At 36.5% G+C, this 72,089-nt stretch overlaps 1 long non-coding RNA gene across 1 annotated transcript; it reads right to left on the bottom strand.

Moving 5' to 3' along the window:
• Nucleotides 1-35,528: 35,528 nt before the first annotated feature.
• On the bottom strand, nt 35,529-54,082 carry LOC110700100. The gene is made up of 6 exons (XR_002507128.1): nt 53,892-54,082; nt 53,665-53,773; nt 47,834-48,139; nt 47,525-47,761; nt 36,001-36,141; nt 35,529-35,783 (listed from the first exon to the last, which is right to left on the bottom strand). It is a non-coding gene; the product is annotated as an uncharacterized LOC110700100 (long non-coding RNA).
• Nucleotides 54,083-72,089: the final 18,007 nt, after the last annotated feature.

Genomic DNA, 72,089 nt, shown 5'->3' with positions numbered 1-72,089 from the left:
CGCCTGATAATAAAGAATATCAATGGTCAGTACTTCATTTTGGGCAATTTGAAACATTGCCCTATCACATTCAGAGGCGGCCATAGCTTTTGCAGCCTTTACCTCTTTGTTTTTCCGATCAAGCGGCTTGCGAAGGCCGTTAACTCGGAGAAGGGCCTAAGTACAAAAAAAACTGGCGTCAGTTTCCAAACAAAAAAGAAAACAGGCGTCCAGAAATTCAAATACTCAAAAATATGCTATGTATACCTCAGCAAGGACCCCTGCAATCCCGTCAAGGTCAAGGGTTCCGACACCCCTGACCGCCTCCCTTTCAGCTGGAGGAACTGCCCTGATCATAGACTTGGCCATCTCTACCAAGTCAGGCTCCTGGGGGCCGGCTGCATCAAGCATAAACAAACGGATTAGACTTAGTAACAAAGGGAGCAAGTCTAAAATTTACAAGGACAACTTCATACCTCTAGGCGGCCCAGTTGGAGCTTTAGAAGAAGTGGCCGGCTATTTCTCAGCCGCCACCTGTTTCCTGGCAGAACCAGGAGAGCTCCCAACAGTCGTCTTCCGGGCCTTGGGGTCCGGCTGTTGGGAAGATGAAGCTCTTGGAGCACCTGTCTAAAAAAAGAAGAAGAAAAAAGTCAGTATATGCATAAACACTCCAAAAAGAGGGTGAAAGGTTTGGAGCTCACCAAGGGTGCCCCCTTCTTGGGGGAGTCGGTTGAAGCTTGTTGCATAATAGAGGCCCGCAACATGGCCGCCGCAGTCTTGGAGGCGGTTATTTTCCTCATGGCGTCAGCTGCAAAAACAAACATCAAAGTTAATAAAAGATAAACAACAAATGTATGAAACAACAGAGTATTCGACAGGCCGACTACCTCTTGAGCACCGACTGCTGAGGCCGCAGGCGGCCAAAAAGTACTCGTCATAGAGCCACTTGAAGCTCGGGACGCAGTGCAGGGGTACTTGCTCTCGTACCCCTGAAGTAGAGTCGACCCTCGACTCTACTTTAAAGAGTCCTTTATCAAGGATCTCTTTCATAGCCTTGGGGGGAACAGGCGGCATGCTACGGCCGCCTGCAAGAAGGGGCGGATTCCTGTTCCACCTATTGAAGCGCTTGTTCTGCTCAATGTCAGAACTCTCAATGATGAGGAAGGTGCTCCGCCAGTCCTTCCACTTGTTTGCTTTACCTCTTGTCATAAGGTAGCCCCTGTGGCTTGTCAATTGATACCAGCCGGTACCGCCTGTCTTAGGGGTCCGGCTGAGATAGTTCATATGGGCGAAAGCCTCGAAGCTCGGCTCCACCCCGTGCAGTTCGCACCCGGCCACATAGCCGAGTACGTTGACCCAAGAGTTTGGGGCTAACTGCCATAACCCCAACTCATACCCATCCAAAATTCGCTGAACAGTCGGATGTAATGGGAAACGAAGCCCTGCCTTAATGGCCGCCTCGTAGCAGCCAAAGCAGGAGCTTTCATAACTGGAACCAGCCGGCCAGACGACTGTGTCTTCTGGATCCGGCACAAACACTAGAAAGTCGGGGCCCATGGTGTGGTTTGCAATAAAGCTCTCCACTTTCTCTTGCATGGCTGTGATTCGGCCCCGAGGTACCGTGCAGTAATAGGGGGTGTTTAGCTCTCGGTAAGAGGCGGATGGTTCCGCCCAATTGTCCCCCTTCTCAACTGCGTGAGAAAGTCTCGCCTCTTGCAGGCGGCTGTTTTTCTCTTCTGTACCCAAAGAAGCCTGGCCAGAAGAGCTTGACTCGGAATCGTCCTCCGACGAGTCTGAAGAGGACGACTCCTCCCCTCTCCCGGAGGGGCCCGCCTCCTCTCTTTGAAAAGGAGCAGATTTGTTAACTGTTAAATTGGAAGGGGTCACCATGACTCCCCCCACGAAATTGCCGGCATCCAGGCCGCCTTGTCTCACTTCCACATCTGGCGCCTGGTCAGATGTTTCACTAATCGGCACCCTTTGGGAGGAGCCGTCTGAATTTGAGATCCTAGCTGTCTTTTTCGTTCTGGCCATCCTGCTCTGCATAGACACAGATACTGTCGGACTTTGTATAAAGGGCAAAGATGGGTCCGGAAAAGGGCAGGCGGCACTCCTAGTCCTAGATTCAGCCGTCCCCGGTGACCGGCTGATCACTAACCTAGGTCGTGTCGTGTGCTTCCGTGGTGCCATTTCAGAAAATAAAAAGAAAATTAAGAGTAAGAGAACTGAGTTACCTGAACGAGTGACGGTTGATGAAGTTCTGAAAATCCTGTGCAGTCGGCTTGTCAGAACAGGCGTTAGGCAGAAAAATTCCAAAATGTCAGAGCAAGTTCAGGGGTCCGAATGTTCTCAAATAGTTCTCAAAGTGTGAAAATGACTCAAGGCAACTCTCCCTTATATAGGCGAAGTGAGAAGGCGAAGGGTCACTTTCAGAATTCAAAATTTGGGCGGGAAAATCTCTCGTCCTTTCGCCGACTGACACCTGTAGCAGGCCGTCGCCCGTTACAGTGCGACACCTGTCACAGGTAACACGTGACCAGTCACGTGCCACCTGTGAGGAGCAAATGATTAGGGGATTTTTCTCCTACCAATCGGAATGCGCCACGTGGACCAATCAGGTCCTGCCAAGTGTCCCCTAGTTGGAACTGTCAGGGCTTGCCACGTGGCACGCGCTTATTCGTCTACCTTGGACCTGTTATTTCACGACATGTGGCATACTCCATGCCTAATGGAGAAACCGGCCACCCAGGCCCAACTTCCGAGGGAAGCCCAATCGGCCCTAGGTTTACCTAAACCTAGGATGGGCACGTTTCCCAAGGTTATAAATACCTCCCTTAATCCTCATTAAGGGAGATTACGAAAAACATTACGGAACAAACACATTAATTACACACAGTAATAACTGGCTGATCTCGCTAACAAAGCAGATTACCTACATTAAACACTCTCACCTAGAGAGACCTTATTACTTTAATTTCCGCATTAATTACTCCTTAATCAGGTACTAACTTGACCGTTGGAGGCGGAGCTCACAGGAGTCTCCGTTATTTTGCAGGTACAGGCGTCCGGTTCCAGTCTCGGAATTGTAACTCTCCCGCAGGACATCAGAAAACCCCGAAACACTTTCCGTAAGTCATCTTGACTTTATTTAATTTCTAATCACTTGACTTGGTGTACAGACAAAGCAATAGAGAAACTAATTTCCTCAAAGAAGCCGGCTACCCACTCGGCCGCTTATTATCGTTTGTCCGTTGGAAAGCGGAAGAACGATGATCAGGCTGTGGAACACACGTCCAAGGTAAGTGTACACACTAGTAAAAAATATCAAATTGGCACCGAGTGAAGGCCACGGTTTTTCATAACCGTTGGGGAAAAAATGGGAAGAATTTGCACTAATAAAAATGGCACCGGTTCTAACCAAACTAGTGGCAAATTAGGAGTTGCCACCAATTTTGAACTAGAGGGAATTCTTTTAAAAAAAAATCGGTTCATCTTTTATCTCCCCTCTTATATATAATCCACCTTTTATCTCCCAAACCCTAACACCTTCATCTTCTCTTTCCTCTCTCATTCTCAACTCTCAGATCTCGTCAACCTCCCTCCTCTTCCTCTCCCCCTCCTTCCTCTTCCTCTCGCCCCCTTCACGTTCTTTGCCTTATCTTTCATCTTCTCCTTCTCTCCACTTCTTTCCCCTCTTTCGACCATCACCGCCAACGCCACTTAACTTTGCCGCAACAGCAGCAAATTTGAGGGTTTCATGTCCAATTCGACCATGAAAATCTAGATCTAGAGTTTTCATGGTCGAATTTGACCTTTATAACCCAAATTCAAGATAATTTCGGGGGTTTTTGGTGGAATTCGAGGTAATTTCTCTTTTTTCTTACTTTTATTTTTTTTTGTTATTTTTGGTGGAATTCGTGGGTTGTGGTGGGTTCGATAATTAATTTCTCTCTTTTTTTTTTTTTTTTTTTTTTTTTTTTACAAATATCAATATTAATTTAATTACTTGATTTTTCGATATAGATTTTACTAATATTAAGATTTATTCTAGTTGTGGTGGGTTCAATTTATTATATTTTTTAAGGTATTCAAACTGTTTATTACTCGCTTCTTTTTTTTTCTATATTTCTATTTTTTTTGTTCTATAATGTTTTTGTGTTTGGAATATTAATTTATTGTGGGTTTTTATTAACTTTGGTGTCCAAATATTATGCAGGTTTTACACTCCACACAGAAAAAGGATTCAAAATTATATTGATTTTGGAATATAGATTTTGGTGTTTTAATTCGATGTTGCAATTTTATTTATTTATTTATTTTTTTTGAAATTGTAAAGACATAATATATTTGATATATATATATATATATATATATATATATATATATATATATATATATATATATATATATATATATATATATATATATACACACACACACACACACATATATATATATATATACACACACACACACACACACATATATATATATATAGATAGATAGTAGTGAATTTTTATTTTTTTGGCACTGGTTAACCGGTGCCAATAATAAGTATTCCCATCGGTTTTGAACCGATAGCTTTTCATACGACTATTTGCATCCCTCAAATACTCAACGGTTCAAAACCGGTGGCATTGAGGGGTTTTGAACTGGTGCCAATCTCCTTTTTTCTACTAGTGACACTTGGATATTTATATATCACAAGTATATTCAAGTTTTCCGATTGCTTTTCTAGCTCTTTCAGTTCGTGTAGGGCGGGTCTTCCAAACCGTCTCCTTCTTCTCAGAAAGACCCAAAGCTTCAGAAGAACACGGATGGTGACGTGGGTATTCTTGGGAAGTCAAGAAAGCACGTTTCCCATAAGCCTAAAAAAGCAGCTGACAGTTTCTATCCCCCAACCAATAGAACACCAACCAAGCCGGATGCCCATGAGGCGTCGAAGAAGGGCTTCAAGCCACTCAATACTACTGGCGGCTCAGTAGTGGGTGGGAACAAACCTCTTGCAGAGGAGGCGGAAGGCATTGCTTCTTTTAACCCTTTACCTATTCCTTGTATGGTAAAATTCAATCAGCAGTCGTCCAGCAACTTAAAAGACAATCGGCCCTTCAGTCGGATTTACAACTATTATTTACAAAACTTTGAATGTGCAGATGTCCCCTAGAGGCCGGATGTCCAGCAACTAGCCAAGACGATACTGAGGGTGATTGACCCCGAGGACAAAGCATCCGTCAGAGGAGTTGGTTCACTTAACCTTGACGCCATCTTGGCACTTCATTGTGAGGTACAACACTTAAGAAATTTTTCTATGTTTCATAATGTATATGGCCATTTGATTCTAAAACTTTCTTCATTTGGCCGGATGCAAGCTATGCTGAGAGTGAACGACCTTAAGAGGTCGATTCTTGAGAAGAACAAAGAGGTAAAGGCTGCAAAAGCTCGGGCCGCCTCCTCTCTAGATACATCATATTTTGAGATTTCTCCAAACGAGCTTCTAACACTTGATATGATGTATTCCCAAGCGTCAGCCAACCTACAAGTCAAGACTGATTTGGACGCATCGAGGAGGTAGGTAACATAGCTCCAAAATATGGTGAAGGATATTAAGGCCAAGCTCGAGCCCCTCCAAGAGGCAAACAGGAAGGTTGATGGGCTTAAGGAAACTATCTATAAGCTGAAGAGCCGACTTGAGAACTAGGAGGTCCAACTTAGGTAAAAATCAAGCCCTGGGCCGAGCATGAGAAAGAAGACCTGGTCAAACAAATGATGGAGGATTAAGACACCCTCATGCGGATCACTTGTGAATTTATCCATCCTAGCTCCGACAACAAAGGTTGGAAGGACAAGTTTAATGCGGCCAACAATGAATTTAATGCCCAACTTTTGAATCAAATTAAGGAGCCGGCAGTAGAGAAGGCCAGGGTTGAGTCGTCTGACTCTACTGGAGGTTTGTTTGACTTTATAGGGGATTTGTCCTCTAGGGAAGATCAGTAGGAGAGGGAGGATAGGGAAAATGATGAGCAGCCGTCGGTGGGCAACAAGGATGATGCAGCTTCTAATGTTGAAAACCTTTCTCCTGATACTGATAGGTGTCACAAATGACACCCATTTGATGAGCATTTAAGTCGTTTTTACCTTCTTTCCATGGCTTTCATGCATAATAAATGCTTAGTTTTATGAATTTGGTCTTGGTTTTACCTTTCCTCTCTTATTTTGTAGCTTTTATGCATTTTGTTGGTTTTTCTACTCTTTTCTCCTTTATTTGCTCTATTTTCGTGGTTGTAGGTATTGTACGAGGTTAGGGTCTTGATATTGGTGATTTACTAAGGTGGAGGAAGCTTTTGGAGCAAGCTCATAGCAATTGGAAAGCTCAAGATGCAAGGAAGTGAATTCTCCAAGTTGTAGCTCTTGCGCTCTCAAGCCGTGCTCTCACAAAGATGGGGTGTTGAACCCACAATCAAGTGCTTTTGGGACTTCCTCTCTTAGTGTTCATCATCATCATCGTGCGGCCTTAGCGAACGCACAAAGCCGCGAGAAAGTTAGAGAATCCCAGAGATGCGCAGGCGCGCAAGGCACGGGCGCGGGCGCGCCACCCCTGCAGCACGGGCTCTTATCCCCTAAAGCGTGGGCGCGCCTTCTTGGGTATTTTTTTGCTCGGTTTTTGTTTTTGCACCTCTATAAATACCTTTGTAAACCCGATTTTCAAGGGGGTGTTTAGAAGAAGTTTCATTTTAGATTTTGATCGTAATTTTAGCTTAGTTTAGAGCTTCTCTCTCTAGTTCTAGGGTTAGGTTTAGGAGTAGATTTTAGAAAGAGAAAGTGTGGAATTTCAATGGTGATTGAGAGATTGAAGATTCAATGGTGACAATTGTGTTGAAGATCTTCTCTATTATTAATGAGCATTCTTAACTCTATCTCATTTTATTGCTTTGTTTGATTTCATATTTGTTGGTTTGATTTTGATGTTTTCATTGTTGATTAGTGTAATTGTTCTTCATATTTTGATGATTCTTGATTTCTTTAGTTGTTAGTTGATTAGATGATGATGTTAGAGTAGTTTTTTGCTAGGAATTGGGTGAAACTTGTATGATTGATTGATTGTGCTTAATTTGGGGATTGTGTTGATTAATTGTTGAGATTAAAGTGATTAATGGAAGTTTGCATGTGTGTAATTCGATTAGTCCTTGTGAATTATGATATATTGCATTATAGTTTCTAACGATATGGACCATTGATTTAGGAATTGCAATTATTGATTGAGCTTGATTAGTGATGCTCTTAGTTACAGTCTCTCGTAGTTGGCGCTAGTTTGACCTCTAAGCTAGGAGATAGCTTGTTGAATCTTTTGATTGAGCTTGCCATTAGTCTTCACAACCATTGACTTGCATGTATTTCCCATTTGTTACAATTGTCATGATTACTTGTTGATCCCCGTTCCTAGTGTTTTATTTGTTTGGTTCTTCATTTTGTTAGTTGGTTATAGAGTTTACCTTTTATCCTTAGATTTCGACCTAGCTTAGGCGCATAATTAAGAGCGCTTGAACATTACTATTCCTTTGGGTTCGACCCTTGACTTGCCTCTATACTAGTATATAGGTTTGTTAAGTGTTTATAAATTTATTTTGACCGAGGGAGGATTAGTTTCAACGACCTAGTTTTCCCCTCGTCTTAAGCTATTCTGTTATTTCTACGGTCAAATGGCCATATGTTACCACTTTTGGCCTGTTTGCTGAGTAACTTTGTCTTTTTTACTGACCAAGGGATTGGGTAATCTAACGATTTCTACTGGTTGTACCGGTTAACTTTTATAGCCGTCCACAAGGGCGGCTGGTTATTTAATGAAACATCCGGCTATGTGGGCGGCTTTTTTTTTATTATCATATTAGTCTTTTTTGCTATTTTTAAAGCATTCGAATGTTTTTGATGGTATGACATAGATTTTAAGCTAAGTATTTAACTCGTATATTATGCGATAATGATTGTGTCAGATGTCTTTGCCCCTGGCCGGATGTGCGTTTGGTTTCAAAGGTGAATTGCCCAAAATAAAAGTGGACAACTGGCCATCGAGCAGAAGGGTAAGTTCTGTTATTATCCGGTCATTAGCCTCACTAAGTTGTTTAAAAACAAACTCTTAGCCTCTTAAAATTATTAAGTAGAGTCAGCCCGTCTGTATTTTCCCAAAGCTACAACTAATAGTTTATCTATACTTGTATCAAAGCCTCTAATTAAAAAAAGTAGTCGTTTACTAGGATGTTCACTTTAGGTTAACCGTACTGTTAAGCCTTAACGATACGGTTAACCGTTAGAGCAATTACTTAAAAACACGAACCGTAACCATACTGTTAAGGAACGGTTAACCACAACGATTAATCTTTTCTTAACGGTATGGTAACCACCGGTTAATTGCTAATCAGTAAATAAATTATAAATCAATACTTTTTTCCCTTCCAAGAGTTTCAACTCTAATACAAATTTCGATATAAATAAGAATAAACTCCAATTAGTTGATTACAAATCAGTAAATATTAATTTAGAGTTAACTTAATTACTCATGCTTCTCTTTTCCCAAAAAAAAATATAAAAAATGTATACTTTTATTTTTGCGGTTAACCATTTACTGAAAAGTGTAACCGTAACCATTAACTACTATATTTAACGGTTTTGTTAATCGTAAGAGTTTATTTTTAACGGTACGGTTAATTAACTTATAAAATGAGTCGGGTATACAGGTTAACAATTACAGCCATGAGAGTGGGCCAAAAGTAGCAATGACGCCTGGCCCTAACTTCTAGGGACCTGAAGGCTAATGGGAGGCAACATAGCCCGAATGTAGCTCCTTTAGAATCCCATGCCTCTTTTCAGGGGTGATGCACTTCAAAAAACCCTTTTTGAAGAGCTCTCCATTTTTTATCTCAAAATTGGTCGCACACTTTTTGAGTACGGCTGCTTCTGGAGCTGAGTCAGGCAGGGTACCGTCTAGCAGATATGCTCGGATGCCATCCATCCAGGTTGAGCTTCAGTTAAGTACTCCAATAGGATCATTCTCAACAATACATAATTTTTCCATTACTTCCCAGAAGACTGACCGAGGCGTATCACAGGAGGCGTATGATGCCAGTTTTGACAGAGCATTCGCCTTATTGTTCTCAGACCTAGGCACTTGACTTAAATGGAATTCTTCAAGTGTCCCATCTTCAACTTTGACCACTTGGAGTTATTTGATCATAGCCGGATGGGTGGCCTCATAGTCACCATTAAGGGTGAGCAAATCGGGTACCCGGTTAAAATTTTAGGCCCGAACTTGGAATTGGTTGGAACTGGGTCCTAAAATTCGGATCCGAAATTGGAATTGGTTCAACCGGGTCCTAAAATATAAGAATTGGTATTCGAACCACCAGGTACCCGTTCCGGTTCAGGGTACCCACTTATGTATGTAATTGTTAAAATACAACACAAATTATAATTCTTATTTTAGTTAAGTTCATTTTTAGCGTTTAATACTTATATTTTTATATGCATGAAGCTATTAGTATTTATGTTAGGTATTAATATTACTTTTTAAATTTACAAATTAGATACATTCAACATATTTTTATTATTTAAAATTTATTTAGTTTAGCATATATTAGATAACCGGGTACCAAACCGGTTTTGGTTCCAAAAAGTTGAGAATTGGAATTGGAATTAGTTAAAACCGGGTCCTTAATTTATTACCCGGAATTGGAACCACCAGGCCCAATTCCGGTTCCGGACCCGCCAGTTCCTAACCGGTTCCGGTTCCAATTCCGGGTACCTGAAATTTTTGCTCACCCCTGGTCACCATGATATTTTCTAATGACCAATTGTGAATCAGAGCAAGAATCAATCTTTGTTTCCCCTGCTGCCTTACACACGCGGATGTCGGCTAGTAGGGCTTCGTACTTTGCCTCATTAAATTATTTAAGGCTTGAAACTTGAACTGTAATGAATACTCATATTTGTCCCATTAATGAGACTGGCAGATAACACCTGCACCACAGCCGTTCATAGTAGAGCTCTCGTCCACATACACTTTTCAAACCTGATAAAGATTATCTGGAGCAACCGGCCTTGTCATTTCGACAGCTAGGTTAGGTCCCGTGCCATGCACGTTTAATTTCAGTATTATTGTCAAAAAAGTAGGAAATAAATTATCGAAATATTTACTAAAATGAAACATATTCATGAAAAAACCGATTAGATAAATATATACTTTAAAGTTAAACAGCTAAACATATGATTATTTTTTGTATTTATATATATGTGGTACTGTAATAGTGTTATTTTACTTATTAATTAAATGAAATTTTTCAAAGCTATGTACTAACCATGTGAATAAATTTTCTTTTTGCACACGAGTAAGATCACCCTATTATTTCATTCAAAACCATCCAACCTAAAATAATATTATTCTAGCGAGTTATTATTCCGATAACATCTTATTTCTTATTCAACTTTTCTCCTACAATCAACTCTATTTTAAATATCAATGTATTTCAAATTATATTTTGGTAATATATACATTATATAATAATTAATAGTTATCAATCAATAAATTATAATGTTATTGATTGGTATTTTTTTACATAGATATTAATTATCAAGATAAGTTGCTTGACAAAATATAAGTAATAAAAAATCTTATGTTGATAATATATATGATATTTTTCACCTACAGAAATTATTGTTTATTTATTCTTTTTGTAAAATAAAAAATCTAGGTGATAATAAATTTTTTACAATTAAGGTTACTGACATTTTAGATAACATTTTTTTTTCCTCATTTAAACTTTATTAAAAAAAGATCCAAACAAATATATATATATATATATTAGGACACACCAGGTGATGACACGTGTCATTGCTAGTGTGTCTTTTAGTATATACTATTGATATTGATCATTGATGAAGTTGGAAAACGCCTGGCCCTTCACTACCTTAAAAGTGATTTCAAGAATTTCAACTTCGGTAACCTATTTAAGCATTCTGCCGGATGACTCCAAGGTCATCATTGACCGCTTGAGAGGTTGGTCTGTATGGACTATGACCGGATGTGCTAAGAAGTAAGGTTTCAACTTCTTGACAGCCATGTAAAACGCAAGGCCAAATTTTTAACCATGAGGTATCGCAACTCAACAATTCTAAGTACATGGTTATTGAAATAGACCCGGAAATGGATGTCGTCTCTCTTAGCAAGTAGAACAACAATGAGGGCATGATCTTAAACGACTAAGTAGATGTAAAGCATCTCTTTGGGTTGAGGGCTAACAAGCCGTGGCAGATAGTGTAGATGTTCTTTTAATTTTTGAAAGGCCGCCTCAGCATCATCCCCCCATTTGAACCTTGTCTTCTTCCTGATCGTTTGGAAGAAATAGAGGCACTTGTCACATGACCGGCTATGGAATCTCTACAGGGCTACCAGACAACCTGATAGCTTTTGGATTTATTTAACAGTGTGGGTTGACTTCATGTCAATAACCGCCTGTATTTTTTGAAGGTTGGCCTCTATCCCCATTTGATCAATAAAAAATCCTAGAAAAATCCCACACTCAACACCAAAGACACATTTCTTTGGATTGAGCATGACCTTGTGCCACCTGAGTGTGGTGAATGTCTCTTGGAGGTCAACAAGGTGATCCGCATGTTGCTTTGATTTAGCTATCATGTCATCAATTTACGCCTCTACGTTCCACCCAATCTAATTAATGAAGACAGTATTAATCATTCGTTGGAAAGTAGCAGGCGCATTCTTCAAGCCAAACGACATCACAGAATAACCCTTGATCAGTGACGAATGTCGTCCTCTCTTAATCTTTTTTCCATAGGGGTATGTGGTGAAAGCCTGAGTAGGCGTCCATAAAACTCATCAAGGCATGCCTAGCTGTCGAGTTTATTAGATTGTCGATCACTGGAAGCGGGTAAGTGTCTTTGGGACATGGCTTATTTAAGTTAGGGTAGTCAACAAAAATGCGCCAGGTAATATTTTACAAGCACAACCTTCGCAACCTAACCAGGGAAGTTACATGCTCGAATGAACCCAGCGTCTAACAACTTTTTGAACTCGGCAGCTGCCACCAGACTTCTCTCCTCACCGCGATTGCTTTTCTTTTGCCTGATAGGCTTCTTTTTTGGATCCATGACGATTTTATGGAGAGCATGATCTGGCCTGATGTCAGGCATCTCCTCCACTTCAAATACAAAAATTTCTTTGTTAGCAGAGGGTGCAAATCTACACCTAACTTTCCAAAAGCAACCGTCCCCACCTTAATAGTTTTCTCGTCTAAAGGAATATCAATGTGATCACCAGCCGACCGGGGACGAAGTTCATTTAACCGTTCCTTTGTTAGTAATTACTATTGCTTCTCTTTTTTCACGGCCACCAGTTGGTTGGGCTTTCTCTTTTTGGTTACTAGTGCTGATGCAGGCTTGGCTTCCTTGACATTGTCAAGATCTATTGTCTCCTCCCCTTGCTCGGCTACTGTCGCCGTGGGCTTAACATCCAAGAGATAACACTTTAGGGCCATCTTTTGGTCCCCATTCAGGAAACCAACAGATCCATCATCCCTTTTGTACTTGACCAGCATGAGGGAGGGGATGATGATTGCCAAAGCTTCGTTGAGAGTTAGACGCCCCAAGATGAGATTATAAGCGGTCATCTCTTCAATGAACAAGAACCGGACTACCATATGGCGCCCTTTTCCTTTCTCTCCCAGCCAGATGGGCAGGTCTACCCGTTCGACTGGGTTCACAACTCCTCCTCCAAAGCCAGCATACTGTCCACCTGGTATCAAAGCTTGGACAAGCACTTGTAACTGATGATATTAGACGAGCTACTAGTATCAATAAGGATGCGGCCAACTATCTGGTTAGCCACTTTGCATTCAATAACCATTGGTCATCATGCGGCCGACGGACTTTGCCTCGGTTCTTTTCAATGATGATAACCTTCGGGAAAGTGGTGGTAGACGCCTGACCTTCCTTAGCATAGTTGATATCTATTTTCCTCAAATGGTCCTTGGTGCCCCGGATGGTAGGGCTCCCTCCAGCAAAACCGCCTGTTATGGTGTAGATCAGAACTTTGTCAGTATCCGAATTATTAGTAGGTTGGGTAGTCTTTTTGGACGACTGCCCCCTGGTTTGTCTTCGGAGTAACCTTGGACTTGCGGATGTAGTACTTCAACAACCCTTATCAGCTAGACAGCCAAAGAACCGCGTGAGGCTATAGCAGTCGTTGGTGTCATGGCTGATGTCCTCATGGACATGGCCGTACATGTTCTTGTTTTGATTTTGGACAGAACTTTTCATTGCAGCCGGCTTTTCAATGGTCAGCTGATCTTTTATCTCCATGAGGATGGAGTAGTAGTCTTTATTATACTCGTACTTGGGTTCTTACGGTTTGAAGTCCTTTTTTTTCTTTTGGGACAGCTGATCAGAGTTGCCAACCGCCTTGATCTCTTTTCTCTTTTTGCTCTCTTCAGCCTTTAGAGCTGGTTGAGCAGGCCGACTCTCTTTTTGTTTGACATAATTTTTAGAGTCCGACTAGTTACTGGGCGAGTAGAGGCCGGTCGCATGTATATAGGCTTCCGCCTCCATCAACGCCTCTTGAAGAGTAAAGACTCTATTTCAGACGAGGTCGAAATTAAAAGTTGACCCGTCCTTTAGACCCTTGAAGAAGTCTGTATAGGAAACTTTTTCAGATTGTCCTCGAATTTGGATTCTCACCAAATTAAACGGCATGACGTAGGAGCAAAGCCCTTCTCTCTCTTCCTATCGAATGGTGCTTAGATCGGGCTTGTTTTCTTGGTAGGGATGTTCATGGAGAAGTTGGAAGCAAACAAGAATGCTAGCCTCTTAAAGCTATCAATACATCCGGCCGATAGGTTGCCAAACCATTGTTGGAAAATGCCCTTCAATGTAGCCGGGAAACACCTGCACTAGCAGGTATCGTCCAACCCCTGTAAGTACATGAGGTTGGTGTAAGCCATGAGGTGGTCTTAAGGGTTGGTGGTACCGTTGTAGCACCCACCAAAACATTCTTAACCATAGCAGACTATACCGCCTCGGTTATCTCCCTGGTGAACGCGGAGTGTCGTTCACTAAGTTTGAGCAGACAGAGCTGCTAGTTGAAGGGCTGGACGTTGTATGCCGCCTGACCTCCAAAGAGGGTCGGGTACATATAAGGTGTGACATATTGCCCGTATGGCATCTAAGGCACATACGGGGCGGATCCAGTCATATGAGGGCTAGTATGAGAAGGGATGTCAATGGGGCCGGGCGGGGCGGATGTTGACTTTCCCATCCCTATCCCCACCTAACATTTTCATCCCCATCACCGCGGCGGGGCTAAAATTCTTCCCCATCCCCACCCTGGCGGGTGCAATTCCAAAACCATCCCCACCTCACCCTCCACTTGGATATCCACCCCCACCTAATCCCTGCCAAAGACCCGCCTAATCCCCACGCAAGACCCACCTAACCTCCACCTTTCAAATACACAATCCTACATAATTAATATAGATTAAAAAAAAAATCATTCTAAATATGACACATTTTTTTGTTTATAATATAAGTGTATTACAAAGTATTATAATTAATATTTTATTTAATATAAGTATTTTATAAAATAATATAAAAATATAAAATTTGTTTTAAAATATATGTAAATGTGGATATATGGTAGGAATGGGAGGGTACGAAGTGGGGCGGATGGGGCGGGGCGGAGATGGGGCGGGTACGACCTAAAACCAACCCTCGCCCTATCACCCATGGCGGGTATGGTTTTCATCCCCATCCTCGCCCAACCACCCGCCAAACCAAGACCTATCCCCGCCCCACTAGGGCGGGGATGGGACGGGTCTCCTACTTGACCCGCCCCACTGGCATCCCTAAGTATGAGCGGTCTTGCCGCCTGAGGGGTTCTCATGAACTGATTGGGAGTACCTTGCCGAGGTTGTTGGGGTTTGGTAAGTCCAACTTACTGAGGAAACGACCCCGACCCAAAGAGCCACTCACAATTAATAAAACCATAAAGCGTAACAAATAAACATAAAAGGATATAATCGTAATTTACTTTTGACGCGTGCTTCGCCCGACATGATGGGCTCTTACTTGAAAGCTTTAGCTCCAAAAATACCGAGCCTACAACGAAATATATTTTCTCATCATATAATCATCAAAAACCAATGCACAATAATTCATTAGTTGTACCAGAAATATAATCAATGTAAACAAGCACAACTAAAAACTCAATCCATCTTGAAAGCAAAAATCGACAATTTTAAAGCTCAAATTTCAAGAAGGAACTTGGATAGCATTCTATTCTAGAGTATGTTCCACATAGATGTACATAAAAATTCATACTAAAAACATACACGACATCCATGTGGTACAAGTCTAATCCTTATTTAAACAGCAAGATCAAATAATATTCAATTACCTTAAAGTCTAGCTACACGAGCAATAAGTTCTTTAAAAACAATACATACCTTTATATTTGTTGTTTCCTTTAAGTACCAACTTGGCCTTGTTCCATTCACGTGCCTTACTTAACAAGCTTTTTCCAGAACGCCCTTTTCAATCTCCGACCCTTTTTAGGTGTTCTAGAATAGGTTCATGATGTGACATACACCTTTTTCGTTTTAAGCTTATTAAGTTCCTACTGCACATCCAAGCTAATTCTTCAAATGTTTTAATGTCGTGAGGCTCGACCTTGGTTATATATGCATGAAAGACACAGTAGTTCCATAGTTTGTTGAGATTTTTCTAGTCAGAACAAATATTATCTCATCTTTAGAACTTTGTTGGAACTTGTTTTCTTGTATTGAGTTCATTGAACTTTGATGTATGAGTTGGAACTTATTAACATCTGAAAGTTCCTCGACGTATGTAGCTAGCCCTCGCTGTTATTCTTAGTGACATATTTCTTTAATAGGAACTCAGTTAGTTCTACAAGAACTTGTGAGTTCATCTTTTATGACCTGTTTGATGGGAACAAAGCTGTTTGTCTCAAAATATGTTCACTTATTGCACATTAAGCAAGATAGAGTAAACTGTTTATGTTTTACTATTCTAGGCGTTTATGGATAAATCGCCTTGGCACTTATACCATCAAACATCCCTAAGTAGAACATAGGGTGTCTTGTTAATCAAAGATCTATTGCTTCAGTGTTGATGATGTAGCAAGAGGTATTGAAAACTATTTCAAAGAACCTGCAAAGACCATTATTCATGATTCAAAGTTGAATATTTGTTGTCAATCTTGTGTTCCTGCAACAAACATCAAACATGACTGGAACTAGGTTCCACCGTTAGATATACAACTCCATAAATAATTAACACTTAGCCACATACCCTGTGATAGAAAAGACTTTTAATAAGCAGTTCATCATCTCTTCTATTAATAAAAGTAACCAAGTGTCCATTTGCGCTCATCACTTATAAACAAGACATCTCTTTCAATTAGACTCTAAATATCACATGATAAACAGATCCATATCACTAAGATCCAATGGATTAGTGTTGCTTACCATCTACCCTATGTTGAAAGAGAATATAACATGTTTTGATTCTCATGCTTCTCAATCTTCACCTGTTTGGAACTTACATATACATATACCTATTATTGAGTTCCTACTAGGTTTAACAAGCACGAAAAGATTGACATGTTTACAGTTTGAAGCATAGAAGTATTTCATAAAACATCTAGAGTTAAAAACATTTAAAAACCAAAAATGTACATAAAAAACTCGACAAGAAAAATGTTCAGAATGGTATAGGAACTTAACTTACTAACCTCCTATTATGCAACAATTTTACCTTTCATGTTAGTCTTATAAGTCATAGTTCTTCCATTATAGGTTTATAGAAGGAGATATCTTTTTTCGACAATCACCATCCCTTTGGAACCTCGATATCGAGATACGACGAGTTCCTTCCTACTATTCACCTTCAATTGTTCATGTTCCTATTGATATGAGATTGGAACATGTCCTTCTGGTCCTTTGACCATTGAATCTTGGGTAAAGGAACATGTTGATTTAATTTCAAATTCTTCAACACCTTGTTAAAGTTCCTCAAATAAACATTCGAAAGATATAACCTGAAAAATCAAAACCCAAAAGATTCCTTTGTGCATTCAAAAAGTCAGTAGATTAATCAAAAGATACATATTAAACCTAAAGCATAAAAGTTTTGAAGCATAGAGTTCCTATAAGAATACTCCCTTTTGAATGTCATTCTATAAACAAAATTATGAATCTCCAACACATAGTCAAAGATAATCATCTTTCTTTATCATCCTTTATAAGGGTCTGCTACAGGAATTTATGCTTTGTTCCCAAGGAACTTTGAACGATAGGAACTTTACTGGAACTTGAACAAGAAGCTGAACAGAAACTTATACTTTAACTCCTATTGCATCTTGATATAGAAGCTTTGTTGTTCCTGTATCCCTAATTCGTTTTGTCATTCCAAGTTCACCAAGTTCCAACAAAGTTAAGCACTGAGTTCCTAATAGAATAACCGTTTATGCACCGATTTATCTCAGTGGAAAAACCTACAAAACAATCATTAATAACCAGCACAAAACTAGAAGAGAAGTTAGTTTTTCAAGATATACGTTATAAACTTCAAAACACCTTATCTATTACATCCATTCACAAATACCACCTTGGAAATATGTAATTGAATTTCAATAGGAATTTGTGAAGGATTAATATGTATACCAAAAGCAAATGACCAATATTTACATAGAGAAGTATAGGCGACTTACACACTTTTCCATATTGTCGCTTCACCTACTACAAAACTTTTATAAAGGCTCTCTAGTGAGAGGAACTTGCACATAATTCCTTATATACAAACAACTAAAGTATCATCATTATTAATAGGTTTTCTCCACTCACATAGCCTGCAAATCAGTCACCTTTAGGCTTTGGTTACCCAGTATATATTGGGTACCTTCTTGTTAGTAATAGTCGTCAATAATCTATAATTAAAACAACTATGGTTAAGCCAACTATTTTTACTAATAATAAACATCATGTGTCTACATAGTAAATATACAGAATAATAAAAACACATGATAAGGTCATTCTTTAGCAAATATTCAAAATATATGTTTATTACCTTGCCTAAAGAATTAATTTTCCATTTAGGGGTAGTCCAGGTTCCAAAAGACCAAATATGCATAATTCTAAACAATAAGTTCCTTGAACAATTTCTAGTAAACTCATTTTTTATTAATAAATCAATTTATAAATCTGAAAAATGACTTTTAAATACACTCCAAATTAGATTCGAGGTTACACAAAATTGATTTAAAAACATTAACAATAAAATCAATAATTTAACTAGAAATACTGTAAGGAACTTGCACACATAATAACATGCACATAACAAAGAATTCAAAGACGGAACACTTACCTCCAAGATGTTAATCTTTGAATTACTTCTGCTTTACAAGCAGATTATGGTCTTCATGTGGTGTTGGGAACATTCTCGGGCTGAGTTCCAATTGCTGCATTCCTTGTAGTTATCAATCTTAGCCTGGAACTTGCTCCTCGGGGTTACCCGGTTTTACCTAGAGCATTGGCTCTGATACTAATTGTTATTTTGGATGATATACTACAAGAAGTATGGGTGAATTGTAGTATGTTCCTACTGCCTACTTTTCGCGGAATATAAAACTGATTTCTATTAGAAACTTAGACAAAGCAACGCAGATTTTACGAGGAAACCATCCAGGGCCTAACTGGAAGTTAAACCTCGACCCTACCTTAGGGATTTCAAACACAAACCACTTCACTATAATATGGCAAACACCAACTTACAACCTATTATGCACATACCTTTACTCACAAGTCCAACACTGAACTTGCTACTCGATAAGACCCTATCCTACCCAATCTAAGTCGCACACTTAGATTCACTCGTACTACCAATGTACTACCCACTCGGCTTCACACTAGAAGCTTAATCGGCTTTACCCTAGAAGCTCACACATTGCACTCTTACAATACAATTATAACGAGAATCCTCACGAACTCTCACACCCCAATACATAAAACACGCAAAACCCTTTTTCCCTTTTACAAGATCTCAAATAATAACTCTAAATACATATCAATGAATAAAGAGATAAAACTAACATGCAGGACACTTCTAGATCTGTCTGGAACTTACTGGACGAACTGAAACCAAACCTGACTGGAACTTCGACCTGGAGGTTTGACTTAGCTTCGTGGTGAAGGATGAAACCATTAAACACGACCACTAAGCTTCATCAACCACGACTTTGAATGAATACATATGAGCATATTTATAGTACACCCATCATCCTTTTCGTAAAAGATAAGTTTTATTAAAAGATAGAAATAAAAGATATTTTCCAAAAATAAATTTTCCAAAAATATATCTTTTGTTTAGAACATATTCTAACAATAATAATAAGATATATTTACCATAAAATCAGATTTTATCTAAATCTTATATTTTCCAAATATACTAATATATATCTTTTAACAAAAGATATACTTACCATATCTTTTTATAAAAGATATACTTACCTTATCTTTTAACAAAAGATATACTTGCCATAAAATTAGATTTTATTTAAAACTTATTTTGCTGAAAATATTTTCCAAAAATAACTTATCTTTTTCCAAAGTGATTTATTAGAAAATAAATAACTTAATTCTGTAAAATCAAATCCCTAAAAGATATGCACGTATTAGGTAAATATTTATATTATTAATTTCGAACTGTGACCTTTAACGACGTGCAGACCTAAGTTTCGATTAAGTTTCAGAACTCTGACATTCTCTGAGTTCCTGACAAGTCAGTAACTCTAATTTCATTGACTATAATGAGTTCACATTGGTTCTTTAGACTTGTTCCAGACTGACTTTTATGTCCAACATACTTACATGAATCTTAGAGCGATATACTTCGATTTCTCCGTCTTCATGTTGTTTCTTTGAAACTCTTGTTCTGGAATCTTGTAGTATTGATGTATTCTAGATCTCGGAACAACGTTCCACTTCTAGAACCGCAGGCCAAGTTCCAAATTGGAACTTGCTGTCTTCAACGCAGACCAAGTCAACTCCTTAACTTGTTGTCTTTAAGTTCTTGTTAGGGAACGTTCCTATTAGGGAACTTAGATAGTTCTTGTTAAAGAACTAAGTTACTGTTAGGGAACTCTTCATGTACCTGTTAGGGAACATGGAAGTCTTCATGTACCTGTTATGGATCATGCTCCGGTTTTTGTGGAAAAGCTTGCCGAAAGTTCCTTCTATATCTTGTTAGAGAATACCTTCAGGTTCCTTCGTGGTTTTGTTCTTGTGGGAGAACCTACTTTAGGTTAATTCATTCTCTCTTGTTCCTCTTGAAGTCTTCTATGTTCGAACCCATTGACTTCACCTAAGTCAATTCATGTCTTCACATAAACACTTATGAGAAACATTAGATTGAAGTTTGTTTGTCATATAAAAACTTTAAGTGAGAGAACTAATTAAACTTAAAGCTTTTGTAAATACTTCTACACATATACAACTCGTGTATGCATAGTTTACTTACCTCATGAAGATAACATATGCAAACACCTATTTACACGGTTACCTTCATGGTTCTTTAGCCATCATCATGCTTATCAACCATGATACTCATCATTGTTCTTATTTCTCTATTTCTTATCATATTTTCTAAGGTTCCTTATATATATACTTGACATTTTTGAGGTTCCTTGTATCCTATTCCAAGCATAACTTGTTCTTTCTACGCACAACTTAACAAACACGTTAGATAGATATATTCATCATTAATTTACCATCATAAAAACCTTATAACTCAACACTAGGGCCAACCCTCCTTTTGTTGATTAGGTCCTTGATCTCTCCATTGAAACTAGTCATCAATTTCATGAGTTTGTCTCTTGTGATGGGAGCCTGTCCTCTAGCCGTCTGGGATTCCTCAGTAGGCTATACAAAAGGTTAACTTGGACCTGCTTTATTATTGATCCGTTCTAGTTTATCTCTGGGACGGATACGCTTAGAGATGAGTGACCTATCAGGGGCCATACAGGTTTGGATTTCAACGTCGAAATCCGTATCATGGTCTAAATGGCCCTTCCCATCGACAAGAGGCCGGTTGGGCTCGGGTGGCGGTATAGACTCTAGAACCATCTTAGAGGTATTCTCCCCACAGATGGCACAAACTGTTTTGGGGTTTATTGTGTCCTGTGGGAGAGTTACAACACCAAGGCTAGTCCGGGGCCGCATGTACCTACAAAAATACAGAAGCTCCACATGGTCACAATTTCGGCTCCAACGGTCAAATTAGTAAACGTTTGGAGTGAAAACATGTGGAAAGTAAATATTTTCTCGGATTGCGAGATCATTTCGAGAATAATAAATGATGTATTGATTGTTAGGTGTCCTAATAATTGGGGGAATCTCCCTATTTATTTTAGGACTTTAGATATTATAAGCGGAATTGCATGAATCATATTCATAAGCATCTAAACACCGAGATCAATGCGTAACACACAAAGAACAATTAATAATACCTTTGAAGCGTGAATCCACTAGTAATCAAGCAAGAATAAACGGGAGACAAAGAACCCCACACGTGATTCCTCTACTTGGTCCACGGACACAAATTAAACCTCCACTAATGGTAGTTAGTTGTAATTAAACCCTTCAATTGACCTTCTACGGAGAAGTGAGAACAACAAACTAACAACGAACCACCAAAAACCACCACACGTGCCACCTAAGGTGGCCGGCCGAACAGACGAGGGGAGGAGAGAGAGAGTCGTGAGTGAGAAAGAGAATTGGGGTTTTGGGACTTGGTTGCTTCAGTTACAATTAACTGACTTGTCAATTTTTATTTCAATCTAATTCATGGATCTTTTTATAGATCATATCTCTATATTAGAGTCCATGCTAAACCCAAACTCCTAATCTTAATCAAACTACTCTAGCTCAACACTCCTTATGGTTTGTCATAATCTCACGAGGCTTATTAATCGGCCTCTAACTTGTTTAACCCAATACCCTTGTTGTGTGACCTCATAAGATCAGTTCTAATGGGCTTTGGACTATTTGACTAGCCCAAAGATCATTTATCATATCTAGCAACAGACAATGACGACCCAAAAGAACGAACTTATTATCTCCATAATAGTGATCCTTAATATATCTAATAAGTCCTTAAGTCAATGTGCTTCGACTTGATAATATGATTGTATCACATGTCGAGATCATATTAATCTACAAATCTCTCTTGAAATTTAAGTTAGAATAACAAAACAAATGATGATAGTGTAATCAATTTGAGCACGACCATGAATTTTCTAAACTCTCCCTCTTTAAGGGGCCAAGACACATTCCTATTAAATAGGTAGACTCAATCAAATCTTGTGAAACCAAAGCTCCTACTCAACTTTTGAAGTAACCGGGAAACACCCTTTTGTAATCTCCAGTTACGGGTAGACCTTTGAATGTACCACAGTTAAATCAATCATTGAATGGAATCCATGTTCCACTCATGTCAAAGGAATCCATTAATATATTCAGAATCTCTATACTTGAACCTCAAAGTAGGTCTATAGTTTGATCGTGCATCATTCATGCATATCCATGTGATTGACCGAACATCATTACTATGCCCCTATAACCCATGAAACTACGCTATCCAATCAATCTTACATGCTAGTCCTTGTATTGAAATCATTTATTTCCACTTTCATGATTTCAAACTAGGAACTTAAATAATATACGGATTTTGTTCACCTATGGGGTTTCATTCACCAGATCATCAACTTAATAATCCCATCAAACCATAATTATTTTGGACATTTTATTTAACATTAAAACTATAATTAAATAAGAGAAATAATAAATTTCTAATTAAACATAATTCTGCAAATGAATTTATTACTTATGTAATAAGTTTTCTAAAAACAAATACAACTTAAATTACATCATCAGCTTCAATCTAGTTACACTAGCATGAGTCTCATGCTTAAGCACTTGATGGGGTTTAGTAAGTGGATCAGCAATATTCTCATCCGTATGAACTTTGCATATCTTAACATCTCCTCTGCCAATGATCACTTGAATGGGGAGATATATCCTCTCTACATGTTTGAGTTTGAAGTGTGACCTTGGCTCCTTCGATTGAGCAATGGTGCCATTGTTGTCACAATACAACTGAATTCCAATCTGAGCACTTAGTACAATTTCCAACTCTGTGAGGAATTTCTTAATCCAAACCGCCTCCTTAGCTGCTTCAACGCCCGCAAAATACTCTGATTCAGTTGTTGAGTCTGCGACATTGCTTTGCTTCAAACTCTTCCAGCTCACTACTCCTCTAGACAGACAGAAAACGTACCCTGATTGGGATTTGAAGTCATCTCTGTCTATTTGGAAACTCGCATCCGTATAGCCCTTGACAACCAACTCATCTTTACCGCCATAATCTAGAAACATTTCTTTAGTCCTTCTGTAGTACTTAAGGATGTTCTTGGCAGCTGTCTAGTGTGCTTCACCTAAATTTTCCTGAAATCTGCTACACATGCTAAGAGCATATGAAACACTCGACCTTGTAAAAAACATGGCATACATAATAGACCCTACTGTAGAAGCATAAGGTATACTAGCCATACGTCTCATCTCATTTGGCGTTTGAGGGTGTTGAGCAATTAGATTTTGATGATTATAAACTAATGATGATTATCTATCTAACGTGTATGTTAAGTTGTGCATAGAAAGAGCAAGTTATGTTTGGAACATGATACAAGGAACCTGAGTAATGACATGTATATATGTAAGGAACTTGAGCAATATAAGATAAGCAATAGAGGAACAAGAACAACGATAAGTGTTATGGTTGATAAGCATGATGATGGCTAAGGAACCATGAAGGTAACTATGTAAACATGTGTTTACATATGTTAGCTTCATAAGGTAAGTATCCTATACATATATAGGTTATGTATGTGTAGGAGTCTTTTAATTTAATTTAGTTTTCTTTATTATTTTTATAAATAAAAATCTAACCTTCTGTTTTACTTTGTTATTCTCAGAAGTTTGCTCAGTTCGTCATCATCAAAAAGGGAAAACTTGTTGACCCTTATGAGGTTTTGATGATGATGTTAAGAATTGAGCAAACTTCCATTTAATAAGGATTTTCTAGTGTTGTGATGTTTGCAGGTTCAGTAAGCGTTGAGGGCTGAAGTAGGAACTGAAACAGAGGAACTTTAGAGGATCCATGAGGATACAAGTAAAGTTAGAAGAAGAGTTCCAGAAATGGAACTTCTAAAAGTTTCTTAACAGGAACTTCGAAACGGGTTGTAACGACCTGGTTCCGGTGTAATGTTGGGGCAAACCCTAAGATCCATAATATATCAAAACTACAGGATTCTAGAACAAGAGTTTCAGAGAAGCAACATGAAGACAGAGAAATAGAAGTATATTGCTCTAGGATTCATGTAAGTATGTTGGACGTAAAAGTCGGTCTGGAACAAGTCTATATAGAACCAAGGTGAACTCCAAACAGTCAATGAAATTAGAGTAACTGACTTGTCAGGAACTCAGAGACTGTCAGAGTTCAGAAACCTAATAGGAACTTAAGTATGCACGTCGTTAAAAGTCGGTTTTAAAGATATATATTTACCTTATACGTGCATATCTTTTAGGGATTTGGTTTTACTGAATAAAGATATTTATCTTCTAATAAATCCCTTTTCGAAAAAGATAAGATTGTTTAAAAAGTATTTTAAACAAAAAGATAAGTTTTGAATAAAATCTTATTTTATGCTAAGTTTATCTTATTATTATTGACAGTTTTTATTCTTAACAAAAAGATATATTTTCGGAAAACTTATTTTTAGAAAATATCTTTTAAACTTATCTTTTCAGAAAATCTGTCTTTTTCAAGATGAAATGAATAATTCGAGTGTACTATAAATATGCTCATATGCATTCATTCAAAGTTGAGGCTGACGAAGTGTAGTGGTCGTGCTTAATGGTTTTATCCTTCACCACGAAGCTAAGTCAGTTCTCCTGGTCAAAGTTCCTATCAGGTTTTGGTTATATTACGTCTAGTGAGTTCCAGACAGGTCTCGAGTGTCCAACATATTAGTTTTATCTCTTTATTCATAGATATGTATTTAGGGATATTCAATGAGATCTTGTAATGGGAAAAATGGTTTTGAGTGTTTTGTATTTTGGGGTGAGATTGTGAATTCTCTTAAATTCACGTTTGTGATGAGTTTGAATTCTCTAAAATTCGAGTGGTAGTTAGTCACCCCGAGTGTGTCTTGGGTTGCACAGTGAGAAAAAGGAACCTGAGTGTGTCTTAGGTCGAGAAAGGAACCTGAGTGTGTCTTGGGTCGAAAAAGATGCCTGAGTTTGTCTTAGGTCTGATAGGATAGGTTCTTATCAATCAGCAAGTGTCTTAGGAGGAACTTGCGAAGCAAAGGTCTGTGTAATAGGTTGTACTAGGAGAGTTGCCTATTATAGTGGAATTTGATTATAAGTCCCAATAGGGCCGAGGTTTTACTTCCAGTTGGGCACTGTAAAAATTGATGTGTGCTTTAAGTTCCTTTACGTTTTGTTTTTAATTTCCGCATAAGTTCCGCGATTGGAACCTACTACCATTCACCCCCCCTCTTGTAGTATTTCATCTAAACTAACATTTGGTATCAGAGCAGGTGCTCTTGATAAACCGGGCAACCCCGAGGAGCAAGTTCCAGGTTAGGATGGATATCTACAAGGAATGCAGCGAAAGGAACTCAACCCTAGAACGTTCCCAATACCACGTGAAGGCCAAAGTCTGCTTGTGAAGCAGAAATGATTCAAAGATGAACATCTTTGAGGTAAGTGTCTCGTCTTTGAAGTCTTGATTATATGCAAGATAATATGTGTAAAAGTTTCTTGCAGTATTTCTAGTTAAATTTTTTATTTTGTTTTCAAAGTTTTTAAATCAATTTGTGTAACCTCAAATTTGATTTATAGTGTGAAAAGTATTTTTCAGATTTACAAATTAATTTATTTTTAAAGAATCGGTTTACTAGAAATAGTTCAAGGAACGTATTGTGTAGAATTATGCATATTTGGTCTCTTGAAACCTGGATTACCCCTGTATGGAAACTTAATTCTTTGGGCAAGGTAATGAACATATATTTTGAATATTTGCCAAAGAATGACTTTATCATGTGTATGTGTTTTTCTGAATATTTATTATGTAGACACATGATGTTTATTGTTAGTAAAGATAGTTGGTTTAACCGTAGTTGTTTTAATTATGGATTATTGATGTCTATTACTAACATGAAGGTACCCAATATAAATTGGGTAACCAAAGCCAAAAGATGACTGATTTTGCAGGCTAAGTGAGTGGAGACAACTTATTAATAATGATGATCTTTGGTTGTTTGTATATAAGCAATTATATGCAAATTCCTCTCACTAGAAAGCCTTTATAAGAGGTTTGTAGTAGGTGAAGCGACAACATGGATAAGTGTGTAAGTCGCCTATACATCTCTCTGTAAATATTGGTCATGTGCTTTTGGTATGTATTAATCCTTCACAAATTCCAATTGAAATTGAATTCCCTAATCTTATGAAGGTTATTTGTGAATGGATGAAAAGAGAAGTTGTTTGGATGTTTATAATGTATATCATGACAAACTAACTTCTCTTCTAGCTTTGTGCAAGTTATTAATGATTGTTTTGTAGGTTTGTCCATTGAGACAAATTGGTGCGTAAGAGTTTATTCCATTAGGAGCTCAGTGCTTAAATTTGTTGGAACTTGGTGAACTTGGAATGATAAAACGAATTAGGGATACAGGAATAACAAAGCTTCTATATCAAGGTGCTATAGGAGTTAGCGTATACGTTCTTGTAAAGATTCTTGTTCAAGTTCCAGTTAAGTTCTTATTATTCAAAGTTCCTTGGAACAAAGCATTAATTCCTGTAGCAGACTCTTATGAAGGATGATGAGTTAAGATGATTATCTTTGACTTCGTGTTAGAGATTCATCATTTCGTTGATGGAACGACATATAAAAGGGAGTATTCTTACAGGAACTTTATGTTTTAACACTTTTATGCTTTAGGTTTTATCTACCTCTTTTGACTAACCTACTGACATTTTAAAGGCACAAGGGAATCTCTTGGGTTGTGAACTTTCAGGTTATATCTTTTGAATGATAATATGAGGGGCTTTGACAAGGTGCTGAAGAATTTGAGATTAAATCAACACGTTCCTCTACCTAAGATACAATGGTCTAAAGGACAAGAAGGACATGTTCCAACTTATGTCAAAAGGAACATGGAAGAGTCGAAGGTTTATAATAGGAGGGAACTCGCATTATCTTGACAGCGAGGTTCCAAAAGAGATGATGATAGCCAAATCAAGGTATCTCTTGCTATAAACCTACAATGGAAGAACTTTGAATTATTATAATAATAACACGAAAGGTAAAATTTCTACAGAACAAGAAGTTAGTAAGTGAAGTTCCTATCCCATTGTGAATATTTTTCTTGTCAATTTTTTAATGCACATTCTGGTTTTCAATTGCTTGTAACTCTAGTTGTTTCATGGCTTCAATATGACATCATCAATAAAGAGTGGAAATGTCACATATGAAGGGAATAAAAAAGGGAACACGTCATTTGTGGATCTCAAGGTGATTTCTAACAACAACCTGACATTTCTAGGTTTTATTGAAGATGAGATACTTCTATGCTTCAAACTGTGAACATGTAAATCTTTTCATGCTTGATAAACCTAGTAGGAACTCGATAATAGGTATATGTATATGTAAGTTCCAAACAGGTTAAGATCGAGAAGCATGAGAATCAAACACATGTTACATTCTCTTTTAATATCAGGTAGATGGTAAGCAACACTAATCCATTGGATCTTAGTGATATGGATATGTTTACCATGTGATATGTAGAGAATAATTGAAAGAAATGTCTTGTTTATAAGTAATGAAAGCAAATGAATACTTGGTTTCTTTTCTTAATAGAAGAGATGATGAACTGTTTGTTGAAAGTCTTTTCTATCACAGGGTATGTGGCTAAGCGTTCATCATTTATGAAGGTATAGATCTAACAATGGAACCTAGTTCCAGTAATGGTTGATGTTTGTTGCCGAAACACAGGATTGACACGAAGAAAACAAAGTTATATGCTAATGGTCTTTGCAGGTTCTTTGGAATAGTTTTCAATGTCTCTTGCTACATCATCAACACTGAAGCAATAGATCTTTGATGAACAAGACACCCTATGTTACACTTAGGGATGTTTGATGATAGAAGTTCCAAGGTGATTTATCCATAAACGCCTAGACTAGTAAAACATAAAGAGTCTACACTATCATGGTTAATGTGCAATAAGTGAACATATTTTGAGACTGACAAGTTTGTTCCCATCAAACAGGTTATAAAAGACGAACTCATGTGTTCTTGAAGAACTAACAGAGTTCCTAGTAAAGAAATATGTCACTAAGGATAACAGCAAGGGCTAGCTACATATGTTGAGGAACTTTGAGATGTTAAGTTCAAACTCATACAGCAAAGGTCAATGAACTCAATACAAGAAAGCAAGTTCCAACGAAGTTCCAGAGCTGAGATAATATTTTTTCCGACCAGCAATATCTCAACAAACTATGGAACTAAAGTGTCTTTCATGCATATATATAACCAAAGGGAAAACCTCAACAACCAAGGATCAGAGAAGAGCCCGAGATATCAATCGAAAAGGATGGACTTCATAACTAATAGTTGTATAAAAGATAAGTTTGTTTTTAAGGTTGATGTAAACATGTAATTGGTTGTTATCAGGTTAGATGTGCAGCAGGAACTTAATAAGCTTAAAAGTAAGAAGATGCATGTCACATCCTAAACCTATTCTAGAACACTTAAAAAGGGTCGGAGATTAAAAAAGGTGTTCTAGAAAAGCTTGTTGAGTAAGGAACGTGAATGGAACAAGGCCAGGTTGGTTCTTAAAAGAAACAACCAATACAAAGGTATGTATTGTCTTTAAGGAACTTGTTGCGTGTGTAGCTAGACTTGAAGCAAATTGAATAATATTTGTTCTTTCTATGGGATTAGAGTTGTACCACATGGATGTCCCGTATGTCTTGATATGAATTTTTATAGACGTCTATGTGGAACATACTCTAGGATAGAATGCTATCCAAGTTCCTTCTTGAAAATTGAGTTTTAAAAGTATCAATTTTTGTTTTCAAGATGAACTGAGTTATTAGTAGTACTTGTTTACATTGATATATCTCTGGTACTACTAACGAGCCATTGTGAATTGGTTTTTGCTAATTTATGATAAGAAAATATATTTGTAAGCATTAACCACTGACAATGGAACTTGAGTTAGAAGTGGAAGTTCATATTAGATTCGAGATCATCAAGGAACATAACAACCACTTCAAGAACTCCAAGGTAAGCCATCATACTCAACCAATGCTTTAAAGTTATATTTTACTGGTAAGAGACTAAATAAGATATAAGTTCCTTTTCACATGTCGGCATTAGATGAATTGAATTTATATATTTTTGGTATGAATGCAATATGTGAATTTGTGAATTGATTCTCTTATGGTCTTGTCTTGATTTGTCATATTCTTGTTTATTGCTCAGTGGAACAAGACTTGATGAAACATAACATGAGTATAAAGTATTTTTTCCCATAAGTTATGTCAAGCTGGGGTTCCTATGCTATACTTAAAGTAAAGAATATGCGCTTATTGTTTATGTGTCACACTTAGTTCTTGTGTTGTAAAAGACATACTCACTTGCCTAAGAGTATTAGTGGTCTCATAATAGAACTATGGGTGCTGTCAAACACGAAGTTCCTAAGTTGCCAAAGGAACAATGGAAGAAACTTTGATGGAACAAGACAGGTAAGTTCCCAGACCGTTTGTAACTCACTTGTTTAAATTTCAGAGGGAACTAACCTATCTTTTAGCCAACTTTCAAGCATCTACGCCATATATCTTCGATCGCAACATTATTCTACAACTCTAAGTTGTGTGTCCGTGTTGCATATACTTTAATTGTCCCATATTTAGAAAATCGAAGATTCTTATTAACCCAATTCAATTTCCTCTTTCCGTTCACACACTTTTACTTCTTATTCTTAATTCCCATGTGCTCTAAGTTTGTTCACCATCTTTTTATGGTTCAATGAAATGTGAAAAAGGGTGATTACATGTTGAGGGGGAAGTTGAAGAAAAAGAAAGAAGTAAGTACTTGAAAAGGAAGAAGAATGGTAAGGGACTCAGGGGGAATAAGGTAGGAACCAAGAATTCAAAATGGTTCAGATCTGGTTGTGGAACTCAAGTGTATGAGTAAATATTCTCTTCATTAATTTAAAATGTGTTATACTAGGAAATCATGCAAAATTTGTGTAATGACACCCTTTGAAAAAAAAAAGAGAAAGAAAAGGAAAAAGGGTGATCAAATATTTAATTTCCTAGATATCTATATATGAAGAATGTTGACTATGTTGATGTCATGTACTCGTATACTTGGTGAGCTAGTGAAGGAACAATAATAAACGATGAAGGAACTTGACTATGATGAAACTGAAATCTATTTAAGTTCCAGTATGGAGAATGTTCCTCAAAGAAGTTGGTGGTTAAGGTAAGGGAACTTGGTTATCAATTGGCAAGATGAATAATGTGTTGTGTTTAGCAGGCGGTTCAAGAGTATGAAATGAAGAACAAATGCAGTGAACCTCTTCTTAAAAGGTCTAAACGAAGAGCACAATTTCCACTTCACGTTCCCTCTACTTATTTTGTTCCATATGCTTCTTTATATACCCTTTAAGCTTGCGCTTTCATTTGTCTATTCATGCAATCCATTTCTAACTTTTTAGCTCTGATCTTTACTTGAATTTTACTTCTTATTTGTCAAGTTCAATTATGGGTTTTGAAGTTGGGCCTTTGGATTGTGAGTTGGAAATTAGTGTGAAAATGGTATCCGTGTTTGAAAAGTGAGTACCTTGAGGCTTTTAGGAACAACAAGTGTTTAACTAGTATATACTTACTTATTATATGGTGGTAGGTGTGACATATGACTTTAAGTGCGTATAATTTACGAAAAACAAATGTGTGGAATAATACCCTTTTTGATAATGACAAAAGGGGGAAGAATATGTATGATGCTTATGGTATGCAGTAATTAAGTCTAAAGTTATTACATCATGATTGTTGAAAGTATTTATATATTGATAAATGATGTGTATTTCTAAGTTCCTAACTATTAAGTTCCTTGAAAAACTAAGGGGGAATAAATGTACAACGCTTATCCTTTAATATGTGATGAGCATCATTAGTTTGTCATCATCAAAAAGGGGGAAATTGTTAAGCAATTAGGTTTTGATGATTATAAACTAATGATGATTATCTATCTAACATGTATGTTAAGTTGTGCATAGAAAGAGCAAGTTATGCTTGGAACAGGATACAAGGAACCTAAGTAATGACAGGTATATATGTAAGGAACTTGAGCAATATAGGATAAGCAATAGAGGAATAAGAACAACAATAAGTGTTATGGTTGATAAACATGATGATGGCTAAGGAACCATGAAGGTAACTATGTAAACATGTGTTTACATATGTTATCTTCATAAGGTAAGTATCCTATACATATATAGGTTATGTATGTGTAGGAGTCTTTTAATTTAGTTTAGTTTTTTTTATTGTTTTTATAAATAAAAATCTAACCTTCTGTTTTACTTTGTTATTCTCAGAAGTTTGCTCAGTTCGTCATCATCAAAAAGGGACAACTTGTTGACCCTTATGAGGTTTTGATGATGATGTTAAGAATTGAGCAAACTTCCATTTAATAAGGATTTTCTAGTGTTGCGATGTTTGCAGGTTCAGTAAGCGTTGAGGGCTGAAGTAGGAACTGAAACAGAGGAACTTTAGAGGATCCATGAGGATACAAGTAAAGTTAGAAGAAGAGTTCCAGAAACGGAACTTCCAGAAGTTTCTTAACAAGAACTTCGAAACGGGATGTAATGACCTGATTCCGGTGTAATGCTGGGGCAAACCCTAAGATCCAGAATATATCAAGACTACAGGATTCCAAAACAAGAGTTTCAGAGAAGCAACATGAAGACAGCGAAATAGAAGTATATTGCTCTAGGATTCATGTAAGTATGTTGGACATAAAAGTCGGTCTGGAACAAGTCTATATAGAACCAAGGTGAACTCCAAACAGTCAATGAAATTAGAGTAACTGACTTGTCAGGAACTCAGAGACTGTCAGAGTTCAGGAACCTAATAGGAACTTAAGTATGCACGTCGTTAAAAGTCAGTTTTAATGATATATATATATTTACCTTATACGTGCATATCTTTTAGGGATTTGGTTTTACTGAATAAAGATATTTATCTTCTAATAAATCCCTTTTGGAAAAAGATAAGATTGTTTAAAAAGTATTTTAAACAAAAAGATAAGTTTTGAATAAAATCTTATTTTATGCTAAGTTTATCTTATTATTATTGACAGTTTTTATTCTTAACAAAAAGATATATTTTCGGAAAACTGATTTTTTGAAAATATCTTTTAAACTTATCTTTTCAGAAAATCTATATTTTTCAAGATGAAATGAATAATTCGAGTGTACTGTAAATATGCTCATATGCATTCATTCAAAGTTGAGGCTGACGAAGTGTAGTGGTCGTGCTTAATGGTTTTATCCTTCACCACGAAGCTAAGTCAGTTCTCCTGGTCAAAGTTCCTATCAGGTTTTGGTTACAGTACATCTAGTGAGTTCCAGACAGGTCTCGAGTGTCCAACATATTAGTTTTATCTCTTTATTCATAGATATGTATTTAGGGATATTCAATGAGATCTTGTAATGGGAAAAATGGTTTTGAGTGTTTTGTATTTTGGGGTGAGATTGTGAATTCTCTTAAATTCACGTTTGTGATGAGTTTGAATTCTCTAAAATTCGAGGGGTAGTTAGTCACCCCGAGTGTGTCTTGGGTTGCACAGTGAGAAAAAGGAACCTGAGTGTGTCTTAGGTCGAGAAAGGAACCTGAGTGTGTCTTGGGTCGAAAAAGGTGCCTCTGTTTGTCTTAGGTCTGATAAGATCGGTTCTTATCAATCACCAAGTGTCTTAGGAGGAACTTGTGAAGCAAAGGTCTGTGTAATAGGTTGTACTAGGAGAGTTGCCTATTATAGTGGAATTTGTTTATAAGTCCCAATAGGGCCGAGGTTTTACTTCCAGTTGGGTACTGGATGGTTTCCTCGTAAAAATTGTTGTGTGCTTTAAGTTCCTTTACGTTTTTTTTTCAATTTCCACATAAGTTCCGCGATTGGAACCTACTACCATTCACCCCCCCTCTTGTAGTAGTTCATCTAAACTAACAAAGGGCACTGAGATTTACTTAGCATAATGTCATGGAACATGGGGAGAAATCCTGTCTTACAGTCCTTCTTCTCAAGCCTGTCATAATTATTATTAATATAAGTCTCTTGACTTAGTTCAATCATGCTTCGAGATCTGTCTCGATGGATCTTGATTCCCCAAATGTACTTGGCGTCACCCAAGACATTCATGGTGAAACGACTAACTCTTTAACCATTCCTTGACTGACTGAAGCAATGGTATGTCATTTCCCATGAGTAGTATGTCATTTACATACAAGACTAAGAAAACCATGCTGCTCCCATTGGATTTCTTGTCTACACAAGGTTCCTCTTCACTCTTGAGAAAATTAAACTATTTGATTGCCTCATCAAAACGAAGGTTCCAATTCCTTGATGCTTGCTTCAATAAATCGATGGAAATTTGAAGCTTGCATACTTTTCTAGGATTTTTTGGATCTTCAAAACCCTCAGGTTGTGTCGTATACACTTCCTCCATCAACATCCCATTTAAGAAGGCGGTTTTGACATCCATCTGTCAGATTTCATAGTTGAAAAACGCGGTAATCCCTAGAAGAATCCGAATGAACTTAAGCATAGTTAGTAAGGAGAAGGTTTTATCATAGTCAATAGCATGAATTTGTTTGTACCCTTTTCCAACCAGTCTTGTTTTATGGATATAGGCATTTCCATCCTTGTCTGTTTTTATTTTGTTGACCCATTTGCAACCAATAGGTTTCACCCCATCAGGTAAGTCTACTAGGGTCCACACAACATTTTTAAACATCAATTCCATTTCGGACTTCATGGCCTCAAGCCATTTATCTGAGTTGGGTTCTCGCCAAAGCTTGCTTGTAGGTTGAGTGTTCCTCATTCTCCAATATGAAAATTTCAGAATCCTAAGTTAACAGAACCTCAAAAAACTATTCATTTATGATTATGGAAGATTTACGTTGGGTAGGAGAAACAACAGAAATATTCTCTCCAACTCTTTGAAGAATTTTGCAAGAATTAGATTCAAGTGGTATGATAGGAGTCTCGCTAGTCTAATTAGCTTGCTCTGACACATGATTTATCGAATTAGCCGATTCATGCGCCCTCGCCTCTGATGTGGTGTTATCCACATCCATTTGTTGCTTGTCTCAAATTTCTTCGAGAACCACTTTACTCTCACTTGGCTTTCTAGAGAGAAATTCCTTTTCTAGAAAGACACCATCGCGAGCAACAAACACTTTGTTATCTTTGAAATTATAGAAGTAATACCCTCTTGTTTCTTTGGGATAACCCACAAAGAGACATTTTCCTGATTTAGGGCCTAGTTTATCGCCTTGTAAACGTTTTACATAGGCTTCAAATCCCCAAATCTTAAGAAAAGACAAGTTTGGAGCTCTTCCATTCCACAACTCATATGAAGTTGTTTCCACCGCTTTAGACGAGATACCGTTTAGTACTTTAGCAGCTGTTTCCAATGCATATATATCCCCATAACGATATGTGAAGATCAGTTAGCTCATCATGGATCAAACCATGTCTAGCAAGGTTCTATTCCTCCTTTCTTATACACCATTTAACTGTGGAGTTCCTAGAGGATTTAACTGCAAAAGTATTCTACAATTAATCAGATGTTCATCAAATTCTTGGGTAAAATATTCACCACCACGATCTGATCGCAATGCTTTTATCGTTTTCCCAAGTTGATTTTGTACTTCATTCTGGAATTCCCTGAACTTTTTAAAGGCTTCCGACTTCTGCTTCATTAAGTAAATATAACCAAATCTACTTTTTAAAGGCTTAATCCACCCCTAGCTTTTGAACTCATTGGTCCACACACATCTGTATGTAAGAGTCTCAAAAGATCACTAGCTTTTTCACCTATCCCCGAAAAGGGTGACTTGGTCATTTTACCTAACAAGCATGACTCATAGTTTTCAAATGATTCATAATCAAATGTAGAGAGAAGTTCATCCTTATGTAACGTTTGGTTAATATGACCTAGCCTACAATGCCATAGGTAAGTTGGGTTTGAACTATCTGTTCTTTGCTTTTTATGATCTATGTTATAGACATGGGTCATATAATCTAATACATATAAATCATTAACCAATTTAGCACTAGCATATAACATATTTTTCCTTGAAATAAAACAACATTTGTCTTTAATTTCAAATGAAAAACCTTCAGTATCTAAAACAGGAACTAAAATAATGTTTCTAGTAATCGCAAGAACATAATAACAGTTTTTAAGCACCAAAATAAGTCTAGATGGGAGCTTGAGTTCATAGCTTCCAATAGCAAGTGCAGCAACAATTGCTCCATTTTTTTACTCCAAGCATCATCTCCCCTTTAGCTAGCCTTCTACTCACTCTTAAGCCCTGCATTTGATTAACAATATGAGCAACACAACCGGTATCGAATACCTAGGTGGAAAAGGAAGTAAGGTTAATTTCTACAACAAAAACTTTAGGTAATGTTGGGTTTCGGTGAGTCCGACCCACTGCGGAAGGAAACCCGACCCCAAAACCAAACTCACAATAATTATAACCACAAACATAATTAACATAAACACAAGACTAAGTAAGTAATTATTACCTTTTTAGCGTGCTTCACTCTTCTAAAACGAGCTCTTACTTGAAAGCCTTCAAGTCCCGCTCACACGGAGACCTACTTCATGGTCCACCCGCAACGCGAGGACCAAACCGGTTTCATGTGTTGGAGTTAGCAAGACCCGACCTAAAAACACGAGTAATTAGTGTTCAAAGGTTTTCACACTGTGATGACTTTTTCAACATTTACTCAAGTGAAGAATTCCAACTCCTTGGCTAGTATTTATAGGCAAAGGCTCCAAAAATTCCTATCATCTTTCCTTTTGGGAGATTTTGATTTTATTCATTTTATTTTAAATCTAAAATAAAATAAATAAGATAGCTACTAATAAATCAACAAGTGTGAAGCTCACATGAGGGGTTAGGTAAGGACCATTTTGAAAGGAATAGTGTCCTTCGAACAAGTGTATTATTCAGATAGTGGGTTCAGAATTATTAGAAAGCTAATATATTCAATAAGGTCAAGTGATCGGAATGCCTGGGTGGAAGCTACTCACGATTAGTAATATTAATGCATAATTAATATTACAGCTTAATCTTGACTGAACCCATCAGGTAACACCCAAGCAACCAACGAGTCGAAGCGAGGAATTAATTCGGAAGGAATTTATGAGTCGGCCGAGTAATATTTATTTAGACGTCGAAAATTCAAGTATAGAACGTCAAAACAAGCGTCGAAAGTCGAGTCAAAAATAATAAAAGACGATACATGCAAATAGTAATAAATCAACATATTTCCCAAAATACCCCTAGCATAGGAGTGCCCCGAGAAATCCGAGTGATAGGGGCATAATGCATAGCATTGTGGCTAGCATGCACACCAAGCCGAGCCTAGGCTGGCTGATGCGTGCAAGCGCACCATTGCTAGCAGACAAGGTAAGCTCGGCACCTAGGGGCAGCAAGAAGCAGCAGCCCGCACTTGAATTACGTGGTATGCTGGCCGCAAGCAGCAGCAGCCCGCACTTGGAGTGCACGGCTTGCTAGCCGCAAGCAGCAGCAGCCCGCAACTCCATGGTGCGGGTAGCTGAGCCGAGTGCACGGGTAGCTGGGCCGTGTTCAAGGGAGGAGTAAATGCGAGCCTTGAAAGGGAGGACATGTGGCACATGGAGAGGGAGAGAGGGGGAGAAAGTTTGGTCCCCCCTTTCCATGTGGTCCTCACTTCCTCCTCATGAATAGTTGACACTTGTTGATTTATTACTAGCTTGCTTAAATAATAATTTAACTTTACCTTTAAAATAAAATGTGAAAATCTCACTATCCCACATTGGTGGGAGATACAATCATACTCTCATCATTTCCTATAAATACCCAAGTAAGGCCATTGGAAATGATGCTTGAGTAAGAGTTCGAAAGGGGATCACAAGTAAGTAAAAACCCTTGAACTCAAGAGTTGGAAAAGGTATCACATTTAGTGAAAGCCTTTGAACTCAATTACTCGGGTTTATTGGTCGGGTCTTGCTAACCCCAAGACAATGGACCTTGTCGGTGATCGTTGTTGCGAGTGGATCATAGTCAGAGGCTTCGTAATTTCGAAGCTAGCTTTCAAGTAAGAGCCCAAGTGGTCGGGCGAAGCATGCTCCAAAGGTAACGTTTTATCTTAATCTTGTGATTAATTTAATTATATTTATAGTTTTATTTATTACGAGTGCGGTCTGGTTTTTGGGTTTGTTTTCGAGGTGAGTCGGACTCACCAAACCCCAACAGCGGTATTGGAGCCTCGCTCGTTTATTTTTGAAATCATAATATTTTCCAAGGTGTTTTTATGGCTAAATTTTTCTGGTTTTAAGTTGCTTATTAGATTAGTAGCTCGTTTTATCCATTTTAACCTCGTATTAGAGCTGTCTTTAGCTCCCACACCCAGATTTCGACCCAACAATAGTAAAATTTGGGTGGAAAAGGCGTTTTGGAAATGGTTTTATTCTTTAAGAACTTGGTTTTTAGCCAAAAAAAACGATCAAAAATGCAGTTGTCGAAGGGTTTTTCTATACGATAAAAAAAACGATCAAAAAACGATCATATTTATGGTGGTTATGTAATTTGTTCAATGCATATTTTTTATGCAATTTTAAACCTCTTTAGGCATGATTACTTGGTGGTAATTTGTGTTTGAAAGCTTGGTTTTATTTTTCACATAATTGCAAATTAATTGCATTAAGTGTGAAATTGTTGTTCTTTGAGGCTTCTAAGTACTAAAGATTCAATCTTAATTATGTTAAGTGATTGAAACTTTGAGTTACTAAATTCCATGATTTTTTGTTGAACTTTGTTGATTTAATCATTTTTAAGTTGATTGTAATCATAAAATTTGAAACTTGTGATAGAAATTTGTTTTATCTTCATATTGAAAGATATAATTTTGGAAGGATTCACAAGTATTAAAGTTGGAATTTTTATTGAATTTGTGTTCATTTTTCTAACTCCTTTTTACTTTGTCAAAATCTCAAGATTAATTTAATTAATTAAATTAATAGTGAGTGGTTGCCCTCATTATTTTATTTCACCAAGTTAAACCAATTTTATTAAATAATGGTTCTTGGAAATAATTTTGGTTTTGTGCACTTGGATGAATTTATTTAAGTTAGACTTGTTATTTTCATTTTTCCTCAATAAATTAATTAATTCTAAAATTAATATAGAATTAATTAAAAATGTCACACAAAATAGGGAAATTAACCCAAGGCATGAGCACACTAATCGAGGCCTAAGAGCCCCAAGCATGCACTCGGCCAGCCGGGCTGCTCACAGCCCACATGGGGCTGCCGAGGCTGCTGGGCGCCTCGAAGTGGTGCGTGTGTGCGGGGGAAGCTGTTGTGCGGCACCATGGCAGCCGAGGCAGCTGTATGGTGCGGTAGCAGCTTTCTGTTGTGCGCGCACCATGCGTGCAGCCTTGTGGCTAGCCACGGGTAAGCCGTGTATAGTGCATGCATTGAGCATGTATGTGTGCGTTGCTTGGTACATAAGTAAGTGGTAATATGCGTAGACATTGCTTGCAAAGCAATATGCTGCAATGAGCTCGTGCAACATGGCCGAAATGGGCCACGACTTGGTGTGTGAAAGTTCGCTGATGTGAGCGGTGTAATGCCTAGCGACATTGTGACCCACTCCCACGTTCCTTGAGCATCATTCGGTTGTGCGAGTTGTGAGCATTCCAAGTCTTAGTGTAGGCACTTGGATATTTTGGACTACGTAATTTTTGCTTAATTTATCGTTTTAATTATTTTAATTATTTTGTTTTATTTAATTAAAATTTTGGAGGCTAGGCCTCGATTTTTTGAGCGGCATTGGCAAAATTTAATTTTGGCAAAATTTTTGGGTTTTACCGGCTTAATTAATTATATTAATTATGTTGGATGCGAAATTCAGTGGGAGCTTCAATTATTAATTGCGCTTATTTACATATTCGGTTAAAATAACTTTGACTAGTTTTAATTAGGTGTGTTAATCGGATTGACCACCTAGATTATTTACTAGTTATAGCGTGTTTATGCATTTTTACTTGTTTTATAGTTGTAAAATGCATGGGCCATTCACAAACAGTGAATGAATGAATGGACTGTATATTCTCTCACAAGTTTTATAAAATGGCAACTAGTGGGGCCCGATTAGGATAGAAAATACGGACTGCGATCCGTGATGTATTTTTGTAAATCTAAATACGGTCTACGTACCATTGAGTATTTTTGTACCTTAATATTTAGATTAGTCCTAATCATAAATACTAGTAGTTGCATAATCTTGGTCAAGTCTTGAAGACGGAGGTTCTTAGAAGAAGAATCCATGAAGTTGCAAAAGAATACCTTTTGAAGACTTGAAGAATTCAAAGGGTCATACTAGTTGTCAATATGCATCAAAATGCTTATGCTTTACATATTTATGATCATTTATATATGAATTATATGTTAGATGCATGTTTAGGATTTCGAATGTTGTGATGATTAATTAAGTTCACTTAAATCAACCAACATAGAAACCCTAGGCCCCTAAAATATTGAGTGAAATTGCCATTACAAAACAACACTTATCGGCCTATTGAGAGTAGTGATGGGCTACGCCAAAGTGAGGCATCACTATTACTCCTAGACTCATAAGGCATACCGGGTATGCAAGTTGGTTTTGGTTGTACTCAACGATAAGAGTGATGGATTCCTAACATGTGGTGGAAAAGTGAATAAATTGTTGAGAGAGCATTAGATGCGACGATTTATTCAACCGAGAGTGGCTTGGAGCCATTAGCAAAGCATTTCTTACCTTGGGAGATTGAGTGTTAAGACAGGCCAAAGCATGCTTAACCACTCTTTGTTTCTTTGGATCTTGGAATCGCCTTATTTTCACAAAATAAGGACAATTTTATGTGTAAATAAGAGGTTAAATAAGCTTGAAATATGCATGAATTAAATTAAATCTTATTTAAGTATCATGAATGGTTTTTCATTAAAATTCTTTCAATTTTAGAATCATGACTTCAAACAACTCAAATAATTAATTTTCATTGTGCTCAATTAAAGTTATTAAAATCGGGATTCTCCTTTGAATCGGAAGGGGCTATAAGAATCAAATCGTAAAATCAAATCGTAGAATCTTAAGATTCTACCGACATGCATAATCAAGATGTCAAATATAAATTTAATTAAATATATTGAAATTAAGAGTTTAAAACCTAATTATTGATAGATAATAGTTATTTAACCATTAAGCAATCAATACTTGACAATATATATTTATAAAAACCTATATAAACATGTTTTTTACTTGTAAGGATTTCGCTAGTTCAGAAAAATATGTAAAATCAGGTAGAATTGTAAATCGAATCGTATGATATACATGAATCGTAAAATCGTAAGATTCTAAGATTTAAATCGGGATTTTAATAACAATACGCTCAGTCTTCGACAAGGAGAAGTTGAGTGGGCCAAATTTTCTTAATTGACAAAGAAACTTGCGAATTGCTCTCATACAAGAGCAAAAGGAATATGTCCTTGATGAGGAAATGCCCGAGGCTCCCAATGAGGAGGTGACTCAGGCTGCCCTAAATCGGTGGCAAAGTTCTAATCGACATGTTAAATACATCAAGTTGGCCACAATGTCTCCCGAGCTTCAAAAGACTTTCGTTGAGAAGGAGACATCTTTTGAAATCATTTCTGAGCTGCAGAATATGTTCCAAGAGCAGGCCCGAAATGAGAGGTTTGAAACCCACAGATAGATCCTTGAGAGAAAGCTCAAGAAAGGAGAGGTAATCATCCCACATGTACTCAAAATGATAGGATTATTTGAGAACATGGGAAGGCTTGATGCAAGGTATTCAACCGAGATGGCAATTGCCATCATTCTCCACTCGCTGCACAAAGGCTATGATCAGTTCAAGATGAACTATAATATGCACAACATGGAGAAAACCCTCACTGAGCTTCATAGTATGTTGAAGCAAGCCAAGCAAACGCTCATGGATGAAGGAAAACATGATATGCTCATGGTTAAAAAGGGCAAGCCGTTCAAGCGCACGGGCAAAAAGAAGAAAGGCTTCAAGGGGAAAGGTAAGAAGAACTTTCCGCCTAAGCTGAAAGCTACCAAGGACAACAAGGAAAAGAAGGTAGCATCTTCTAAATCTAATTTCGAATGCTTTTATTGTAAGAAGAAGGGACATTAGAAGAGAGATTGCCTCAAATTCAAGGAAGATAAGAAGAACGAAACCATTACTTCTGAATCCGGTATAATCGTTATAAACTTAAAATTTACTAGCTCAACATCATGGGTTTTAGATATCGGATATGGCTCACACCTTTGTTCCATTCTCTGGGTCTAAGGAACATTAGGAAGCCAGCGAAGGGAGAGGTTAAACTCCGGGTCAGCAATGGAGTCAGAATTGCAGCCGTATCAGTAGGAACTCTTAGTTTGTCTTTGCCCTCTGGGCTTGTTTTGGAACTTAAAATGTTGTTACTATGTTCCTAACATTACCAAAAACAATGTTTTAATTTCAGCGTTGGACGCCAAAGGTTTGTTTATGGTGGTTATGTAATTTGTTCAATGCATATTTGTTCAATGCATATTTTTTATGCAATTTTAAACCTCTTTAGGCATGATTACTTGGTGGTAATTTGTGTTTGAAAGCTTGGTTTTATTTTTCACATAATTGCAAATTAATTGCATTAAGTGTGAAATTGTTGTTCTTTGAGGCTTCTAAGTACTAAAGATTCAATCTTAATTATGTTAAGTGACTGAAACTTTGAGTTACTAAATTCCATGATTTTTTGTTGAACTTTGAGGATTTAATCATTTTTTGTTGATTGAAATCATAAAGTTTGAAACTTATGATAGAAATTTGTTTATCTTTATATTGGAAGATATAATTTTTCAAGGATTCACAAGTATTAAAGTTGGAATCTTTATTGAACTTATGTTCATTTTTTCTAACTCCCTTTTATTTTGTCAAAAACTCAAGATTAATTTAAATTGATTAAATTAGTAGTGAGTAATTGCCCTCTTATTTTTGTTGCACCAAGTTAAACCAATTTTCTCAAAGAATGATTCTTGGAAATAATTCTGGTTACATGCACTTGGATGATTTTTATTTAAGTTACACTTGTTTAAAATTTCAATTTTGCTCATGAAAATTAGTTCTAAAATTAATTTAGAATTAATAAAATTGTTACGCAAAATTTGGAATCAAATCCTGAGGCTATGACACGCAAATCGAGGCAAAGCCTCCCTTGGCTAGCTAGGCTGCATAGCATCCCGCATGTGGCTGCTAAGGGGCTGCTCGATGGTTGCGTGTGGCCATGTGTGTGGCATGTGCGTCCAGCCACAGCAACAACGCAACAGCACCACCAAGCAGCAGCGTTCTACGAATGTGCTACGTGCGTGCGTGCAGCTGTCATATCGCAGCCCATGGCTATTATGGTGCGGTATGGTGTGAAAGTGTTTTGAGTGTGTGTAGGTGCTTGGTGTTTTGGTGTAAAGGGGCAAGTAGCCGTGGCCTTGTGTCTAGCACCTTGTAACCCGTAGCAAACGCTACTAGGCTCCACCTAGATTGTGCTACGTGGGGTGGTGAAGGCACGTGCGCCAACCCGTATAGTATGGGGTTGTTAGACAACCTTGACTTTCATATGGCACGTGCGCCAAGCCGTATAGTGTGGGCTTCGTGTTTGCTTATTTTGCCGTTTTAATTATTTTATTAATCTAATTTGGTTTTAATTATTTTAATTAATTTTAGAGGCTAGGCCTCTGATTTAAATAGCGACATTTGCAAAATTTAATTTTGGCAAATAATTGGGTTTTACCGGCTTAATTAATTGAATTAATTAAGATGGATGCGGAACTTAGTGGGAGCTTCAAATATTAATTGTGCTTATTTACATAATCGGTTAAAACAACTTTGACTAGTTTTAATTAGGCTTGTTAATTGGATTAACCACCTAGATTAGTTACTAGTTATCGCAAGTTTATGCATCGTTACTTGTTTATCGTTGTAAAATGCATGGGCCATTCACAAATAGTGAATGGATGAATGGAATGTATATTCTCTCACAGATTTTATAAAATGGAAACTAGTGGGAACAGATTAGGATAGAAAATACGGACTGCGATCCGTAATGTATTTTTCTAAATCTAAAAACGGCCTACGTACCGTTGAGTATTTTTTTACCTTAATATTTAGATTAGTCCTAATCGTAGATACTAGTAGTTGCATAATTTCGGTCAAGTCTTGAAGACGGAAGTTCTTGGAAGACAAAGCCATGAAGTTGCAAAAGAAGACCTTTTGAAGACTTGTAGAATTCAAGGGGTCATGCTAGTTGCCAATATGAATCAAAATGCTTATGCTTTACTGATTTATGATCATTTATGTATGAATTATATGTTAGATGCATGTTTAGGATATCAAATGTTGAAATAATTAATTAAGTTCACTTAAATCAACTAACATAGAAACCCTAGGTCCCTAAATATTGAGTAAAACTGCCAATCCAATACAACACTTATCGACCTATTGAGAGTAGTGATAGCCTACGCCAAAGCGAGGCATTAGTACTACTCCCTAGAATCATAAGGCATACCGGTTATGCAAGTTGGTTTTGTTTGTACTCAACGATATGAGTGATGGAGTCCTAACATGTCATGGCAAAGTGAATAAATTGTTAAGAGAGCATTAGATGCGACGATTTATTCAACCAAGTGTGGCTTGGAGCCATTAGCAAAGCGTTTCTTACCTTAGGAGATTGAGTGTTAAGACAAGCCAAAGCATGCTTAACCACATCTTTGTTTCTTTGGATCTTGGAATCGACTTATTCTCGCCAAATGGGGACAAATTTAATGCGTGGATAAGACGTTTAATAAGATTTAAAATTTGCATGAATACCTTTTAATTTTCAAACTTATTATGTTATTTACCTGATAAATGGTTATACTTTGCACTTATATTTGTAAAATTCCAAATCAAACTGTATTGTGTTCCATGATTGGTAAAGGAAATCTTTTAGAATGGTTCTCAAAGGAAAGTAAAGCAATTCTAAAATACATTCTCATAAATGACTTTTATAACAAAGTCCGAAAGAAAGGTTGGACATCATGTATTCAAAATAATAGGTACTTTTGATAAAACCATGAAATATTGAGTTGCAAACTGAAAACTGTCAATATTGACAACCAACATATCTTTTCAGTTAATACATAGATGAGTAGGACTCATTGATGTAGTAATTCAAGTGTGAATTAAAGGAAAAGATGGAACTTTGTTTTATGGCGCATTAGATGCTTAATTATACCTAACAAAATATAAAGGTCAAAGACTCTTAAAAAAGAAATGGTTCTTAAAAATTATGAGATAAAGTATGATAAGAATTATAGGAAACGAGGAACAAAAAAAGGAATGAGATTCCATCTTACTAAAGAATTCATGTTATTGAAATTAACTTAGCAACTCATTATCTTCACAAAGTATCGGATACTGCTTGAGTGTTCCACTTTAAAAGAAACCTCAAACTATTGAAGGTAAGCTATGTTATCGACTTACGAGCTTAGAATGAAGCAAGTGGTGCCACATCAGTTGTAAGGTCGTATTCTTTGTTTAAAGACCTTTAAGCTAAGGCTAGAACAAATAAATGGCTATTGTGTTCCATAATCAGCGATTGATCCATTTACACACGGAAAGACTAACATTCAAAGCAATGAGCAATAGTTTCAAATTTATTTGAATGGCATGGTTGTCTAAACCCTGAGTCAAGAATGCTTGATTATATTCAAACTTTTTCTTAACATGATAAACTGGAAAAAGCTCAAAGTCATGGGCATGATTTGCGTTCCAAACATCTTTAGCAACGTCACATCGACAAGATCGTACTCAAGGCTCTATTAGATAGGCTCTTAATAGTTGATAGATTTGGAATCGTTCTAAGACAAGCAAGTCTTACTTCTTGAAACAAAGTACAAATGTATTGTTCTTGGTATAGACAATTGACTCCGAAAGCTAAAGTGGATTCATTTACTTCAACGTTTCGTAAAGAAGTTGAAAGAATATGGCTATATTCATCAAACGTGAACAAACTTGACCTTGAATAGTTCAAGAGTTCAGTGAAGCACATAATCGACTTGGCAAGATATCAAAACGTCTAGATTAGATCGAGCGATGTTTGCTTGAGCCAAGCGTGACCATCACAAAGTTATGAAATTGAAATTATCATAAATAAATCCATACAAAACATAGTGTGTCTTCATGGAAACCTCGATGCCATTTAAAAATGACTCGAACAATGATGGATCACATCCCTTCCTATAAAGTTCTTAAGATTTGTGTGAAGGACTAATGTTACACTAAACAAAATGTCTAAGCTAAGAACGGACGCCATATTCAGTTATTAATAGAATTAACTTCTAAATGTATTTTCAAGCATATGTCTAAGACCTCTTAGCCACAATGGGAGTTCACTAGCTCAGTGGGAGCTAAGTGACTCTGTGGGATCTCACCGAATTAGGAGGAGCTAGGTGGTTGAGTGGGAGCTTAATGGCTCATTAAAGGCTTTGATAGCTGAAGTGGGAGCTAACTGTTTGTTTCATAAAGAATTTTACCCAAAGACAGTATACATGTCTCTTTGTAAGCATTCAAGTGAGACTACGGGCATTGCCTCCACAACCTAATTGAAAACAAAGTATTTGTTGCTCTAAGTGGTGTCTTTCTAGAAAGTAACACATTTTCAAAACAACAAGTGGGAGGAAAATGAACTCGATGACAATCGAGCTTAGCAACAAACTAGAGCTGAGAATCTCGGAAGACCTTTAAAGGGCTTCGTAAGAATACTTGATCAAGAATACTCAAAAGGACTTTACAAGTTCCTTAAAAAATAATTCATTTCTCAAAAAACTTTTGAAAAGTTGGAGTAAGATCAAGAAAATCAAAGGGCTTTGGAAGCGCCTTGAAACTCACTGTTTGATGCAATAACCCGGTATCAGTATAGAATTCGCCAAAGGCATGGATTGAATCCTATAAATTTTCAATTAAGTTAGAAATAAACCTAAGACTTACAAGCATACTATTTACTATTAGATAGTAAGGGAATACTGTCTTGTAAAATAGCTACGACAAATCCAAATTTCGAATAATGGTTAGAGGCCATAAAAGTTCGAAATAGACTCCATGTTTGAAAATCATGTTTTAAAACTTGATTAATTTGCATAAAGGGTGAAAGACCCATCGATTGCAAACAAGTTTTCAAGGAGAAAACAAACAAATGTGGAAATTTATATGTATACATAGTTAGATTGGTTGAAAAGGATACAATTAAATTCACAGAGTTGATTTTAATAAAAACCTATTCACCAATCGGAATGCTAAAGTCTTTTCGTGATTGCTCTAGCAAAATTGCACATATGAAATATGACAAAATAGATACCAAAACCGCCTTCCTAAAATAGGATTTTGGAAGTGACTATGAAAATAGTCTAAGGGTTTTGAATATCTAAATAATGCTAGATTTAAAAACAAGCTCAAGGAATCCATTATGGGATTTAAGGAAGCATTGCATATAGGAATTGGAACATGTTTTCTCATGAAGTTAATAAGAGGATTCACTTATAGAGAAACATATAAATTCTTATGAATAATAAGTTTAGTGGAAGCAAAAGTAAAGATCCAACGAGAAAATTACGAACTCTATTGTGAAATAAATATTAAATGCTAAATGCTTAGATTTGAAAGTATTTTTGACAATGGACCAAGCTAAAGACGATACTTAGTACATGTTGGGAATTAAGATCTATTTTATATACTTAATAAAATGTTTGAACGTGTAAAGAAATTTACCGTGTTAAACATGAATTGAGGGACTTTGAAAGACTTTCGACCCGTTTGTATAAAGCTAAGTAAATGTTTGAACTAAGTATGAGCTAGGCTAAATACTAAGTCAAACAAGAAAGACTCTAGTAGAGACTTTCAACCATATCACATAGAAAATAATTTAGCAAGACTCAGTGAAACTATCAGCTTTTGTTTGATTAATTAACAATGCATGTGAGTATGTAGTTACCTTGAATTCTTCTGATTTACTATAGATTTTGAATCTCTTCCATTTCTCCTCTGTAAAGTAACCTTCATACACTTCCCATGGCTTCATATTTGCTTTAGGAGAAGTGGTCGGGTATGGGTTTTTAAAAGTTATGAATCGTGCCCTTAAATTCGACTTGTGACAGCTGAATCGCGAAGCCACAGCACCATGAAACCTTTTTTGCCTTTCTCCACTTGGATCATCAATGTGGAACATTCGCTGTGGATTAAAAAAAAGTTAATTAATATTTTGAATAGCAACATGAATAACTAGTAAGTGAATAGTTTATACCTTTGTCTTCTCCCATATATTTTCCCTATCCACTTTATCTATTTTTGTATACTCATTCACAGTGCTGTCTAATCTCTTAGCACATGCACCAATTTTTTTTCCATAAGCTGGTTCCTACTCACCAGTAGGCAAGTCAAAATCATTGAATTCAAGCACCATAGGCTTACTTGATTGTATTGCCTTCGATGGCCCCCTACTCCTCTTCTTAGATGATGTGGCTTGCAAAGCAACGAACATCTTGGATAGAGGAAGTTTTCTCTTAACTTTGTTGAATGGCCCTATTTATGCTCCTTGATCTAGAAGTGCCTGCATAAAACAAAAGACGGAAACTGATAGAATTAAATATCACATGAAAAGAGCTATATTTTTACAGATTAAAAAAGGATCTATCTACAAGTAAGTAACAAAGCAAGAAAATATAAATAATAAAAGAAACCTATAGAGACATTATTTTTTAATTCCTGAAGTTATAATACCAATAAAAACAGTCAATTTTGTGCCACATATATAAGAACTATGTAAAATTCTATTTAATGTGTCAAAGCTCAAAAGACTAAAATCCAATTGAAAATTGAGATTCTATAGTCATCTAACATTATTGTCTAGCATTACATTTACAAATTAATCAAAGAATTAAAAAATGAAGCCTAGGTATCAACATATTCTCCCTCCTCATGGGCATACTCTTCATCAGCAACAATGTCTTCCCCCTCTCTTAGAGGTTGAACCCCAATATATAGAGGCGGGTATCATCAAATAGGTCACACTCTTCCTCATTGACAACATTTTCGACACCAAGAATTATTCTCTTGCCTTGAACAACAACGTGCTAGTGATGATTAATGTTATCCCTTATATAGAAATTTTTTTTTGCTTGTGAAGCTAAAACAAAGGGCTCCTCCCCATCAACAAATCGACTTGAATCCACTAAAGTAAAACCAAATAGTTCATCTATCTTTTTGCCTCGTCGGTTTTCATCTCATCTGCATCGAAAAACAGGAACTACAAATCAACATAATTCAGCTTCCATATCTCTTGAATGACCCCATAATATGACTGTGTTGCATTAATAGGCCTAGCATCCTTAGAGTTTGAGTATTCCGTAGAAGATGCGACAACCATAACACCACTATTTTGATGTACACTCTTATCATCTTGGCGACTAGTGTAGAAACAATACCCATTAATGTCATAGCCTTCATAAGTGTTCACAAACAATTGAGGACCCCGTGAAAGCCATTTGATCGTATTAGATACATTATTATTCGGTTGCCCCAACTCACACTTCTCTTGGTTTTGAAACCATTCAACAAAAGAATGATTATGTTTTTGCATCAAAGCATATGTACCTATTCTTTGATTCATTCTTTTCAAATAATTGAGATGTGTTTCTATATAAGGATAGACTTTTCTGAAAGGTAGTGAGGAACATAACGATGAGCTTTCTGGATTCTATCTGATGGAGGCTTCACAAATTGATGACCGATCGTCCCTTGCCTTTGAAGTCTGCCCTCATGACAAGATGTTGGAAATCCAATTTCTTAAGCCTTAGTTAAGAACACAAAACAAAAATTACTAGCCTCCTCTACAATAATGGTACCTTGAATAATACTACCTTCTGGATGTGCTTTATTGGTCGCCTTTTCTTTCAAAGTTGTCATGTGTCTCTCATAAGAGTACATCCATCTCAAAAAAACCGGGCCACATTCCTTGATTTCTCACACTATATGGACAACCAAATGAACCATTATGTCAAAAAATGAAGGAGGAAAATACATCTCAAATTTGCATAATGTTTCCACAAGATTAGTTTGCATTTCATCAAGTTTATCTGGTTCAATCACCTTGTTACATATGGCATTAAAAATAGGCAAAGTTTAACAATAGTGTGCCCAACATGTTTTGGCAAAAGACCTCGAAGTGCAATAGGCAACATCACTTGCATCATGAAATGGCAATCATGGGATATCATATCGATTAATCTCTTATCATCCATTGAAACTAGACGCTTAATATTCGACGAATACCCTGTAGGTACTTTGATGTCTTACAAACACTCACAAAATATTTTTTTCTCCTCTCTAGACACTGTGTAGCAACTGGAGGCAAAAATGACTTTTTTGTTTCGTCATTTTCCACGGGCCATAACTTTGGTCGAATATTTGCAAGCTTCATGTCTTTCCGCACATCTTTAGTATCCTTTGTCTTGTTAGGTATATTCAATAATGTCCCGATGATTGAATCACATACATTTTTTTCAATATGCATAACATCAAGACAATGTCTAACAGACAAGTATTTCCAATAGGAAGAGTCTAAAATGTAGACACCTTTTTCCAAAGACCCTGATTAGAGGTAGGTTTACCAACTTTCCTGAAAATTGTCTCAACATCTTTGATTCTTTCCCACAACTCTATACCACTAAGTGGCTCACGCAACCACTGTTTCTCCGGGAGCCCATTGAATTCAGCTTTTTTCTTACGATAAGGGTGATCTCGACGAAGTAGTCGTCTAGTATGCATATAAACATCCTTTCCAAAATTCTTGAGGTGTGTCGGTTCCATTTTGTCCTCACAAATGGGGCATAGTTTTTTCCCTCTGACTTTGTACCCAAACAAGTTCCCATAAGCCGGAAAATCACTTACAATGCAAAAAATTATGGCACGCAAAGTAAAATTTGTACTTGTCTGGGCATCGAACATTGGAACACCTTTATCCCATAACGGTCTCAAATCCTCCAAGAGAGGCTCCAAGTAGACATCTATGTCATTACCGGGTTGTTTGGAACCCCGATATTAGAAGCGAAAACATGATGTACTACTTACGTTTCATGCTGAGCCAAGGAGGCAAGTTATAAATCGACAAAAGCACCGGCCATGTGCTGTGTTGAGAGCTAAGGGAACCGTAAGGATTTTTCCCGTCGGTACTTAATGCAAGTATCAGGTTCTTAGCCTCTTTACCAAACTCAGGAAATGTATCATCAATATGTTTCCATTGCTTCGAATCAACGGGATGCCTAATATACCCATCTATCTTCCTCTCTTGTGCATGCCACACCAATATTTTTACATCGTTCTTGATAGAAAAAAGTCGTTTAAACCTCGGTATTATAGGCAGATACCCAAACACCTTAGTTGTTGGCCACTTCTTGCGATTGGGGTTTGAACCCTCGCGCTTGTAGCGATCCACACCCACTTTGGACAAGCATCAAGGTTTTCATACTCATTTCCAAAAAGTACACAATCTTTAGGACATGCATCGATTTTCGTGTACTCTAGACCTAAGGGAAACAATAGCTTCTTTGCATAGTAGGTAGACTTAGGAATGTCATTCAATTCAGGAAACATGTCTGATAAAGCTTCTAACAACAAATTGAAACTTGTATCGGTCCAACCGTTCTTTGCTTTCAAGTTAAATATTGTTAAAACCCAGAAAGCTTAGAGTACTTTGCACATCAAGGATATAAAGGTGTCTCGGCGGCCTTTGACACATTTTCAAACATACGAGATTCTTCGTGGACATGATTACCCAAACCATCCATCATCTTAGGTATGCAATCCTCCTCAAAATTTTCATTTGTATCCCTTTTGTTATCATCATATTGTTCTCTATTATCCATATCAGCGTCATTGATTGATGACCTACTAGTTGTAGGAATTATTTTTTCTCACCGTGCCAATACCAAATAGTATAATTTGCCATGAACCCACGGCGAAATAAATGGTTTTCAACCACTCTAATTTCCTTCCACTTCTTCACATTTTTGCAACCACGACAAGGGAAAAAGAATTTTTCCACTTTAGTAGTCCTATGGTGTTCAGTAGCAGTTCTACAAAATTCCTCAATCCCATTCAAGAACTCGGGTTGAGTTCGATTTTCAACATACATCCAATTACGATTCATTTCTTACTACAAATTATAGAAAAATCAAGCATATAACTATTAGAACAAGTACATTAGAAACAAAAAAAGACAATTACAATAGAACAACAACCAGAGATTATCAATTAACTCCCACATGATAAAATACCTAAAAAATAGTCAAACTCACAAGTATGATCAAAATGCAAGCACACTTCATATATGTCTACTAGACTATCACTATTTCATTTTCTCTCTAGAATTATAGTTCAGTAAAATCAATACAACCAATTGGAGTAACCGAATAAAATTGGTGTGTTTACTCATTTTCAGCTTTGAATTTCAACTCTGATCATTTTAGTCTTGATACTCAGTTCTGATTTTTAGCTCTGAAATCAGTTCAGAATTTCAGCTCTGAAATCAGTTTTGAATTTCAGCTCTGAAATCAGTTCTGAATTTCAACTCTAAAATAAGTTCTGAATTTCAGCTCTAAATAAGCTTTATTTAGTGCAAAATACTGCATGCAGGCAGATGTTCTGCTTAACAAACAATGCTAATTGTTAACGTCAATTCCTTAAGATGAAAGAGGTATATAACAATTGCTCAGAATGGAAAACAGTGCATGCCGGTAGGGAATATTCCATAATATGTCCAAATATCCAATCACCAAACAGAGGCACACATGTTTCGTTTACATTTCAGGTAGTGCAGACATCTAGTAGCAACTAAGTCTAATGCATAAGTACAACACAAATGACTGCAAACCCACATAGCAAAGTGTAAAACTATAAATACTACAAGAACCCAAATCAGTAATCTCTGTAAGAAATGCATATCCACCTACGAATATGTATAAATTTGATAGGTTGTGGAAAATCTCACTGATCAAACTTTAGCAATCTCACATACTTGAGCTTTATGGTGAGTGTTCATCATGCAACGAGAACCCAAATATATAGATGCAAACCATCGACATTAACAATCTTTATAAAAAAATAAATAATATTATCCATTTATCATCATAAACTGACATTAACCTAGTTATTATTTTCAATATGCTTCAATGCTTCATATTAAAAAATAACTAAGGGTTCCAGGGTTACTCCAAAACATTACCTGAAATCTAAAAAGATGAATCCTACAATATAATCTTTATTTAAACAAGTTATATTTCTTGACTATTCATTAACAACTTTCATGTTCCCCAAACCCAAACAACTGAATCAGAAATTATTTTTTCGTACTCCGTATTTTTTTTTGGGTCTAGAAACTTAACTATGGATTATAGACACAAAAATTTGTGGATTCACAAAAAAAAAAGAAAAGAAAAAAAAAAGAAGCAAAGAAATACTCATTAATGCATATTACAATTCCATTTTTGCAGCTATCCAAGTTGTGAACTTGAACTTGAATGTTGATATCGGACCTAGCAAAAAGTAACTGATGGCTACTAATTTTAGTATTAGTGAATTGGTCAAGTACTATCTCGTCACTTAAAACTCAAAAGGATCCAAAATAGTTGCACATTTTTTCTTATCATGTGTCTACTATGTATATATACTTTGCATATTATTTCACTCTAAATTAGTAAGTGAATAGCTCAATGCTACCTTGCACAAAACATTAAATAAGGAATCAAGAAAAATGAAAAAAGTGGTTTCTCTAGCAGCATATGGGGTATAGGGTATTGTAAAAGGAAACTAAACTGATATAGGAAAATAGCAACCATGAACAGCAGTCAAAGTGAAAAGAAAAGGCATCACTGGTTTAATACACACATTAGCATCATAGCATGACTATTAGACCGAGATAAAGTAACAAGCAACTACAATTACAACACAACAACAACCACAGCAGCGTTCAACAGCAAAATTCAATTTGAATTGGAAGACAATTCAATTCGAATTTTAGGGCTTTACTGAATTCAAAAAATGGATAATTACAAGAACACTAATTCGAATATTACATACCTTTAAACCTCAATTGAAGCAATATTGCTAAACCCAAAATTCGAAAATCAGCAAAAAAATTTGTGGGAGAAGCTGGTAGAAGACGTTCGTCGTTATGATAGAGTACTTGCTAAGAACAAAATCGAAATTACTTAGACAACTGATCAACAACAAAATTCAATTCGATTTGGACGAAAATAATTTAATTATGAAAGGGAAATACTAGAACCCTAATTCGAAAATCATACCTTAATTGAGAGGTGAAGGAAAAGGAGGAGCAGTGAAGACGTGAAGGAGAAGCAGTTTGTATTGGAGCGAAAGTGTGAGTGGTTTTTTTTATTTCTGCGAATTTACCTGAATAATACTACCTTAATTTTTTTTTCTTTTTTTTAACCTTTAATAAAAATTTAAATGAAAATTACTTTCCAAAAAAATATTAATGAAAATTAAATAAAATTAATAGAAAGTAGAAAACTAGAAACTTAATATTTGTTGCTTTAAAAAAAAACCAAAATTATTGTTAGACTTATTATTTATAACCAGCATTTGTAAGCTAGTTACAAAATTTTTGGTCAAATTTACTTTGACTTATTATTTGTAAATGGAATTTGTAAGCTAGTTACAAATATTTTGGTCAACTTTTCTTTTACTTATTATTTGTAACTAGCGTTTTTAAGCTAGTAACAAATGTTTTGGTTAACTTTTCTTTGACTTAATATTTGTAACTGGCGTTTATAAGTTAGTTACAAAAGCTTTGGTCAAATTTTCTTTGACTAAGTATTTGTAATTGGCGTTTGTAAGCTAGTTACAAGCTTTTTAGTCAAAGTTTTATTGACTAATTATTTGTAACTGAAATTTATTTAGTCAGTTACTAATAAAACTTCAAATAATGATAAACCACATATTAGTTACTGACATTTACTACATTGTTTACTAATGTCATGAAATTTTTAATTGGCATTATCTTAGTCGGTTACTACTGATGCTTCCATAACTAATATACACCAGTTACTAATAGGGCATTACAAATAGCATTTTTTTGTACTAGTGGAATTAGCTAAAAGGCCACACGGGTGGAATAATATTGAGAATTACTCTGCAACTTAATCCATCATGAACGCTATGATATGGAATCGTCGCACGACTTACTTGCTTAGAGCATGTGAAGTATGTATGTATTACCAATCAACCTGAATCTATGTAATATATAGATTGTTAGATTATGGCCAAGAACATCCAAAGTACTTAAATAAGTAACAGGATGAGTTCTTGACTTGTGGAAACAAATACAATTTGAGAATTGATGTTGCAAGTACAAACCTTAACAAGGATTAGCTCCTCAACAAGGAAACCTTTATAAGCATGAGTTAACAATGAGTTGTGGCTTGAGAATGTTAACATGGATGTGCATCCAAGTGTAATGTGCGGGAATTTAAAGTAATTTTCCATGATCACAAGTGATTAGGGTATCCCAAATCATCGTGAGCCGTTTGGAGTGAAACCCAAGCAAAGCATCATCATGAAGTCTACTAAAATATATGTTGAGAATATTGTTGCCTGAATAAGGCAATAATAAAGAAGATGTTCTATGGAAAGTTCGTTGTTGAACGTTAATGATTGTAGGTTGTCAAGTTGAAGATCTCAATCATGTAAATGAGTGAGACCTATCACTTGGACAATAAATCTTAAATCACATATAATCCATGACACTCTCAAATTTTATCATCTTATTATGAAAGTAATCAGTAATGTAGATGCTAAGATTAGAAAAGTAGTTATAACTAAATCTATGCAATAAGTGAAAGACAACATTCGCAATTGCATGAAAGAAATCAAGCATATTAGATATGGGTGTCATTTCTATAGGTGTTTTATAAAGAGTGATACTCTTAAAACATTCAGAAAAAACATTTATCATAAGATTAACCATTCAGGTTTTAGAGTAATTTAAAATTTCATACAATTATATCACTCTGATTTCTATTTAATTATGGTTTGGGATTAAATAATGAGTCCATTCAATTTTAAGAATATTTAAAATAGGGTATCAAGACCAGTCTTGGTAAGGAAAACACCTATTAAGTGAACATTGAATATTGTAATCGAAAATTATCCCTAATCGAGGTCATTTAAACGATGGACGATTAATGACCATTTGAGATTAGTGTGTAGTTTGATTTATTGCACGGTTTCTTGTGCTACAAGGACATGATCATCATAAATCATTTACAAAGGTGTTGGTTTAGAACCATACTGGATCGACCTATGAGAATACATTAAGAGATTAAAATCGTCATAAGTATAATTCTCATTATTGCTATCGGGACCTTTTTCCTCGACCATGAGTATTGTGAGCTTTCTTGTTTGAGTACTAGTCCGCTTTGATGATTGTCAAACGTTTGTCGTAATAGGGGATTATAACGACATCACTCGGGCGGCTAGGTCCTCTTAGTAAGGGAAGCTAAATTACAAGACTGGAAATGTCCCCCTACTAAAAAAGGGAAGATGTCGTTATTGTTTACAAGGCCTCTCATAGAGCGAGACTGTAAAATTGCATGGCCGTGCACGGATGGATTTTAGAAATCATTTGTTTATTGATAGTCGAACTCGGAATCGAGAAAAACTTTGGGACGTAATAAGGATGACAAATAAATCTTATCTTATAGTTCATGAAGAGGCATTAAGCGACATAGGAAAAAGGGATATACACTAAAAGCACACTTTTCCGAAAGGACACGCGAGAGATTGAAAGGAATAGTGTCCTTCGAACAAGTGTATTATTCTGATAGTGGGTTCAGAATTATTAGAAAGAAAATATATATTCATTAAGGTCAAGTGATCGGAATGCCTGGGTGGAGGCCGCTTCCGATCAGTAATATTAATGCATAATGCCTGGGTTTAGTGAAGATTAAGCTGTAATATTAATTATACATTAATATTACTTATCGGTAGCGACCTCCACCTAGGCATTTCGATCACTTGACCTCACTAAATAATTGTCTTTCTAATAATTTCGAACCCCCTATTGGAATAATACACTAGTTTGAAGGGCACCATTCCTTTCAATCTCCTACTTGTCCTTCCGAAAAAGTGAGCTGATAGTATATAACCCTTTTCCTATGTCGCTTAATGCCTCTTCATGAACTATAATGTAAGATTTATTCGTCTTCCTTATTACGTCTAGAAGTGTTTCTTGAAATCCAAGTTCGATTGTCAATAAACAGGTGATTTCTAAAATCCATCCGAGCACGGCTATGCATTTTACAGTCTCGCTCTTCAAGAAGCCTTGTAAACAACAAAGACATTTTCCCTATTTTTAATAGGGAGACATTTCATGTCTTGTAATGTAGCTAATCTTACTAAGAGGACCTAGCTACTCATTTGTCGTTGTTATAATCTCCATGTACAACAGACGTTTGACCAACAACAAAGTGGACTAGTACTCAAACAAGAGAACTGACAATACCCATGGTCGAGGAAAAAGGTTCCCATAGCAATAATGAGAAATATACTTATGACAATTTTTTAATCTCTTAAAGTATTTTCATAGGTCGATCCAGTACGGTTCTAAACCAATACATGTGTAAATGATTTATGATGATCACGTCCTTGTAGCACAAGAAACGGTGCTATAAAATCAAACTACACACTAATCTAAAGTGGTCATTAATCGTCCATCGCTTAAGTGACCTCGATTAGGGATAATTTTTTATTATAATATTCAACGTTCACTTAATAGGTGTTTCCTTATCCAAGACATTGTCTTGGTACCCTATTTTGAATGTTCTAAAAGTCGAATGGAATCAATATATAATTCTAGACAACAATGAAATAGTCAATGGAGTGATTTAAATCGCATGAAAATTTTAAGTACTCCAAAACTGAATGGTTCATCATAGTGTTCTACATTAAAATTGTCCAAAATTAATTAAAACACTAAAATAAGGAAATTAAAGCTAATCTCCGATGTGCCTGATTCCCATTGCCTCAACGTGCTTGTTGTGCTTCACTTAAGACAAAGGTTTAGTCAATGGATTGGCTACGTTGTCATCCGTTCCAACTTTACAAATTCTGATTTCCATTCTCGATTCATGCGAAACCGCCGCTAGACATGTTTGACCTTCTGATGTTCTCTTGGCTCTCTTGCCTAAGAAATAGCTCCATTGTTGTCATAGTAGAGGTTTATTGGACCCTTGATGGAGGGTACAACATCAAGTTCACCAATGAACTTGCAAATGCAAACTGCCTCCTTAGCTACTTCAGATGTTGCGAAGTATTCGGCTTCAGTTGTAGAATCTGCAGTTGTGCTTTGCTTAACACTCTTCCAACTAAACGCTCCTCCATTGAGACAGAATATGTACCCAGATTGTGACTTAATGTTGTCTCTGTCTGTTTGGAAGCTTGCGTCAGTATAACCCTCAACAACCAATTCATCTCTGCCACCATAGACCAGGAATTTATCCTTGTTCCTTATTAGGTACTCTAGGATATTCTTGGTCGTAGTCCAATGCGCCTCTCCTGGGTCTGATTGGTATTGGCTCGTAGCGCTCAGGCCATACGATACATATGGCCTTGTACAAATCATGACATACATGATCGATCCAATTAGCAAAGCATATGGAATCTAATTCATCCTTTCTTGCTCATCAGGTATCTTTGGACACTGCTTCTTGCTTAGGGTTATGCCATGTGACATGGGTAGGTGACCTCTCTTGGCCCCTTCCATTTGGAATCGAGATAGAACCTTATCTATATAGGTACTTTGACTTAATCCTATCATCCTTTTCAATATATCCCTATAGATATTGATGCCTAGTATGTACTGAGCCTCTCCCAAGTCTTTCATTGAAAAACATTTTCCGAGCCAAGCCTTTACAGACTCTTAAAACGGAATGTCGTTTCCAATGAGTAATATGTCATCGACATATAAGACTAGGAAGGCGATGTCACTCCCACTTACCTTCTTGTAAACCCAAGACTCTTCTGGATTCTTGATAAAACCAAACTTACTGTTGGCTTCATCAAATCACAGATTCCAACTTCTACTTGCTTGCTTTAATCCATAAATGTATTTCTTAAGCTTGCATACCTTTCCAGCGTTGTTTTGATCGATAAAACCTTCAGGCTGTGTCATATACATAGTTTCTTCAAAAATACCATTTAGGAAGGCGATTTTGACATTCATCTGCCATATTTCATAGTTGTAATATGCAGCAATCGGTAGGAGGATCCGAACGGATTTAAGCATTGCGACAAGAGAAAAGGTTTCATCGTAATCAATACCATGAACTTGTCTATAACCTTTTGCTACCAATCTAGCTTTGTAAATAAATACATTTCCATCTATGTCGGTTTTCAACTTGAAAATCCCCTTACATCTAATAGGTGTGTAACCTTCGGGTAAGTTAACCAAGTCCCAGACTTGATTTTCAAATATGGAATCCATTTCAAATCTCATGGCCTCTTGCCATTTAGTAGAGTCGGTGCTTGCCATCGCTTGCTTGTAGGTTGTCGGTTCATCCCCGTCCATGATCAGGATGTCCTGATTCTCAGTTAATACTAAACCAAGATATCTATCAGGTTGAGATCTCGGCATCTGAGACCTACGTAGGGTAATGGACTGAGCGTTTGCATTTTTTGTTTGTCTTTGCATATGTTTTATCACTTTGACCTTCGTCAACAGATGTTGTTTGAGCACTTTGACTGTCATTTTGATTTTGTTCTCATCCTCACGAACTTCATCAAGTTCGATTTTCCTCCCACTTGTCATTTTGGAAAGGTGCTCCTTCTCCAAAAAGACACCATCGTGAGCAACAAACACTTTGTTCTCCAATTTGTTGTAGAAGTAATACCCTTTGGTTTCTTTTGGGTAGACCACAAAGTAAACCTTATCATATTTAGGATGAAGTTTGTCAGAAATCAATTTCTTGACATATGCTTTGCATCCCCATATCTTTAGAAAAGTCAACCCAGGAGGTTTCTTCGTCCATAACCCGTATGGAGTCTTTTCAACAGCTTTTGGTGGAGCACGGTTCAGTGTTAGTGCCGCAGTTCGAAGTACGTGTCCCCAAAAAGAGATAGGAAGATCACTAAGACCCATGTTGATTGTACCATGTCGAAAAAGGTTTGATTTCTCTGTTCAGATACTCCATTACATTGTGGAGTTCCTGAAGGTGTTAGTTTTGAAAGTATGCCATCATCTTTCAAGTGGTCATCGAATTCTTGGCTCAAGTATTCACCACCTCGATCTGATCGAAGGGCTTTGATTTTCTTGCCAAGCTAATTTTCAACTTCACCCTGAAATTCTTTGAACTTTTCAAACGATTCAGATTTATGCAACATAGGTAGCATATCTACTATAGTCTTCTGTGAAGGTTATGAAATATCGATAAACATTCCTTGCAGGTTTACTCATTGGTTCACATACATCGGTATATATTAGGCCCAATAAGTCACCGGCCCTTTCTCCCAACATGGAGAATGGTTGCTTTATCATCTCGCCTAGTAAACATCCTTCGCAATTCTTAAAAGATTCTAAATCAAAAGAGTCAAGAACGCCTTCTTGTAGAAGCTTCTTAATGCGTTTAATGTTAATGTGTCAAAGATAACAATGCCACAAGTAAGTCTAATTTGACTCCATGGTCTTAGCTCTTTTGGTAGTATTATTCACAATATAAACTTGTTTGTCTAAATAAAGCACATAAAGACCATTTTCAGAATGTGCAATGCCATATAAAACATTATCGAGATAAAACGAACATTCATTGTCCTTTACTCGAATTTCAAAACCTTTGGCGTCCAACGCTGAAATTAAAACATTGTTTTTGGTAATGTTAGGAACATAGTAACAACATTTTAAGTTCCAAAACAAGCCCAGAGGGCAAAGACAAACTAAGAGTTCCTACTGATACGGCTGCAATTCTGACTCCATTGCTGACCCGGAGTTTAACCTCTCCCTTCGCTGGCTTCCTAATGTTCCTTAGACCCAGAGAATGGAACAAAGGTGTGAGCCATATCCGATATCTAAAACCCATGATGTTGAGCTAGTAAATTTTAAGTTTATAACGATTATACCGGATTCAGAAGTAATGGTTTCGTTCTTCTTATCTTCCTTGAATTTGAGGCAATCTCTCTTCTAATGTCCCTTCTTCTTACAATAAAAGCATTCGAAATTAGATTTAGAAGATGCTACCTTCTTTTCCTTGTTGTCCTTGGTAGCTTTCAGCTTAGGCGGAAAGTTCTTCTTACCTTTCCCCTTGAAGCCTTTCTTCTTTTTGCCCGTGCGCTTGAACGGCTTGCCCTTTTTAACCATGAGCATATCATGTTTTCCTTCATCCATGAGCGTTTGCTTGGCTTGCTTCAACATACGATGAAGCTCAGTGAGGGTTTTCTCCATGTTGTGCATATTATAGTTCATCTTGAACTGATCATAGCCTTTGTGCAGCGAGTGGAGAATGATGGCAATTGCCATCTCGGTTGAATACCTTGCATCAAGCCTTCCCATGTTCTCAAATAATCCTATCATTTTGAGTACATGTGGGATGACTACCTCTCCTTTCTTGAGCTTTCTCTCAAGGATCTATCTGTGGGTTTCAAACCTCTCATTTCGGGCCTGCTCTTGGAACATATTCTGCAGCTCAGAAATGATTTCAAAAGATGTCTCCTTCTCAACGAAAGTCTTTTGAAGCTCGGGAGACATTGTGGCCAACTTGATGTATTTAACATGTCGATTAGAACTTTGCCACCGATTTAGGGCAGCCTGAGTCACCTCCTCATTGGGAGCCTCGGGCATTTCCTCATCAAGGACATATTCCTTTTGCTCTTGTATGAGAGCAATTCGCAAGTTTCTTTGTCAATTAAGAAAATTTGGCCCACTCAACTTCTCCTTGTCGAAGACTGAGCGTATTGTTATTAAAATCCCGATTTAAATCTTAGAATCTTACGATTTTACGATTCATGTATATCATACGATTCGATTTACAATTCTACCTGATTTTACATATTTTTCTGAACTAGCGAAATCCTTACAAGTAAAAAACATGTTTATATAGGTTTTTATAAATATATATTGTCAAGTATTGATTGCTTAATGGTTAAATAACTATTATCTATCAATAATTAGGTTTTAAACTCTTAATTTCAATATATTTAATTAAATTTATATTTGACATCTTGATTATGCATGTCGGTAGAATCTTACGATTCTACGATTTGATTTTACGATTTGATTCTTATAGCCCCTTCCGATTCAAAGGAGAATCCCGATTTTAATAACTTTAATTGAGCACAATGAAAATTAATTATTTGAGTTGTTTGAAGTCATGATTCTAAAATTGAAAGAATTTTAATGAAAAACCATTCATGATACTTAAATAAGATTTAATTTAATTCATGCATATTTCAAGCTTATTTAACCTCTTATTTACACATAAAATTGTCCTTATTTTGTGAAAATAAGGCGATTCCAAGATCCAAAGAAACAAAGAGTGGTTAAGCATGCTTTGGCCTGTCTTAACACTCAATCTCCCAAGGTAAGAAATGCTTTGCTAATGGCTCCAAGCCACTCTCGGTTGAATAAATCGTCGCATCTAATGCTCTCTCAACAATTTATTCACTTTTCCACCACATGTTAGGACTCCATCACTCTTATCGTTGAGTACAACCAAAACCAACTTGCATACCCGGTATGCCTTATGAGTCTAGGAGTAATAGTGATGCCTCACTTTGGCGTAGCCCATCACTACTCTCAATAGGCCGATAAGTGTTGTTTTGTAATGGCAATTTCACTCAATATTTTAGGGGCCTAGGGTTTCTATGTTGGTTGATTTAAGTGAACTTAATTAATCATCACAACATTCGAAATCCTAAACATGCATCTAACATATAATTCATATATAAATGATCATAAATATGTAAAGCATAAGCATTTTGATGCATATTGACAACTAGTATGACCCTTTGAATTCTTCAAGTCTTCAAAAGGTATTCTTTTGCAACTTCATGGATTCTTCTTCTAAGAAACTCCGTCTTCAAGACTTGACCAAGATTATGCAACTACTAGTATTTATGATTAGGACTAATCTAAATATTAAGGTACAAAAATACTCAATGGTACGTAGACCGTATTTAGATTTACAAAAATACATCACGGATCGCAGTCCGTATTTTCTATCCTAATCGGGCCCCACTAGTTGCCATTTTATAAAACTTGTGAGAGAATATACAGTCCATTCATTCATTCACTGTTTGTGAATGGCCCATGCATTTTACAACTATAAAACAAGTAAAAATGCATAAACACGCTATAACTAGTAAATAATCTAGGTGGTCAATCCGATTAACACACCTAATTAAAACTAGTCAAAGTTATTTTAACCGAATATGTAAATAAGCGCAATTAATAATTGAAGCTCCCACTGAATTTCGCATCCAACATAATTAATATAATTAATTAAGCCGGTAAAACCCAAAAATTTTGCCAAAATTAAATTTTGCCAATGCCGCTCAAAAAATCGAGGCCTAGCCTCCAAAATTTTAATTAAATAAAACAAAATAATTAAAATAATTAAAACGATAAATTAAGCAAAAATTACGTAGTCCAAAATATCCAAGTGCCTACACTAAGACTTGGAATGCTCACAACTCGCACAACCGAATGATGCTCAAGGAACGTGGGAGTGGGTCACAATGTCGCTAGGCATTACACCGCTCACATCAGCGAACTTTCACACACCAAGTCGTGGCCCATTTCGGCCATGTTGCACGAGCTCATTGCAGCATATTGCTTTGCAAGCAATGTCTACGCATATTACCACTTACTTATGTACCAAGCAACGCACACATACATGCTCAATGCATGCACTATACACGGCTTACCCGCGGCTAGCCACAAGGCTGCACGCATGGTGCGCGCACAACAGAAAGCTGCTACCGCACCATACAGCTGCCTCGGCTGCCATGGTGCCGCACAACAGCTTCCCCCGCACACACGCACCACTTCGAGGCGCCCAGCAGCCTCGGCAGCCCCATGTGGGCTGTGAGCAGCCCGGCTGGCCGAGTGCATGCTTGGGGCTCTTAGGCCTCGATTAGTGTGCTCATGCCTTGGGTTAATTTCCCTATTTTGTGTGACATTTTTAATTAATTCTATATTAATTTTAGAATTAATTAATTTATTGAGGAAAAATGAAAATAACAAGTCTAACTTAAATAAATTCATCCAAGTGCACAAAACCAAAATTATTTCCAAGAACCATTCTTTAATAAAATTGGTTTAACTTGGTGAAATAAAATAATGAGGGCAATCACTCACTATTAATTTAATTAATTAAATTAATCTTGAGATTTTGACAAAGTAAAAAGGAGTTAGAAAAATGAACACAAATTCAATAAAAATTCCAACTTTAATACTTGTGAATCCTTCCAAAATTATATCTTTCAATATGAAGATAAAACAAATTTCTATCACAAGTTTCAAATTTTATGATTACAATCAACTTAAAAATGATTAAATCAACAAAGTTCAACAAAAATTCATGGAATTTAGTAACTCAAAGTTTCAATCACTTAACATAATTAAAGATTGAATCTTTAGTACTTAGAAGTCTCAAAGAACAAAGATTTCTTACTCAATGCAATTAGTTTGCAATAATGTGAAAAAATAAAACCAAACTTTCAAACACAAATTACTACAAAGTAATCATGCATAAAGAGGTTTAAAATTGCATATAAAGTAAGGAATGAACCGATTACATAACCACCATAAATATGCAATGAATTTTCAAGGTTATAAAGACTTAAAAGTTTTCGTCAAAATAAAAAATCCCTCGAAAAGTGCATTTCTAGTCGTTTTCTGGCTAAAAACACAATTCTAAAAGGGTAAAACCATTTCCAAAACACCTTTTCCACTCAAAATTCACTATTTTGGGTGAAAATCTGGGTTCGGGAGCTGAAGTCATCTCTAATACGGGATTAAAATTAATAAACCTAGCTACTAATCTAATTAGCAACTTAAAACTAGAAAAATTAAGCCATAAAGACCCCTTGAAATAATATGATTTTAAAAATAAACGAGCGAGGCTTCGATACCGCTGTTAGGGTTTGGTGAGTACGACTCACCGCGGAAGCAAACCTAAAACAAGATCGCACTCGGAATAAATAAAACCATAAAGCATAATTAACTTAATGGCATGATAAGGATAGTAATTATACGTTTGATGCGTGCTTTGCTCGATCTCAAGAGGCTCTTAATTCGAAAGCAAGTCTCTAAAGTACGACGACCTCTAACGGAAGTCCATCCACAACCCGACCACCGGCAAGGGTCTAAATCCATGAAGTTAGCAAGGCCCGACCAAAACCCGAGTAATTTATGAGTTCAAAGGTTTTCACAATGGTGATGTCTTTTTTAACTCTTACTCAAATGCTTTTCCCAATACCCTAAGTTGGGTACTTATAGGGAAATGCAAGAGTGTGAAAAGCTCTCCCATCAATGTGGGAGAATTTGATTATCCCATTTAATTTTAAAGGTAAAATAAAATTAATAATCATACTAGTAATAAATCAACAAGTGACAAACTCTCATTAAGGAGTAGGTGAGGACCATTTGGAGGAGGGGGGGGACCTCCCCACTCCCTCTCCCATAACTGGCAACCTCAATGCCCCAACTCCTATTTATTTTGCGCCACATGGCAGCCCACTTTGGCACCAAGGCACCCCTTGTGGGCTGCCAGCGTTGATGTCCATGCCTTGGCCTAGCAGGCCTCGCAAGCAAGGTGCGAGCTGCTGCTAGCTTCCTCGGCTAGTAGGCCTTTTCACTTGCGTGCGAGCTGCTGCTGCCGAGGCCTGCTGCTAGCATGCCTCGCACCTAGTGCGGGCTGCTAGCTGCAGCGTGCTAGCATGCCACGGCTTGCTAGCAAGCCCCGCACTTGGTGCGGGCTGCTAGCTCGGCTATGCCTCTAGCACTCGGTATTCCAATGCTAGGGGTATTTTTCTCATTGTTGATTTACTATTATTTTCACGTCTCGTCTTTTTACTTTTTTTGACTCGACTTCCAACACTCGGTTTCAACGCTCCAAACTCGAATTTCCGACGTCTAAATATTAATTACTCGGTCGACTCATTAACTAATTCCTAATTAATTTGTCGCTTCGGCTCGTTAGTTTTTTGGGTGTGACTCGAAGGGTTTAGTAAAGATTAAGTTGTAATATTAATTATACAATAATATTACTTATCGGTAACGGCCTCTACTCAGGCATTCCGATCACTTGCTCTCACTGAATAATTAGCTTTCTAATAATTCTGAACCCCCTATCGGAATAATACACTTGTTCGAAGGACACCATTCCTTTCAGATCTAATCCTTTGTTAAGTTTTGTGCTTGCAACATCAATTATCAAATTGTATTCGCTTCTATTAGTCAAGAACTCATCCTTTTACTTATCCAAGTACTTTGAATATCCTTAGCCATAATCTAACGATCTATTACATAAATTCAGGTTGATTGGTACTACATACATACTTCACATGATCTAAGCAAGTAAGTTGTGTGACAATTCCATATCATAGCTTATGTGATGGATTTAATTGTAGAATGATTCTAAATCTTTTCCACACACGTTATATTTTAGCTCATCCAGTTTAACTGAGTCTTGCTAAACTGTTAGCTATGTGATATTGTTGAAAGTCTCTACTAGTGTCTTTCTTGTTTGATTTAGTATTTAGCCTAGTTCACACTTACTTTAAACATTTACTTAGTTTTATACATACGGGTCGAAAGTCTTTCAAAGTCCTTCAATTCATCTTTAACACGGTAAATTCCTTTACACGTTCAAACATTTTATTAAGTCTATACAATATATCTTAATACCCAATATGTACTGAGTATCGTCTTTTGCTTGGTCCATTGTCGAAAATACTTTCAAATCTAAGCATTTAGCATTTGATAATTAATTTACAACAGAGTTAATAAACTTCTTATTGGACTTTACAAGATTGACTCTTGATCCCACATAACTTCTTATTCATAAGAATTTCTATGTCTTCTTTAGTCAATCCTTTTATTAACATTATGAGAAAACACGTTCCAATTCCTTTATGCAATGCTTCCTTCAATCCCATAATGGATTTCTTGAGCTTGCTTTCAAATCTAGCGTTATTTACATTTTCAAAACCCTAAGACTATTTTCATAGTCACTTCCAAAATCCTATTTTAGGAAGGCTGTTTTTGTATCTATTTTGCCATATTTCATAAGTGCAATTTTACTAGAATAACCACGAAAAGACTGGAGCATTCCGATTGGTGAGTAGGTTTTTATTAAAATCAACTTCATGTGAATATAATTATATCCTTTTCAACCAATCTAGCTATGTACGCATATACATTTTCACATTTATTAGTTTTCTCCTTGAAAACTTATTTGCAATCGATGGGTCTTTCACCCAGATTTTGACCGGATTGTACACCTTTGTGTCCCTTCATGCAAACTAATCAAGTTTTAAAAATGATTTTGAAACATGGAGTCTATTTCTGATCTTATGCCCTCGAACTATTATTTGGAATTTGGATTTGTCGTAGCTATCTTACAAGGCATTATTCCCTTACTATCTAATAGTAAATAGAATGCTTGTAAGTCTTAGGTTTATTTCTAACTTAACAAAAAATTTATAGGATTCAATCCAAGCTTATGGTGAATTCTATACCTATATGAGGTTATTGCATTAAACACTGAGTATCAAGGCGCTTCCAAAGCCCTTTGATTATCTTGATCTTACTCCAACTTTTCAAAAGTTTTGTGATTAATAAATTCTCTTTTAAGGAACTTGTAAAGTCCTTTTGAATATTCTTGATCAAGTATTCTTGTGAAGTCCTTTTAAGGTCTTTCGAGATTCTCAGTTCTAGTTTGTTGCTAATCTCGATGGTCATCGAGTTCATTTTCCTCCCACTTGTCGTTTTGGAAATGTAGTACTTTCCCAAAACACACTACTTAGAACAACAAACATTATGTTCTCATTTAGGTTATGGAGGTAGCTCCCGTAGTCTCACTTGAAAGCTTACAAAAGAGACATGTATATTATCTTTAAGTAAAAGTTCGTTGTGAAACAAACAGTTAGCTCCCACTTGAGTTATCTTAGCCTTTAATGAGCCATTTAAGATCCAACTCAACCACCTAGCTCTTGCTAAGCCAGTGAGTTCCAATTGAGTCACTTAGCTCCCATTCAGCCAATGAACTCCCACTGTGGCTAAGAGTTTTAGACATATACTTGAAAATACTTTTAGAAGTTAATTCTATCCATAATTGAATATGGTGTCCTTTCTTAGCTCCGACATTTTGTTTAGGGTAACATTAGTCTTTTGTGCAAATCTGTATGAACTTTATAGGAAAGGGTGTGATCGATAATTGTTCGAGTCATTTTAAATGGCATCAAGGTCTCCGTGAAGACACACTATGTTCTATGTGGTGTTATTATGATATTTTCAATTTCATAACTTTGTGATGGTCACGCTTGGCTCAAGCAAACATCGCTCAATCTAATCTAGACGTTTTGATATCTTGCCAAATGGATTTTGTACTTCATTGAACTCTTGAACTATTCAAGATCAAGTTTATTCACACTTGATGAATATAGCCATATTTATGCAAATTCCTCGTGAAATGTTGAAGTAATTGAATCCTCTTTAACTTTCGGAGTCAATTGTCTATACCAAGAACAATAGCTTTTTACTTTGTTGGTTTTTAACTAATAAGACTTTCTTGTCTTAGAACGATTCCAAATCTATCAACTATCAAGAGCCTATATAGCCTTGAGTACGTTCTTGTTAATGAGACATTGCTAAAGATGTCTGGACACAAATCATGTCTGTTATTTGAACTTGGTGAGTTTTCTTGTTAGGGAAATGTTTATTTATAATCAAGCATACTTGACTCATGGTTTAGACAACCATGCCTTTCAAATAAATTCGCAACTATTGCTCTTTACTTTGAATGTGTGTCTTTCCGTGTGTTAATGGATTGTTTGCTGATTATGGAACACGATAACCATTTATTTGTTCCAGCCTTAGCTTAAAGGACTTTAAACAAAGCATACGACCTTACAACTGATGTAGCACCACTTGCTTCAGTCTAAGCTTGTAAGTCGATAACTTAGCTTATATTCAATAGTTTTAGGTCACTTTCAAAGTGGAACACTCAAATAGTATCTGATACTCGTGAAGATAATAACTTGCTAAGTTAATTAGAATAACATGAACTCTTTAGCAGAAATGGAATCTTATTCCTTTTCGATGTTCCTCGTTTCCTATAATTCTTACCATACTTTATCTCATAATCTTTCATAATCATTTCCTTATGAGTCTATGACTTTTATAATTTGTTAGGCATAATTAAGCATCTAATGCGCCGTATAACAAAGTTACATCTTTTCCTTTAATTCGTACTTGAATTGATACATCAATGAGTTGTAAAGCGAAAAGATATTTTGGTTGACAAGCATTGACAATTTTTTGTTTCCAACTCAATACTTCATGTTTATCAAAACTACCTAGTATTTTGAATACATGATGTCCAACCGTCCTTTCGGACTTATAAAAGTCATTTGTGAGAATTATATTTTTAGAATTGCCTTTCCTTTCTTTGAGAACCATTCTCAAAGATTTCCTTTACCAATCATGGAAAACAATATAGTTTGTTTGGGAATTCTACAAAAATAAGTGCAAAGTACAACCATTTATCAAGTATATAACATAATAAGTTTGAAAATTAAAAAGTATTCATGCAAATTTTCAATCTTATTAAACGTCTTATCCGCACATTAAATTTGTCCCCATTTGGCGAGAATAAGTCGATTCCAAGATCCAAAGAAACAAAGAGTGGTTAATCATGCTTTGGCTTGTCTTAACATTTAATCTCCTAAGGTAAGCAACGCTTTTCTAATGGCTCCAAGCCACTCTTGGTTGAATAAATCGTCACATCTAATGCTCTCTCAACAATTTATTCACTTTACCATGACATGTTAGGACTCCATCACTCATATCATTGAGTACAACCAAAACCAACTTGTATGAAATGTCTTGCACCTAATTACCTACATTTGGCCTCTTGTCCCGAAAGGAAGTGCGATGATGTTACAGAAATTCGTTCTCCATGCTAGATCAAAGTTGAAGTGTTTATGGACTATGAAAAGAATTATGAAGTAAGTTAAGACCCATATTTGAGACCAATTTATCTCAGAGCCTTTTTTTTATTACTGATTAGGCCTAAAACATGTTCATACATGTTTAAACATGATTAATAACGGACCCAAATGCGTCCAATGCAATGATTGGATCAGATGGAACCTATATTGTTGAAAAACCAAGCCAAAAATATGAAAAAAAATCAAAATCTCGTTCAAAGCTTTACAAATGGATACCCTGTCAAAGAGCTTTCCAACGGTATATTAGAAGGCCAATTTTGAGCTAAAATGAAGAAGTTATGATCAAAACACTAAATCGGGCCTTAAAACCGACACCCTTGCACTCTAACGGCCATATCTTTTTATCCATAACAGATTTCAATGTAATTATAACGGAATTGTAAAGTAGACATCCAGAGATTTCCAATGATATCTCACACTCCTAAATTCGACTTTACAATCAATAGTTATGGAAGTTTTAAAAACGCGTCTTTGTATAAAATAAATCGCAAACCAGCGCAACGTAATAGGTTGTGCGCGCCTGGCGCACGCGGCTCATTGAGATGCGCAAGCCACTTGACGCCGCAACTCTATAACCCTAAACCTAGATTCCCACGCCTATAAATAGGGGTCTTCGTTCAACACTAAACACACAGAAAAATCAGAATAACAAACCCTAAATTCTAAAAACCCTAATCTCTCTCAAACCTTCTTACTATCATACTACTTTTCCCTCTTTTTTCCCTACTAATCTTCAACTGTAATCCATCCATTGAAGCTCTTGAAGGTATGAAGAGGATAGAAAGTCCATAAACACATTAAACGGAGATTTAACATAAAAGAAGAATAGTCAGTTTCCTGAGCACTTAGATAAATCACTTTTCCTTTATTGTTTAAATAACTTTAATTGATTAATCAGTGTTGTTTGATCACTTTAAACAAACTTTTAATAAATTAATTCACATAGTACTCTTTCGTTAATCAAGACTACAATTTGAATAATTTAATTGTTGATTTATCACTTAAGACAAGGCGAATATTGTTTATTTATTGTTCTTTTACGAATATTGATTAAATAAGAATAACGACTTTTGCAATGTAATTCCTACATGATTAATGCGTGTAAATAAAATCAACTAACTTAGTATTAGGTATCTTGTTGCATATATTGTTTGGTGATGAAATATTGTGAAAAAGGAAGAGCTAGTAGAGGCCGCACTAGGACTAGAATAGCGATTCCTCCCTAAAAGGAAAGCTATTTTAGTACACTCACTCCTGAACTCATTTTTCGTTTATGTAGACAAATTTGGGCATGGGTAAACTTACGATTCGTGCTAATTATCCCATGAACTCCACATGGGAGAAAGGCATGAACGAGGTTTATGAGTTTTCCTAAAACTCATTGGCGACTCCCTACTTGTTTCTTATAAAAAAGCGTGATGACAAGATCAATTCTAATTCAAGGCCCCCCAAACAGTCAGGAATTAAAATCCTAATACACCTTAACAAGTGTAAAGTCCTAGGCTTTTAACTGGCCATAGGTATCTAAGGAAAGATCCCCTACAATGGGAATATCCTCCTTACATAAAACAATATAGTTTGATTTGGAATTCTACAAATATAAGTGCAAAGTATAACCATATATCAACCATGCACTATCTTCCCATGACCCACGCATCACAGCAGCTCACACGCACGCACGGCCACAGCGTGCTGCTACTCGGCATGTGCTACTGTGCGACGGCGCCAAATTTTGACAGGCTAAAATGCACCCAATCAAAAGTATTACCTAAAACCACTAACTAAATAAAGATATAAAAGTAGGGTCGAATCTACAGGGAAACTGGTCTTTCTACTCCTAATTAATTAAATCAATCTAAATTATTAAGTAACAAATTATTATTATAGAAGGGAAACTAAACAACGAAGATTAAGAGTAGAGAAAATCAATTATTAAATGACTTAGGGCATAGGTTCGAGAATAAATACATTCCGAGGTAAAACATAATAATCCATCATCAATGCATCAATTAATCAGATCATAAAGGGCTCTCACTATGTATTACAATCACATAATTAACCTAACGGTATTAAATCTCATCTCTCGTATCTCAGCTTAACCATTATAAATTAACCTTCCTATTGAAACTAAGCCTAAATATCAATTCTCATCTCTCGAATCTCGAATTTTTATTTTTTTTTACATACAAAACCCAAAGAGCAACGACTAAGAGGAAATTCACGGTACATCGAGAGTAATAGCATTAATTATGTGAGGA

The sequence above is a fragment of the Chenopodium quinoa genome, unplaced genomic scaffold, assembly GCF_001683475.1.
Source record: "Chenopodium quinoa cultivar QQ74 unplaced genomic scaffold, ASM168347v1, whole genome shotgun sequence".
Classification (NCBI taxonomy): Eukaryota; Viridiplantae; Streptophyta; class Magnoliopsida; order Caryophyllales; family Amaranthaceae; genus Chenopodium; species Chenopodium quinoa.
This window is presented reverse-complemented; position numbering and strand designations above follow the sequence as displayed.